Source organism: Salvelinus namaycush, chromosome 31, assembly GCF_016432855.1.
Source record: "Salvelinus namaycush isolate Seneca chromosome 31, SaNama_1.0, whole genome shotgun sequence".
In the NCBI taxonomy this organism is placed as follows: domain Eukaryota; kingdom Metazoa; phylum Chordata; class Actinopteri; order Salmoniformes; family Salmonidae; genus Salvelinus; species Salvelinus namaycush.
In genome coordinates this window covers 6,587,017-6,657,942 of record NC_052337.1, presented here as the reverse complement: position 1 = coordinate 6,657,942, position 70,926 = coordinate 6,587,017, and the positions used below count along the sequence as shown (strand labels likewise).

Below are 70,926 nucleotides of genomic sequence, written 5' to 3'. Positions count from 1 at the left end.
ATGTCATGAGCTCTGTTCTATGGAAGGCAGATTTGCTTCGTGTGGCTACAGCATCACTATGGCCCGTCCGCTGACTTCAGGGAATGTTGTGTCTTTTTTTTTTTTACAGAGACCTGGCTTACGGACAGTTCACCAGATTCTGCTATTCAACCAGATGGCTTTTCCATTTCCCGAATGGATCTGAACGTACCACGGCTTCTGGTAACAGTAGGGGAAGGTGTATGCTTCCTCATCAACAATTCCTGGTATACCGAAGATGAAAACATCTTGAGCTCCTGTTCACCCGACCTGGAGTTTCTGATGCTAAAATGCCGACCCCACTATATGCCGAGGGAAATCATTTGTGTTTATTATCACAGCTGTGTACATACCGCCACAAGCAAACATCAAGGCGGCCCTCAGCGAACTGCACAAGAACATTAGCCAGCAAGAATCCTCTCACACAGAAGCAGTCTTTATTGTCGCGGGAGATTTTAACCAAGCAAATTATTTTTTTATTATTCCAAAGTATCACCAACATGTATCCTGCCCCACGAGAGAAAACAACATGCTGGACCCTGTGTACACAAACATCCGTGACGCGAACAAAGCCATCCCCTGCCGCCACTTTAGCCAATCAGATCACGTCTCTCTGTTCCTACTCCCTGCCTACAAGCAGCAACTCAAGAGAGAGCCACCAACACAGGGAATAGTGAGGAGCTGGACAGAGGAGGAGACTCAATGATGCAGGACTGTTTTGAGAATACTGCCCAGGACTCATCCACCCAGGACTCATCCATCAACATTGAAGAATATCCACTGAGTGTATAAAACCTTCCTAATATTGAGTAGCACCACCCTACCCCCACACACACACACTTTTGCCCTCAGAACAGTCTCAATTCATCGGGGCATGCACTACACAAGGTATCAAAAGATTTCCACGGGCAAGCTGGCCCATGTTGACTCCAATGCTTCCCACAGTTGTGTTAAGTTGGTTGGATGTCCTTTGGGTTGTGGACCAATCTTGATAGACACTGGAAACTGTTGAGCGTGAAAAACCCAGCAGGGTTGCAGATCTTGACACAAACCGGTGCGCCTGGCACCTACTACCATACCCCGTTCAAAGACATTTAAATATGTTGTCTTGCCCATTCACTCTCTGAATGGCACACATACACAATCCATGTCTCAATTGTCTCAAGGTTTAAAAATCATTATTTAACCTGTCTCCTCTCCTTCATCTACACTGATTGAAGTAGATTTAACAAGTGACGTCAATAAGGAATCATGACTTTCACCTGGATTCACCTGGTCAGTCTATGTCATGGAAAGAGCAAGTATGTTTTATGTTTTGTACACTCAATGTACATTGTCAGTCACAGGCTTCATTAGGAAATGTGTTGATGATGTTGTACCCACAATAACAATCCGGACATACCCCAACCAAAAACCCTGGATGAACGGAGAAATCCGTACCATGCTGAGAGCTTGTACTGCAGCGTTCAATGTCAGCAGAACGAACCGATGGTGCACGACACCACGTACAAGGTAAGTAGGTAAGATGGTACTGCAGTTGATAATAGCCGTCTTACGGGCTCCTGACCAATACTTTTTATTTTTTGTGTTTTCTTTGTTGCTGATCTTAACTTTTTTTTTGCAGAATGTCTACTCCATTATTTCCTATGACCAAAAACCACTTCTGGACATCAGAACAGCGATCACTAACCTTGATTTGAATGAACATTTCTACTTCAACTAGTCGGCAGCTCTGGACGTTCTTCTTACTCCAGACCAGCCCTAATCCCCAGGATTCAAAGAGAGGTAGCCGCGGCGGCATCCTGACAAGACTATGTCGGTGAGCAAATGTGACCCACTGGCAACAACTCTGTCCTCCTGCTTCCTGCTTACAAGCAAAAACTCAAAAACAGGAAGTACCAGTGACGTGCTCAATACGGAAGTGGTCCGATGAAGTGGATGCTAAGCTACAGGACTGTTTCGCTAGCACAGACTGGAATATGTTCCGGGATTCATCCATCCATAACGTTAAGGAGTTTATCACATCAGTCACCGGCTTCATTAATAAGTGCATCCACAACGACGTCCCCACAGTGACCGTACGTACATACCCCAACCAGAAGTCATGGATTAAATGCAACATCCGCACTGAGCTATAGGTTAGAGCTGCCGCTTTCAATGAGTGGCACACTAATCCGGGCACTTATAAGAAATCCCGCTACAACATCCGATGAACCATCAAACAGGCAAAGCGTCAATACAGGAATAAGATCAAATCATCTATACCGGCTCTAATGCTCAACGGATGTGGCAGGGCTTGCAAACTATCACGTATTACAAAGGGAAACCCAGCCGTGAGCTGCCCACCAACAAGATGACCTAACTGCCTTCTATGCTCTCTTTGAGGCAAGCAACACTGAACTGTGCAGTAGAGCACCAGCTCTACCTGATGACTGTGTGATCTTGGTCTCCATAGCTGATAAGACCTTTAAACAGGTTAGCATTCGCAAGACCGTGGGGCTAGACGGCCAGATGGAATAACAGGATGCATACTCTTGCAGCTGGCAGGTGTCTTCACTGATATTTTGAACTTGGTCCCTGACCTGGTCTGTAATACCAACTTGTTTCAAGTAGACAACCATAGTCCCAGTGCCCGAGAACAGAAAGGTAACCTTCCTAAATGACTATCACCCTGTAGCACTCACATCTGTAGCCATGAAATGCTTTGAAAGGCTGGTCATGGCTCACATCAACACCATCATCCCAGACACCCTGGACCCACTCCAAATTGCATACCGCCCAAATAGATCCACAGATGACGCAATTTCTATTGCACTCCACAATGCCCTCACCCACCTGTACAAAAGGAATACATACTGTATGTAAGAATGCTGTTCATTGACTACACTTCTGTACTCCCTGTTCACCCAATACTGAGTGGCTGCGCACGACTCCAACTCCATCATCAAGTTTTCTGACGATACGACGGTGGTAGGACTGATCTCCGGTGACGATGAGGCAGCCTATACGGAGGAGGTCAGAGACCTGGCAGTATGATGCCTGGACAACAATCTCTCCTTCAACATCAGCAAGACAAAAGAGCTGATCGTGGACTACAGGAAATGGAGGGTTGAGCATGCCCCCATCCACATCGATGAGGTTGTAGTGGAGCGGGTCGAGAGCTTCAAGTTCCACATCACTAAGGAATTAACATGCTCCACACACACCCACACAGTTGTGAAGAGGGCACGACAGCACCTCTTCCCTCTCAAGAGGCTGAAAAGATTTGGCGTAGACCCTCAGATCTTCAAAACGTTCTACAGCTGCATCATTGAGAGCATCTTGCCTTGCTGCATCGCGACTTGGTACACTACTGTAAGGCACCGGACCGCAAGGCGGTACAGAGGGTGGTGAGTACGGCCCAGTACACCACTGGGGCCAAGCTCCGTGCATTCCAGGACCTCTTTACCAGGCAGTGTCAGAGGAAGCCCCCCAAAATTGTCAGACTCCAGCCACCCAAGCCATAGACTGTTCTCTCTGCTACCGCACAGCAAGCGGTACCAGTGCACCAAGTCTGGAATCAACAGGACCCTGAACAGCTTCTACCCCCAAGCCATAAGAGTGCTAAACAAGACTGCTAAATAGCTAATCAAATGGCTACCCGGAATACCCGCATTGACCCTTTTTTGTGCTAACTCTCTTGCACTGACTCCACCCACACACTCACACATATTTACACTGGCACCTCAACACACACATACACACATACACACATACACACACACACACACGTAACACACACACACATGCATAGTGACGCCACACACACACATACACACTTTCACACTCGATCTATCCTGCTGCCTAGTCACTTTACCCCTACCTACTTGTATATGTACATAGCAACCTCAATGACCTCGTACCCCTGCACATCGACTTAGTGCTAGTATTCCTTCTATATAGCCATGTAACTTTTACTCGTTATTGTTATTCATTATTCACTGTGTATTTTTTCCTCTTGTCACTATTTCCCAAAAATGTCATTGTTTTTCATATTTAACTCCGCATTGTTGGAAAAGGACCCGTACGTAAGCAGTTCACTGTTAGTTTACAGCTGTTGTTTACAAAGCATGTGACAAATAACATTTGATTTGATTTGGTACGAGCTCCACAAATTAATTAAAGACAAAAAAAATGTAAATACAAACTCAAATCCTAGGAAACTATGCAGTATTTTGGTTTTTTATGTGTTATTTCTTACAATGTTACCCCAGGAAATCTTAGGTTTTATTACGTACAGTAGGGAGGAACTATTGGAAATAAGAGCAACGTCAACTCACCAACATTATGACCAGGAATACGACTTTCCCGAAGCGGATCCTCTGTTTGGCCCACCACCCAGGACAATGGATCAGATCCCAGTAGGCGACCCAAAACAACGGCGCCGTAGAAGGGGCAGACGGAGCGGTCTTCTGGTCAGGCTCTGTAGACGGGCACATCGCCCACCGCTCCCGAGCATACTACTCGCCAATATCCAGTCTCTTGACAACAAGGTAGACGAAATCCGAGCAAGGGTAGCCTTCCAGAGAGACATCAGAGACTGTAACGTTCTTTGTTTCACGTAAACATGGCTCACTCGAGACACGCTATCGGAGTCGGTACAGCCACCTGGTTTCTTCACGCATCGCGCCGACAGAAACAAGCATCTCTCTGGTAAGAAGAAGGGCGGGGGTGTATGCCTTATGATTAATGAGATGTGATGTGATCATAACAACATACAGGAACTCAAGTCCTTTTGTTCACCTGACTTAGAATTCCTCACAATCAAATGCCGACCGCATTATCTACCAAGAGAATTCTCCTTGATCATAATCACAGTCGTGTATATTCCCCCGCAAGCAGACACATCGACGGCCCTGAAAGAACTTCATTCGACTCTATGTAAACTGGAAACCACATATCCTGAGGCTGCATTTATTGTAGCTGGGGATTGTAACAAGGCTAATCTGAAAACAAGGCTCCCTAAATTCTATCAACATATCGATTGCACAACCCGGGCTGGCAAAACCCTGGATCATTGTTATTCTAACTTCCGCAACGCATATAAGGCCCTCCCCCGCCCTCCTTTCGGAAAAGCTGACCACGACTCCATTTTGTTGCTCCCAGCCTATAGACAGAGACTAAAACAGGAAGCACCCGCGCTCAGGTCTGTTCAACGCTGGTCTGACCAATCGGATTCCACGCTTCAAGATTGCTTCGATCACGTGGACTGGGATATGTTCCGCATAACGTCGAACAACAACATTGATGAATACGCTGATTCGGTGAGCGAGTTTATTAGCAAGTGCATCGGTGATGTTGTACCCACAGCGTCTATTAAAACATTCCCCAACCAGAAACCGTGGATTGATGGCAGCATTCACGCAAAACTGAAAGCGCGAACCACTGCTTTTAATCAGGGCAAGATGACCGGAAACCTGACCGAATACAAACAGTGTAGCTATTCCCTCCGCAAGGCAATCAAACAAGCTAAGCGTCAGTATAGAGACAAATTGTAGCCGCAATTCAACTGCTCAGACACGAGAGGAATGTGGTAGGGTCTACAGTCAGTCACGGACTACAAAAGAAAAACCAGCCCCGCCGCGAACCATGTCTTGCTCCCAGACAGACTAAACTACTTCTTTGCTCGCTTTGAGGACAATACAGTGCCACTGACACGGCCCGCTACCAAAACCTGTGGGCTCTCCTTCAGTGCAGCCAACGCGAGTAAAACATTTAAATGTGTTAACCCTCGCAAGGCTGCAGGCCCAGACGGCATCCCCGGCCGTGTCCTGAGAGCATGTGCAGACCAGCTGGCTGGTGTGTTTACGGACATATTCAATCAATCCTTATCCCAGTCTGCTGTTCCCACATGCTTCAAGAGGGCCACCATTGTTCCTGTTCCCAAGAAAGCTAAGGTAACTGAGCTAAATGACTACCGCACTGTAGCACTCACTTCCGTCATCATGAAGTGCTATGAGAGACTAATCAAGGACCATATCACCTCCACCCTACCTGACACCCTAGACCCACTCCAATTTGCTTACCGCCCCAATAGGTCCACTGACGACGCAATCGCCATCACACTGTACACTGCCCTAACCCATCTGGACAAGAGGAATACCTATTTAAGAATGCTGTTCATCAATTACAGCTCAGCATTTAACACCATAGTACCCTCCAAACTCGTCATTAAGCTCGAGACCCTGGGTCTCGACCCCGCCCTGTGCAACTGGGTCCTGGACTTCCTGACGGGCCTCCCCCAGGTGGTGAGGGTAGGTAACAACATCTCCACCCCGCTGATCCTCAACACTGGGTCCCCACAAGGGTACGTTCTCAGCCCTCTCCTGTACTCCCTGTTCACCCACGACTGCGTGGCCATGCACGCATCCAACTCAATCATCAAGACGACACTACAGTGGTAGGCTTGATTACCAACAACGACGAGACGGCCTACAGGGAGGAGGTGAGGGCCCTCGGAGTGTGGTGTCAGGAAAAGAACCTCTCACTCAATGTCAACAAAACAAAGGAGATGATCATGGACTTCAGGAAACAGCAGAGGGAGCAGCCCCCTATCCACATCGACGGGACAGTAGTGGAGAGGGTGGAAAGTTTTAAGTTCCTCGGCGTACACATCACGGACAAACTGAAATGGTCCACCCACAAAGACAGCGTGGTGAAGAAGGCGCAGCGTCCCAGTGCCCAAGAAAACTAAAGTGACATGCCCAAATGACTAACCCCCCGTCGCACTCACCCCTGTCATCATGAAGGGTTTCGAGAGGCTGGTCATGGCCCACATTAAGGCCAGCATGCCAGGCACACTGGACCCACTCCAATTTGCCTACCACTCTAACAGATCCTGGCTTGAACCAGGGACCTTCTGAACACATCAACAACTGCCTCCAACAATGTATCGTTACCTATCGCTCTACAAAAGCCACGGCCCTTGCAGAGCAAGGGAAACAACTACTTCAAGGTCTCAGAGCAAGTGACATCTCCGACTGAAACGCTACTAGTGTGCACCGCTAACTAGCTAGCCATTTCACACTGGTTACACTAACACATCTGGATAATAGGAAAACCTTAGTGAGAATGCTGTTCATTGACTACAGTTTAGCATTCAACACTATTGTTCCATTCAAGCTTGTCACCAAGCTCAGAGCCCTGGGTCTGGAGACCACCCTCTGCAACTGAATCTTAGACTTCCTGACGGGCAGACCACAGGCTGTGAGGATTGGCAACAACACCTCCTCCACACTGATTATTAACACATGGGCCCCCCAGAGGTGTGTTCTCAGCCCTCTGCTGTACTCCCTGTTCACGCACGACTGCGTGGCATTGCGTGACACCAACTCCATCATCAAGTTTGCTGACGACACCATGGTTGTAAGCCTAATAATCAACAATGACGAGTCAGACTATAGGGAGGATGTAAGTGAACTTGCATTGCGATGCCAGGACAACAACCTGTCCATCAACGTCAGCAAAACAAAGGAGTTGATTGTTGATTTCAGGACGTAGAGGAGAGAACACACCCCAATCCACATCAACGGGACTGCAGTAGAGAGAGTCAGCAGTCTTGTCAAGAGGGTGCAACAGCTCCTCTACATCCTAAGGTGGCTGAAGAAATTTGGCATGCCACCCCGGGTCCACTCCAAATACAGTTGGTGCATCATCGAGAGCGTCCTGACCAGTTGCATCATGGCCGGGTACGGGAATTGTTCCATCCACGACCGCAAGGCCCTCCAGCAGGTTGGTGAAGATGGCCCAGTATGTCACTGGGGCCGTGTTCCAACCCTACCAGGACATATATTGCAGCATCATCAAGGACCACACACACCCCAGTTACGACCTGTTCACTCTCTTACCGTTGGGCAGACGGTATCATAGCATGAGGTCTGATACCAACAGGCTCAGAGACAGTTTATATCTACAAGCCATCAGACTGCTGAACACTGGAACTGGACTGACTACCTGCTCTGATTCTCCGCACCTTAGCACTCACTCACTCACTCACTCGCACGCACGCACGCACGCACGCACGCACGCACGCACGCACGCACGCACGCACGCACACACACACATATATATATATGTATATACACACACTACCGTTCAAAAGTTTGAGGTCACTTAGAAATGTCCTTGTTTTTGAAAGAAAAGCTATTTTTTGGTCCATTAAAATAACATAAAATTGGTCAGAAATACAGTGTAGACATTGTTAATGTTGTAAATGACAATTGTAGCTGGAAACGGCTGACAGTATATACATTCATGCTACACACACATCACAACTGCTGCTACCAGATTCTTCTTTACTGTTGCTAATACTGCAGAATTTAAACAGTTGTCCCCCAATCCCCTCTTCCCCAATACACGTGTAAATATTAGACCATAAATTGTGCCTTCCTGTATTATACTTATGCTAGAATGTATATTATATTCTACTGAGCCATTACATTTTTGTTCATATTCTTATACTGCATTATTTCTTATTGTTGTTGCATCATCAAGAAGGAACCTGCAAATAAGCATTCTGTTGGACAATACAATCTGTGGCCAGTTTATTTGCCTCCAGAATAGCCTAAAATCTTTGGGGAATGGAAACGTTGCTCAATTGATATCAAGAGACCTAACGAGTGCCAGGAAAACATTCCCCACACCATTACACCAGCGCCACCAGCCTATGCCTTTGACCCCAGCCATGGACTCATGCTGCTTACACCAAATCCTGACTCTGCCATCAGCATGACACAACAGGAACTGGGATTCGTCGGACCAGGCAATGTTTTTCCACTCCTCAATTGTTTGTGATTATGTGCCCACTGGAGCAGCTTCTTCTTGTTTTTAGCTGATAGGAATGGAGCAATAACCCATCCGTGACAAGGACAGACGAGTTGTATGTTCCGAGATTCCGTTCTGCACACCACTGTTGTACTGCGTCGTTATTTGCCTTTTGTGGCTGGCCTTTTACCTTTAAAAATTCTTGCCATTCTCCTTTGACCTCTCAACAACGAGCTGTTTTCGCCCACAGGACTGCCGCTGACTGAATGTTTTTTGTTTGTCACACCATTCTTGGTAAATCCTAGACACTGTCGTGCGTGAAAAGCCCAGGAGGTACTGGAGATACTGGAACCGGCGCGCCTGTCACCGACGATCATATCAAGCTCAAAGTCGCTTAGGTCACTCGTTTGACCCATTTCTTTACCCTGTTTTCTCCCCAATGTCGTGGTATCCAGTTGGTAGTTACACTCTTGTCTCATCGCTGCAACTCCCGTACGGACTCGGGAGAGGCGAAGGTCGAGAGCGGTGCGTCCCCCGAAACACAAACCAATCAAGCCGCACTGCTTCTAGACACTATGCCCACTTAACCCGGAAGCTAGCCGCACCGATGTGTCAGAGGAAACGCCGTGCACCTGGTAACCGTGTCAGCGTGCACTGCGCCCGGCCCGCCATAGGAGTCGCTAGTGCGCAACGGGACAAGGACATCACTGCCGGCCAAACCCTCCCCTAACCCGGACAACGCTGGGCCAATTGTGCGCCGCCCCATAGGTCTCAAAACAACCATAAAACAACCATAATGAATGAATGAACCCACAGTCTTTGAATGTCTTTTCACAGGCCCCAGCCCAAAGACAACACGCTGACTGGCTGTCCTTTCTGCCTCCTACGGCTGCTGTTCTATGCCTTTGTATGGCTCACAAAGAACCGTGGAGGAGCCAAAGCAAATACATGCCATATTTCCACTCTGCACTCTCTCTGTGAGTCCTGGAGTTTCTTGCATCAGGTAAACCACAAGGTTGGCATAAGTGGGTGTAGAGATTATATTAAACCGTCTGTTTGATAAACTCTCAAAACCCTTTAATCCTGTTCTAATTTCTGCACCTCTCAAGATTAGTGCTGTTTACCCTGCTGTTTGGAATTGACTTCAAACAAGACCCAGGGTCTTGAAGCTATCGTTTTACTTCTTAGCAAGGGTGCCAGCTGATCTGATGGAGCACAGTTTGTGGCGATCTGAATGAAAATTGCAAAAATTATTTAGGATATGGCAGTAATATTACATCATCTCAAAAATAAGTAGGAAGAGTGGAGGCTGGTGGGAGGAGCTATAGGAGGACTGGCTCATTGTAGTAGCTGGAATGGAATTAATGGAACAGTCAAACACGTTGTTTCCACGTCTTTGATGTGTTTGGTACCATTCCATTGATTTCATTCCAGCCATTACAATGAGCCCGTCCTCCTATAGCTACTCCCACCAGCCTCCTCTGAGTAAGAAACGTTCCAGGGAAGTGTCAGTAATTCAAGATATGGCAAGACTACAATATTAGCACAATTGATAGTGAATTACAGATAGTTAGGAAGTGAAATGGTTCCAACAATTCACTGTGTATAATAGATAACAGGCCAGTCATGTAATACAGTACCTTTCACCTCACATTAGGCAAAGATACCTTTCACCTCACATTAGGCTAAAATACGTTTTAACTCACATTAGGCAATAATACCAACCAGAAGCCATGAATTACAGGCAACATCTGCATTGAGCTAAAGGCTAGAGCTGCCACTTTCAAAGAGCTAGACACTAACGCTTATAAGAAGTCCCACTATGCCCTCCGACGAACCATCAAACAGGCAAAGCATCATTACAGGACTAAGATCGAATCCTACTACACCGGCTCTGACGCTCATCGGATGTGGCAGGGCTTGCAAACTATCACTGATTACAAAGGGAAAACCAGGCACGGGCTGCCCATAGCCTACATGCCTTCTATGCTAAATGCCTTCAATGCTCGCTTTGAGGCAAGCAACACTGAACCATGCGTGAGAGCACCAGCTCTTCCGGACGACTGTGTGATCACGCTCTCCATAGCCAATGTGAGTAAGAGCTTAACATTCACAAGGCCGCAGGGCCAGACGGATTACCAGGATGCATACTCAACATGTGCTGACCAGCTGGCAAGTGTCTTCACTGACATTTTCAATCTTTCCCTAACTAAGTCTGTAATCCCTGTATGTTTCAAGCAGACCACCATAGTCCCTGTGCCCAAGAACTCCAAGGTAACCTGTCTAAATGACTATCACTAGCACTCACATCTGTAGCCATGAAATGCTTTGAAAGGCTGGTCATGGCTCACATCAACACCATCACCCCAGACACCCTGGACCCAATCCAATTCAACACCATAGTGCCCTCCAAGCTCATCACTAAGCTAAGTATCCTGGGACCAAACACTCCCCATAGGGCGGCGCACAATTGACGCAGCGTCGTCCGGGTTACGGGTGGGTTTGGCCGGGATAGGCCTTCATTGTAAATAAGAATTTGTTCTTAACTGACTTGCCTAGTTAAATAAAGATTCAATAAATAAATAAAACATAAAAAGGGACATTCAGAGACTTGTCCCGAAGCAACTCCTGTGTTGTCTTGGCTGTATGCTTAGGGTCGTTGTCCTGTTGGAAGGTGAACCTTTGCCCCAGTCTGAGGTCATGAGCACTCTGGAGCAGGTTTTCATCAAGGATCTCTCTGTACTTTGCTCCGTTCATCTTTCCCTCAATTCTGACTAGTCTCCCAGTTCCTGCCGCTGAAAAACATCCCCACAGCATGATGCTGCCACCACAATGCTTCACCGTAGGGATGGTGCCAGGTTTCCTCCAGATATGACGCTTGGTATTCAGGCCAGAGTACACTCTTGGTTTCATAAGACCAGAGAATCTTGTTTCTCATAGTCTGAGAGTCCTTTAGGTGCCTTTTGGCAAACTCCAAGCAGGCTGTCATGTGCCTTTTACTCAGGAGAAAGACACTCTGGCCACTCTAACATAAAGGCCTGATTGGTGGAGTGCTGCAGAGATGGTTGTCCTTCTGGAAGGTTCTCCCATCTCCACAGAGGAACTCTGGAGCTCTGTCAGAGTGACCATTGGGTTCTTGGTCACCACCCTGACCAAGGCCCTTCTCCCCTGATTGCTCAGTTTGGCTGGGAGGCCAGCTCTGGGAAGAGTCTTGGTGGTTCCAAACTTCTTACATTTATGGATGATGGAGGCCACTGTGTACCCTTCCACAGATCTGTGCCTTGACACAATCCTGTCGCTTATCTCTATGGACAATTCCTTCGACCTCATGGCTTGTTTTTTTCTCTGACATGCACTGTCAACTGTGGGACCTTATATAGACAGGTGTGTGCCTTTCCAAATCATGTCCAATCAATTGAATTTAACACAGGTGGACTCCAATCAAGTTGTAGAAACATCTCAAGGATGATCAATGGAAACAGGATGCACCTGAGCTCAGTTTCGAGTCTCTTAGCAAAGGGTCTGAATACTTATGTAAATAAGGTATTTCTGTTTTACATTTTTATACATTTGCAAAAATGTGTAAAAACCTGTTTTCGCTTTGCCATTATGGGGTATTGTGTGTAGGTTGATGAGGAAAAACATTTATTTAATCCAATTTAGAATAAGGCCGTAACATAACAAAATGTGGGAAAAGTCAAGGAGTCTGAGTACTTTCTGAATGCACTCTTTGTTTACTCGTTGTGTATCTATCATTACTTTTATTATTACGTGTTTTACTTTGCTATTATTTCTCTATTTTCTTTCTCTCTGCTTTGTTGGGAAGTAAGCATTCCACTGTTAGTCTACACCTGTTGTTTACGAAGCATGTGACGGATAAAAAAAAATTGATTCCAAAGACCACACAACCATGGTGTTAACCTACCGCAGACTTTCTTTGTGACATTGACACGTCTGCCAATGTACGCTCCTGGAATGGGTAGGTCACAAGATCTCAACCGCACAAGCATTTTGGCCGGAGCCCATTTACTTACAGCCAACAAGCAAATATGGTGTCGGCAGCCAACACAACTAGTTGTAATTGCAAATAGAGTAGCCTACATTACATGGTTTCCAAATGCAATTATTTTACTTCTGCACACGTAGGAAAGTGTGGAAATGTTGCTTGGAGAGTAATGACTGTTCAAATGACCGTTCAAAGTCTGGTGTGCTCAAAGAAAATGATAGGTGTGTCTTGTGATGCTGTAGACTTGGAACAATCCAACTATAACAAATAGAGACGGACAGCCTTTACTTGCGTATAAAAAGGAGAATAATGGCAGACCATTTGTCAGTTACTAGATCCACGTCATGACTTGGGTGGAGCTGCATTCATTCTATTGACTTTTTTGGACCACAATCCAAGTCTAAGTCATTTGTTTTATTTGCACATACAATGTGTCAACATATCCGGCGCCTTATGATATTTAGCATATCAGCTTGCCACTTAAAAGTACAGACAGAGTGTGCTTTCCAAGTGGCACACTATACCCTTTATAGTGCACTACTGTTGACCAGGGCTTTCAGGGCTATGGTCAAAAGCAGTGTACTATATAGAGACTATGGTCCCATTTGGGACAAACACAGTGAGTCCTGTGCAGGCATGAGATAATAACACCAGGTGTTGACAGTGGAGACAGCCATTTACGTCTTATACGAGGGCGTGGAAGCAGAATCACTCTTTTGTCAACAATAGTTAGCCCCACTTAACCCTTCTAACTCACTGTCACTGACGTCTTTTCACCAAGGTGATTGTATACCCACCTGCCTGCCAGAGGAAGCCTTGTCCATCTCTAAGCACCTCCACAGCAGGCTGTCAGTGACTGGGCAATGTCAACATCTGGAGAAAGAAGTAACGTGATGTACACAGTGCATGATATAACATTGATCAAGTTTCATCTTCCAAATCTCAATAGCTCTGCTGTTTGAGTATTCAGTTACCTGTTATCTCTCAGCCATTCACATGGGGTGCGTTTGTATAGGAAATATTAGTGAAGGGCTAGTGAAGTATGTAAACGTGATGCAAAGGTTTCAAAATGGTAGATTTTGTTCCCATTCCAACATTCGCTCACAGATGTGAAATCAGTGGAGGCTGCTGAGGGGAGGACGACTCATAATAATGGCTGGAAAGGAGCGAATGGAATGGCATCAAACACATAGAAACCATGGAAACCATGTATTTGATACCATTCCACTCATTCCACTTCAGCCATTACCAACTGCCCGTCCTCCCCAATTAAGTTGCCACCAACCTCCTGTGTATAAAATGCTGGCATGTCTATTCTGCACTACCTCTGGAGGCCGCATGGAAATGTGATTTTCCCAATGTGGTTGAAAGGCCATTTTTCCAATTTAGGCCGTGAAAAGGCCTTTGCCTTTCACTGGAACCTGCTTTGGAAAGTATAATGAATAAATTAACCCTTGGATTCAAAGTAGATTGAAATATGTGTCTCTCAACACAAAGTTGAGTTCCTTTTAAAAGTGCTATTTCCAATGATGCAAGTGTTTCTACGACAAACCTTAGTTAAAAATACATTTTCACCCCATACATAGTTGCATTTTTTGTTTTGACAACCAAAGTTATTTGGTTTAATTTTTGTTATAACTGAAGTCACTGCCTGTACATACAAAGCTATTTGGGGCATCAAGAAATGTCCATGTATGGACGAGAACAAATTGATATTGGGCACACGTCTTTTCCACAGGCATATTCAGCATGGTGCATGTAAAAATGTATCAAATATAATCTGGCATATGAACATTCTGCCCTTATCATTACATTTAACAACGTCTCTCATTGAGAGGAAAAAACTACTTTGGTGACCTTGACCTCATTGTTTGGGAGTTTAGCGAGCGGCCTGTCCTACTAGGAGCAGATAGTTATTATATACTTGGAACAGCATGTCCATCACTCACACATTCCTGTTCCTGCTGGAGGCAAATAAAACTGTGTACCACATAGCTATGGAAAGACTGACCATTGATCACTTGACGTGGAAGATTAAACATGTACATTATACTGGGCATTAAACTTAGAGCAGATTCAAGCTGTTGTTATAGCTTTGTAATAGTTCCACATACTGTTTGGCTGTGGAAAGTGGAGTGGGATAGTGGTGTACAGACAATGTGCCTCTGGTAAGCTACCATTGATTTGGAGTGGGCTGGGAGGACGGTTCACCAGCTTTTGTTTGGAGTGTCAGCCAGACCCTATAAACATGGGATGATGAATCGTTGCCTGGTCTACAGCCAAAGTGAATGGCTAAATAAACCAGCAGGTTCTGTAGGACAGCCAAGTCCAAAAACATCCCCAAAGTGAATGCAGAGCACCCTGTAAGGAAATAAATGATGATTAGATCTCGTAGAAATACTGAACCTGTTAGTGGCAGTATAAGAGGCGGCTGGTCAGATGTGTTATGTTTGACAAAACACTACACCTCAAAATGAACAAAAGCTCATGTCAGAGGAAAACTAGAACTTTGATTGGTCATTCATGTGCATTAGCCTCCACTCGAATTGAGTCACGGCACAGTTCAAATTAGACCTCTCTTTTCTCTTTGGATAATGCAGCACTTGTCTGCCTTCCTTTCAGGTATAACTCCATGAGAATATACTACTAGAATGATTCTCATTTAAAAGGCTTCAGTGGTAGGTTTTGTGTTTGCAGGGTACACTAAAGCTTCAATCCATTTTAAAACAGGATTTGTACAATGAGTGTAGGGCATTAGAACATATTAAAATTATTTCGCAGAAATATTACATATTTCATGCCTATATCTAAAAGCCAAACTTATTTTCAACAAAGGCTCTATATCACCGGCAAGAAGGTTGGTATTTGATAAGTAATGTAGGATTTCCAAGCTATTTGAAGGTATTGAAATGTTGTTCATCATTAAATTATTATTGAAGACAACGTGTACGTTTCCAAGACGCATTGTCATTAAAATCTTTATCCTCATACATCAACACTACCCTCTTGTGGAAAGGAGAATACATGGCACTAACAAAACACACCAATATACAATTATGGCGACTAAACATGGGGGAAGTTCGATAATGATGTGGGGTTGCTTTGCTGTGTTTGGTACTGGGGGCCTTGAACGTGTGCAAGGTGTTTTGGAGTGCAATGTTCAACCCAGTGTCCAAAAGCTGGGTCTCCATTGAAAATTGTGGGTCTTCAAACAGAACAACAGCACCCAGGAATGGTTCAAGAAGAAACGCTATAGGGTTTTTTCTTGAATTACGGTGGCATTTGGCCATGGCATTCCGTAAAAAATGAACTGCATTTTTCTAGATTTGTATTTATTTAAAAGTATTTTGGTAAATCTTTCCATTCTAAATCAAATATTACTTTAGCTTAATGACTTTAAATCATTTGTACCATTATGATAGCATTGTGCCACCAGTATGAGTAGTAACACCAATGAGACATTTTAGGTAAATGAGGGTTTTCTGACATGGAGGCCACAAACACTCAAATCTAAGGTCATCAAACCTTTTTAAAATAATTTACAAAATAATAATTTAATTTACAAATAATTTGGCTAGCAATGTTATTTCCCTTCATTTAAATGGACTTTTACAAGGTGCTAAAATCAAGGGACAGCATTTACCACCACAATTCAAGAATGACCCTGGATTGTTCTGGAGTGGCGAACGATGAGACCAAATCTGAATACTATCGAAAACCTATGGCCAGATCTGAAAATCACAGTTGATGGAAGGCACCCACTCAAATACTGAAGAATTGGAGCAGTTTCCAGCTGAAGGGTGGGCCAAATTGCCAGGAGAAAAGTTCAGCAAGATCATTAATGATGGCTACAAGCATGGGCGTCATGCACCCCAAAAATCAGAGGGGGCACAAAGCAGGTGAGGATGGCTTTTGCCTGCAAGCTAGAGCCATAAAATGTATGCTTAGTTCTATGTCGAAAGTACAGTGAGCTCCAAACGTTTTGGGACAGTGACACATTTCTTGTTATTTTGGTTCTGTACTCAAGCACTTTTGATTTGAAATGATAAATATGAGGTTAAAGTGCTGACTGTTTATGGTATAGGAAGGTAATCATGAATCCTACCTACTTCATTGAAAACCAGGGTTGGAGAGCCTTTAGCCACAGTCCAATAAAAATGTGCTTTGATTCCATCTGAAAATGTGTCCTGTCCTCAACTGAATGCTATTTGTTGAGTGGATTTCATACACACAAGAAAGAGTCAACGAGACACCTTCTTTTACATTTCTTGTATTCATCAGGTTTCCTTATTCCAGCAAAAATGCAAGAGCAGCCACTTACTACCTGCAGTAAGGGCGTAACAGTCAAGATTCCAGCATTCTTCCATCTATTCACTAACATTATCAGCCAAAAATACTTGTATTGATATCTGTATAAAATTATCCAGTGCTAAAAGTTAGTTTTTTTATGATTAAACATCTCAAAGAAAAAAGAAAAAAAAGAGGTGATGAAAGCTAAAGTTGTCATTAGAGAAAGTAGGTACAGTAGTAAGACAAAGTGACAGGAAATAAAACAAAATGGAAAAACATAAACATGCTTGTTATAGTAAAGGACATACTGTGTGACTGTGTGAAAAATACTTCTTATAACTATATACAAAATGACTAACAACATTCCAACAAATATACAATATTATCAACTGGCACTTCAGTGAGTTTTTCAGCATCATTCTTAACGACGGTTTCTAGTTCTCCAGTGTGATCAGAAAAACAGATGTAAAGACAATGTCGATGAACGTAGTTTAGAGTTATCAAAAATATATTAAACTTGAAATAACATTTTCCATTACTGAAATACAGTACCATGACTATTAAATTTAAAAACAACACATTTGTCTCATGAAATGACTCGATCCACCCCAAAGCAAACTGGGGTGTGTCTCCAGAAGGCCTAGTAGTAAACAAGATGATTATGAAATTATATAATCAAATTAAGTGAATAATCAGAGATGACTGACAATTCCATAGATCGGTGCTATATTGAAGAAAAGGGCTCTTCCAGCCCTTCAGTACCTATGTGTTCTGAGAAAGAGCACACTCACCAAATAATATTAACAGGGACATATAGTGAACTCCAGAAGTATTGGGACAGTGACACATTTGTTGTTGTCTTAGCTCTTTACTCCAGAACTTTGGCTTTGAAATGATACAATGACTATGAGGTTCAAGTGCAGACGACTGTCGATCTTTCATTTGATTTGAGGGAATTTTCATCCATATCGGGTGAACCGTATAGAAATAACAGCACTTTTTGTACACTTTTGGGATAAATTCACTTGTGTATTAAAGTAGTTTAAAGTTTAGTATTTGGTCCCATATTCATAGTATGCAATAATTACATCACGCTTGTGACTCTACAATCTTGTTGTATGGAATTTGCTGTTTGTTTTGGTTGTGTTTCAGATTATTTTGTGCCATATTGAAATGCTTGGTAAATAATGTATTGTGTTATTTGAGTCACTGTTATTGTAAATAAGAATACAATGTTTCTACATTAAATGTGGATCCCACATGATTATGGATAATCTTGAATTAATCATGAATAATGAGGAGTTAGAAACTTAAAATCACAAATATCATTCCCCAAAGACATGTTAACCTCTCAACACTACAATAATAGGAGAGGCTAGCATTTCTGTGGGTGTGATATTTGTGCGTCTGTAACTTTCATCATTATTCACAATTTCATTAAGAACTATCAATAATCATGGTAGCATCCACCTTAATGTAGAAGTGTTAAAAAACATTCTATTCTTCATATTTACAATAAAAGTGACTCCAAAATGACAATACATTATTCACCGTTCATTTGTATTGGGCACAAAATAATCTGAAACACAACCAAAACGAACAGCAAACTCATTCAACAAATGTGTATTCACAAGCTTGATGTAGTCATTGCGTGCTTTGAATATGGAACCAAATACTAAACTTTTGACTACTTTAATACACATGTGAATTTGTTCCAATACTTTTGGTTCCCTAAAATGGCATGAAAATACCCTCAAATTAAAGCTGACAGTCTGCACTTTAACCCCATAGTCATTGTATCATTTCAAATCCAAAGTGCTGCAGTACAGAGCCAAAACAACAAAAAATTGTCACTGTCCCAATACTTTTGGAGCTCACTGTAAATGGCCAATTGAAATGCATTTGACTTTTTAAAGATTCTGTGTTCACTTGGTGGAAGAAAAACATGGGCCTCCCGAGTGGTGCAGCGGTCTAAGACACTGCATCGCAGTGCTAGAGGCGTCACTACAGACCCAGGTTCGATCCCGGGCTGTATCACAATCAGCTGTAATCGGAAGTCCCATAAGGCGGCGCACAATTGGCCCAGCGTCGTCCGGGTTAGGGGAGGGTTTGGCCAGGGAGGCTTTTACTTGGCACATCGCGCTCTAGCAACTCCTTGTGGCGGGCCGGGCGCCTGCAGGCTGACCTGGTCGTCAGTTGAACGGTATTTCCTACAACACATTGGTGAGGGTGGCTTCCGGGTTAAGCGAATGGGTGCTAAGAACCATGTTTCAGAGGACGCATGACTCGACCTTCACCTCCCGAGCCCATTGGGGAGTTGCAGCGATGAGACAAGGTCAAAATTGTTTCGTTTTTTGAAACCAATTTAAACATAGCACACACATTTATAATTCTACCTGTAGTGACCAATTCTATGGACCTGTTATGCAGGATAATTTCCATTCACTGTTTAATGTTGGCTAACACAAGCTGCCCTTAATGGATTCTTAGCATCCTCTTCTTAGTTTAACAGTAGTTTCTAGTATAGTAAGTCAAATTGGCAACACTATTCCATCTATTGCCACTTTACCCCTGTGAATTCTATTCTCATTGACCTGCTGTGGAATAAGCTCCAAACACTCCAACACCCATAATCCTCCCTGTCTCCTGGCCACACTGTAGAGGTCAGACGTGCAGAGTCAGAGGTGAGAGTTAGGCCCTAAAGCTCCAACTCCTTTGGAAAGGCTGGAAGGGTTTCTTCAGGGTTAGGAGCATGAGCTGGGGTTTGAGCCGTGGAGCTTTCTCTGGTAAGACGGCAGCCTTGCTCTCCGCTGTGGGGAACCGCCTGCGGTAGATCTCCGGATAGGACTTCTGAAACTGAAGAATGGTAAGATGATTAGTTTACAGCGCGCCAGTAGGCTGGAGATTGAAAAATCCTGCCCTAGCAAAGTTAATATAGGGAAAGAGATCTTCTTCGAGTGTACCTGCTTGAGTCTCTTCCTCTTGTCCTTGGCTGAGAGCTCAGTGTCGGCAATGAGGCCCTCCAGCAGCTCCTGCATGGACCCCTGGGAGCTGGAGACTCTCTGCTCCTCAAACTCTGCCCTGCTAATCTTCCTGCAGTACGACGGAGACACCAGGGAGGCGTCTGTATCCGCACCGGCATACTTTATCTGGGGGGTAGAGAAAGTGAGAGATGAAAAATAATTATTGGTCTGGGGTTGAGAGAGGGAGAGGCTGTTAAGAATCCTGCATGTTCAATGAAAATCCATAGAGATTGAGTTGATGCAACTGGTAGGTAAACGTAAATATATAAAAAAGTGACCATAGTATTGTAAGTTATGACATTATATAGCGGTTATTCAATTATCAGTCAAACTTGAACCCAGTATAGTGACAAAGCTTGAGAAATCAAACAATCGCTACCACACCAAGGGTGAAACGAAAGCACACCCTTTCACATATCAACATACACCATTTGACCAGGGTCATGTTCATTAGGCACCAAATTGAAGAAAACAGGACTAAAATAGAGAGGAATTATCTGGATTTGTCCCATGAGAAATGCAAATGTTAATTTTCCGTTGTGTGACCTAATGAACACGACCCAAGACAGGCTGTCAGTGTACTTTCTCTGGGTTTGTAAACAGTATGCTATGACCGCGTCAGGCTGACCTGTACCCTCCTGAGGTGGGAGAGGTGATCGTCCACATGTCTGTGCAGGTTAGAGGGCACCCTGAGGACACTGTCGTGGTGCTCCATCATGAAGCTGACCAGCTTGGTGGCCAGAAGCTCGTCCAGGTCCACCTCCTCTGCAGAGCCCAGGATGCAACGCGAGAATGTCTGCACCATCTGACCACGAACAACGAGTGGGGAGTGAAAACAGAAAAATACAGTCACTTACTATGAAGAGCTTTGAAACCTAGTGGGAAAATCCATATAACTGCAAGCCCTCCATAACAACAGTTACGATGGAAAGTAGTTTGTACCAGGGTGCGTGTTGCTATGGCGTCGTTAAGCGGGGGAAGGGCGGGGTTCTGGCAGACCCTGGCCATGAGGCGGAGGAGCAGCTGGAGTCTGCGGCGGTTGGCCGGTGGCAGGAGGAGGCTGCACACCTGGAGGGCCTCTGCTGCCACCTCTTTCTGCTGCAGCAGACCTGGGGGAAGAGATGGCTTGAGGTACACAGGACCTTCCCTGGCATTGCATCTATCCGTCTCTCATGTGGTTTTGATAACATTTTGTTGGAGTGTTTATTACAAACCAAATGGTCCACGATTGTTTGCCCAATTTAAAAATGGTAATGCAAGGCTACAGTAAGAGTTCTGTGTGGCCCTGAAGTGTTCCGTTTACATTTAGCCACATAACAGCCATAGCGCTTCCTCTTCTACCTCACAAAGAGGTCATAGATCAGATTTTTTATATTTAACTGATAACAGAAATAATGCAGTCCTTCCTCTTCAGGAGTAGTGGTGTTTTCTACTATCATTGTTGTAAGTTGACACATTACTCACTGAGAATGTTGACAAAGACTTCATAGAGCTGGAAGGTCAACAGGGGCTCCTTGAGTCTCTGGAAGTACTCAGCCACCGTCCGCAGCACATCACGCTCAAAGCCTGGGTACATGGGCTGCTTGGTCTCCCTACCATTGGGCCCTAAAGAAGAGAGGGATTCAAGCCTAACTTTATATACAAAACAAGAAGACCCAAAGGCAAACATGAGCAGATGTTGGGTCTTGCTGTATTGGTAAGAGCACAAAACCTTACATACTGCAGCTAATTAGTAACAAAGGTGATCCCAAAGCAGATGTTTAAATGATAAGAGGAGAGGTTTATCATCAGTATAGCTTTACTCACAGTTGGCTAGGCACTTCATTGCTGATAGAACCCAATAGGGCATGTCCTCTGGTAATGCAAAACATGAGAAAAAGAAATTCTAAAATATAGTTTTAGTTATTAATGTTAATCTTATACAGTAATAGTCATGAGCAATGTTACAGAATGACTGCAAAAGTTACATACCCGCTTTGTTCTTCACAATGACTATTCCTGTTTTGTTGACACTGAATACGTTGTGAATGATATGCTTTGCATTCACGTGTTTGGGATCCAACACTCCATCCATTGTCTTCAGACCCAGCACTCTCTGCAAACTAAAACAGAATGTAGTATTCAACAGTTGTAAAAGGAAAAGCAGCGACACACACACACAGTGTGACCTACAAGCGCAAGTCCATTGATGGTGTGTGGTGGATAGCTAGCTACGTACTGTGTGATTGTCATTTTCTTCCAGATTTGGTCGACTTGCTTGGGGGTGATGTCACTCCTGCGTATGATTTTGCACTCGTGCACCTCTCCAATGGCTATGCTGTGTCTCTTGTTCCACGTCTCTGAGTTCTGAGGAAAATCCAAAACATAGAAATCTATGACACCAATGGAACCCTAAAATACTGTATATTAGTCCCACTGGGACCACCAATACGAAAGATATATGCACACATAACTTAAGTCACGTTGGATACAAGTGTCTGCTAAATGGCATTCATTATATTATTATTAGTACATTTGAACATGTTTCCCAGTTTCTAAGTGCGTGTGTATAATAATAATAATTACTACATATTGTTGTGCCATCTCTAAAATGAAATGATTAAAAAAGGTCAGTGAAAACAGCAACAGCTAACTGTAAAGATAAACAGCTGTACTAGCCCCTGGCCTCCCTCAGTTTCTCTCACCAGGATCAGAGACTTCATGGGGATCTTCTCTGGCTGCGGCAGTTCCTCGTAGTCGTCCCAGCGGATGAGCCGGGGCAGGTCGCAGTTCTCTGACACTGGGGGCCGCTGGGGCAGGGGCTTCAGGGGGGACGTAGGAGGGAACCTAGGGTCACAGAGGAGGGAAGTCAGGGGTATGAACCGGCAGCCCTTCCACACATTCATGCACATTTAAGGACCACAGGCGTTCAGATGTCTTTATCTGCTCAATATCTCAGACCACATAAAAGCAGACAGGGTCATTTCATGTCAGGTGTGCATTGGCCTTTTTTGACACATTACTTTGCCTGCCTACTGCTCTCATAGAGCGGCAGGTAGCCTAGCGGTTTGGAGCGTTGGACCAGTAAGCAGACTGGGTGAAAAACAAATTGTATCTGTCGATGTGGGCTTGAACATAGCACCTAATTGCTCCTGTAAAAATCGCTTTTGATAAGAGCGTCTGGTATATTACCAAAATGTCAAATGTAAATATGCAGCAAAGTCGTCAGCCATGACACCTTAGTACCATGAAAGGCAATGACATTGAAAACACACACATCCCAATAACAGGACATCATAATCACCTGTAGACTTGACCACTGTCCTCAAAGTCTTCTTTACCATAGCGGCCCTTGACATCCTCAACGACGTGGTTCTTCATGAATTTCCTGAGCAGTTGCAGGGTCTGGTACCGGGTCACCTCTGGCCCAAAGTTATGGTTTCGCTTCAGCAGCTCATGTAGCCAATCAACGGCCTCGGATCCAGTGAAGCTGTTGTCATAGCTACGGAAGTATGCCCAGTGTCTTTTCAGAGGCATGCCTCCACGGAAGAGCTTGATAGTTTCATTCCACTGCAGGACAGAGATCCAGTCAAGAGTTTTATTTAACACATATTTAGTGTTAATAATGTGCTATGATGAGGAGTTACATCCTGTTTTTTAACAAATAGCCTAACCAGTAACACCACAATCTCTACTTTCACATGGGGCATGTCAAATATAGGCCTAATTAACAAACTAAATGCATATGTAAATACATGCAGGGATATCATTGGCTTACAATTGGCTCATTCATTCCCCTCTCCCTTGTAACTATTCCCCAGGTCGTTGCTGTAAATGAGAATGTGTTCTCAGTCAACTTACCTGGTAAAATAACGGTAAAATTAAAATAAATCATGCCCATTGAAGCTTAGGGAGGACATACTCTTCAGTTTAATACATGAAGCAACAGCTAGAGTGCTAGATCTCTCTATATACACAAACAGTACCAGTCAAAAGTTTGGACACACCTACTCATTCAAGGATTTTTCTTTATTTTAACTATTTTATACATTGTAGAATAGTGTTGACATCAAAACTATGAAACAACACATATGGAATCAATGTAGTAACCAAAAAAAGTGTTTAAACCAAAATATATTTTATATTTGAGATTCTTCAAAGTAGCCACCCAAAGTAGCCGTCCAACTCATCCCAAACCATCCCAATTGGGTTGAGGCCGGGTGATTGTAGAGGCCAGGTCATCTGATGCTGCACTCCATCACTCTCCTTCTTGGCCAAATAACCTTTACACAGCTTGGAAGTGTGTTGGGTCATTGTCCTGTTGAAAAACAAATGATAGTGGGACTAAGCACAAACCAGATGGGATGGCGTATCGCTGCAGAATGCTGTGGTAGCCATGCTGGTTAAGTGCGCCTTGAATTCTAAATGAATCAACGACAGTGTCACCAGCAAAGCACCCCCACACCTCCTCCTCCATGCTTCATTGTGGGAACCACACATGCGGAGATCATCCGTTCACCTACTCTGCGTCTCACAAAGACACGGTGGTTGTAACCAAAATTTTCAAGTTTGGACTCATCAGACCAAAGGACAGATTTCCACCGGTCTAATGTCCATTGCTCGTGTTTCTTGGCCCAAGCAAGTCTCTTCTTCTTACTGGTGTCCTTTAGTAGTGGTTTCTTTGCAGCAATTCAACCATGAAGACCTGATTCAATCAGTCTCCTCTGAACAGTTGATGTTGAGATGTGTCTGTTACCTGAACTCTGAAGCATTTATTTGGGCTGCAATTTCTGAGGCTGGTAACTCTAATGAATTTATCCTCTGCAGCAGAGGTAACTCTGGGTCTTCCTTTCCTGTGGCGGTCTTCATGAGAGCCAGTTTCATCATAGCGCTTGATGGTTTTTGCGACTGCACTTTAAGAAACTTTAGAAGTTCTTGAAATTTTCCGGATTGACTGACCATGTCTTAAAGTAATGATTGACTGTCGTTACTCTTTGCTTATTTGAGCTGTTCTTGCCATAATATGGACTTGGTCAGGACCTGAAGCAAGGATATACCATTTGAAAGGAAACACAAGTTTGTGGAAATGTGAAATGAATGTAGGAGAATATAACACATTATACACATTAAATATACACATTAAAAAAAGTGTGTTTTTTTGTACCATCATCTTTGAAATGCAAGAGAAAGGCCATAACGTATTATTATTACAGTTCAGGCGCAATTTAGATTCTGGCCACTAGATGGCAGCATGTGCTTAGTTTTAGACTGATCCAATGAACCATTGTATTTCTGTTCAAAATGTTGTATCAAGACTACCCAAATGTGCCTAATTGGTTTATTGATACATTTTCAAGTTCATAACTGTGCACTCTCCTCAAACAATAGCATGGTATTTTCACTGTAATAGCTACTGGAAATTGGACAGTGCAGTTAAATTAACAAGAATTTAAGCTTTCTGCCAATATCAGATATGTCTATGTCCTGGGAAATGTTCTTGTTACTTACAACCTCATGCTAATCGCATTAGCCTACGTTAGCTTAACCGTCCCGAGGGGGACCCACCGATCCTGTGGAGGTTAACTGAAATGCATTCCAGGTGACTGCCTTGCACACTTGGCATTCTCTCAACCAGCTTCATGAGGTAAAGGGTAGCTACTTTGAAGAATTTGTTTAACAATTTTTTGGTTACTACATGATTCCATATGTGTTATTTCATAGTCTTGATGTCTTCACTATTATTCTACAATGTAGAAAATAGTAAAAATAAAGAAAAACCCTTAAATGAGTTGGTGTGTCAAAACTTTTGACTGGTACTGTAGCTAGATCAGGGATGGGCAACTGGCGGAGCGGCCCCCTTTTGTAGGCCCGCGGACCAATAAAAAATGTATAATAATAAATAAATACATTTTTTAGGAACTCAGTCGGGGTCTCAACTTACTGTTGACAGTTAGAATAATAGAATACACAAGGTTCAATTTCGAAATTTGGTTGGCAATCAGCAGTCACTCAATTAGCCCATGTCTGCTAAAAAAAAAAATGTAGAATCGTAAGTTAGTGTAGCGGCCAGCTATCTAACTTGTAGAAAGCATGGTTGAATTAAGGACCGGGCTTTGGCTCATTGATCACCAGTTATCATATTAAAAACTGCAAACATTTGCTTCCACCCAATGGCAAAATTTCAGGAAATTTGTTATAAAATTGCAACCTTTTCTCTACGCCCCATTGCAAAATGTGTAGAATTGCAAGAAATTAACTTTAAAATGTAATTTTTGGGGGATGTGGGTACTCAGACCCCCTACGGCCCCTCGTGATGAGTTACGTTTTTTTGTGGGCCCCATTCCATCAAAGTTGCCCATCGCTAGATCATGGTAATTAATATACTGTAGCTAGCTAGATGGCTCCACATCAAAAGAAAGCTGCATAGTAACTATGCCTAGATGGAGGGCTCTCACATCTATGGCTAGTTTCCCAGACACAGATTAAGCCTAGTTCTGGACTAAAAAGCCATTTCAATGAGATTCTCCATTGAGCACTAGGACTAGGTTTACTCAATGTCCGGGAAAATGGCCCATAATGTACAAGGATTTAGACTCATGATGGCACATCTTCAAGACCTTCAAGACCATCTACAAATGGTAGATGAAAATAGACAAACAAGTCAAGGAAATGCATATTTTAGGTACTTCATCTATCAGGCTTTTATAATATGGGTATTAGGCTACAATTTAAATCAATCCATGACAATGTTCATTCCCACTACTAGTTAGAAGCAAAACCATTGTTTATAGTGTTTATTTCCTGTCCTCTGGGTTATTAGACTGGCAGCAATTAAAGTAATCTCCACAAAACGGTTCATTGCCTTCTGTAAATTAGGGTTAGAGACACAATTTCGTTGTTTCATTTAATTCTGTGATTAGACATGTCAATACAAATATGACAGTCTGCAGTTAATGGCTGTTGGCCAGAGGGTATCTTACCGTGGTAACGTTGGTTGGAGATTCGCCAGACATTCGGACCTTTAAACTTCAATAGCTCACGAATGTTTTGAGCTGCATAGCTCAGGTTAGGCTCTTTATAAAAAAATATAAAAAAGGTGTACATTGCAACATTGCACAGGTCTTATTTATCCGATTCTGACCAGTTTCATAATCACATGGCAAAGGACAATGCAACTGGTTGGGGACCGTCAACAAAGTGCATGATCACAATATTACCATTTCAATAGCTCTTCAACCACGTGACTTACCAATCTTATTTCCACTTTGTATTTTTCCTTATATATTGAGAGGCATGTTGCGCACCCTTTAGTTCTCATAAAACGATTCCTAGATTAAACATATATATATTTTTTTGTTTTAAATCCCTTAAAACTCATCAGTTCCTTTAATATGTGATGTAGACACCTCAAACCAACTTTGGAATGTTCAAAGGGACAATTGTTGAATTTCTTTTACCTTAATTTATTAGTTACATTTTGGCCTTTGAATTTCAATAGCTCCTTGATCACATGACCTTGGCACTTCAAATCAACTTAGGAATGTTTGTATTATTCACAGGGTAGGGACACACATTGCATGTCTGCCATGAGTTTCACACAAAAGTAAGACTTCCTGCTCTGCAAAGTTAGACCGCCAGGTTTTGGGCATTCTGAATAGTATTGTGTTGAACAGTTAATCAGATTGTCACCTCTTATTTGGACTACTGTAATGCTCATCTCTAGTCTCTCTGTCAACCCTCTTCAATATGTTCACAATTCTGTTGCTTCAGTGCTCACCCACACCATTTTGGTGTCACCATTATGTCTCAATCTGTTTGCAGGCATTCTGATGGGCTGGCAAGGGGAGGGAAAATATAGTGTTCTCCCTCCTCTGGGTCCTTACCTGACGTTATGGTATAAAGTAAGGCTGCAGACTGAAGCGTTGGAAAAGTTTGCCGGCAGGCTGTATGCAACTTGAATCAGCTGTGTAGTGCTAGAGCAAAAACCAAAACATGCACCCATTGGGGTCCCGAGGACCAAGTTTGGGAAACACTGGTCTAAGTGCATTTTAGGAAAACCGAAGGGTGTGCAGTGTGTCCCTCCCATTTGAACAATACAAAGTTGGTTTGAGGTGCCTATGTGATCGAAGAGCTATGGATTTTAAAGTGTTTTTTTTTTTTTTTTTTTTTTTTTTTACAATATACAGTGCCTTCAGAAAGTATTCAGATCCTGAATTTTAAATGGTTTAAATTGAGATTGTGTGTCACTGGTCTACCCACAACAGCCCATAATATCAGTGGGAATATGTTTCCGGATTTTTTCTTCTTTTTTTTCTTTTTTTTTTACAAATTAGTTAAAAATGAAAAGCTAAAGTATTCAACCCCTTTGTTATTGCAAGCCTAAATAAGTTTTAAAAAATGGCTTAAGTCACATAATAACTTGCATGAACTCACTGTGTGCAATGGTTAAACATTTTAATGACTACCTCATGTCTGTACCCCACACATACAATTATCTGTAAGGTCCCTCAGTCGAGCAGTGAATTTCAAACAGATTCAACCACAAAGACCAGGGAGGTTTTCCAATGCCTCGCAAAGAAGGGCATCAACAAAAAAAGCAGACATTGAACATCTCTTTGAGCATGGTGAAGTTATTAATCACACTTTGGATGGTGTATCAATACACCCAGTCACTACAAAGATATAGGTGTCCTTCCTAACTCAGTTGCCGGAGAGGAAGGAAACCACTCAGGAATTTCACCATGAGGCCAATTGTGACTTTAAAACAGTTACAGAGTGTAATGGCTGTGATAGGAGAAAACTGAGGATGTATCAACAACATTGTAGTTACTCCACGATACTAACTTAAATGACAGAGGGGGAAAAGGGAAGCCTGTACAGGATAAAAAATATTCCACAACGTGCATTCTGATTGCAATAAGGCACTAAAGTAAAAAAATATATATGTGGCAAAGAAATTAACTTTATGTCCTGAACACAAAGTGTTGTGTTCGGGGCAAATTCAACACAACAGAGTACCACTCTTCATATTTTCAAACATGGTGGTGGCTGCATCATGTTATGGGTATGCTTGTCATCGGCAATAACAATTTTTTAAATATTTTTTTAAATAAATGGAATAGAGCTAAACACAGGCAAAATCAGAGGGAAACCTGGTTCAGTCTGCTTTCCACCAGAAACTGTGAGACAAATTCACCTTTCAGCAGGACAATAACCTAAAACACAAGGCCAAATATACAGTGGAGTTGGTTACCAAGGCGACATTGAATGTTCCTGTATGACCTAGCTAAATTTTTTACTTAAAATCGACTTGCAACCATTGGGAACATCTATGGCAAGACTTGAAAATGGCTGTCTAACAATGATCAACCAACTTGAAGAATTTTTTAAAAGAATAATGTGCAAATATTGTACAATCCAGGTGTGTAAAGCTCTTAGAAAGCTACCCAGAGAGATTCACAGCTGTAGTCAATGCCAAAAGGTGATTATAACATGTATTGACTCAGGAGTATGATTACTTATATAAATGAGATTTCTGTATTTCATTTAATATATTTTCAAAAATGGCTAAAAAACGTGTTTTCACTGTCATTATGGGGTATTGTGTGTAGATGGGTGAGAAAAAAATATCAATTTAATCCATTTTGAATTCCTGATGTCACAAAATGTGGAATAAGTCAAGAGGTATGAATACTTTCTCAAGGCACTGTATATTTTTTTAAATATAGGAATCGTTTGAGAACTAAAGGGTGTGCAACATGCCTCTATATAAGGCATACTACAAAGTTGAAATGAGGTTGCTAAGTCACATTGAAGAGAGTCATTTTAAAGTTTCAAATATTTATATGAAATCATGAACGCGCTTTTTGGAAAAACCAAAGGGTGAACAATGTATTTCCCTACATGGGAACATTCCAAAGTTAGGTTGAGATGTCTAGGTCACATGGTCAAGGAGCAATTGAATTTTAAGTGTATTTTAATAAATATGCATTTAAACAGAGATATTTTTTTGGGGAGAACTAAAAGATCAATCAATCAAATGTATTTATAAAGCCCTTTTTACATCAGCCGATGTCACAAAGTGCTGTACAGAAACCCAGCCTAAAACCCCAAACAGCAAGCAATGCAGATGTAGAAGCACATGCCTCTATAGAAGGTATGATAGAAAGGGTGCGTTCATAAATTCACTCTGGCTATGTAGTCAGATTTCAGAGCACTCATCCGAGTGTGCCAGAGCGCAGAACTACTGATGAATTTACGAACGCGCAACACCCGTTGAATATGGCCGGTGTCAGTAAACTTTGGCAAAATATATTAAATTGTTGCCAGCAGCACAGTTAGTTGCCAACGCTCTGGATAACCAGCTCTGCTAGGGCAAGTAAAATGGTCAGAGTGCGGTGTTCTCTCATTTATGTCTGGACGTAGCTAGCAAGCTAGCTAAATTTAGCCAGTTCGCTTGGATGGTTGACTGCTGTTGAGGTCAGAACGCTCAGGTCAACCCTACTCCTCAGCAAGATCGTACATTGCACTCTAAAATCCCGAGAGCGAAACACTCAATTTAAGAACGGACAATCTGACAACGCTCTGAATTTATGAATGCCTAGAGCACTCTCTGGCACTCCAGAGTGAATTTACTAACGTTGAAATGAGGTTGCTAAGTCACGTGGTTAAAGCTATTGCAATTTGAATGTTGTGATCATGCACTTCGTTGATGGTCCCTAACTAGTTGCATTGACGGTGCCACAGACTGCCTACACTTTTGCCTTGTGGTTATGAAACTCCGGTCGGGGAATTGGGAAAGTAAGACCTGTGCAAAGTTGTACAATTTTTTTTCACAAAGAGCCTAACCTGAAGTCCTGACTGGCAAAGATACCAACTTTACCACGGTGAGAAACTTTGCCAGAGTGCACTGGACAGCGCCGGGACGTTCCTTCAACGCTAGCCAGCCAAGAGTAATATCAATACCTAGTTGGCGTCAGCCAAAAAAACTGAGTTTTATCCGATTAAACGACAAAAGTCTTACAACATAACCAACAAGCCATTTGGCAAATTGACGTTGCCTATGCAAATGACCACAAAACTATCTAGCAAACATTACTAGCATTGGACAGAACTCACCAACTTTGTTGCCCTGTATGGACCCGGTCCGATCATTTTACCTTCCATTCTGGTACAATAACACACACAAACGTTACACAGCTTTCATAAACGAGAAGTTCTACCAAATATTATTGCAGACTATCGTTACTGCTGAAAACATAACATGCCATTGAGAAGCTAGCCTAGCTACGCCTCACTGACCAACTTTGAATCTCGAGCGTCACATCTGAGCAATGCGATTGGAGCAGAGACAAGCGAACCCGGTCACATGATACGATGTCCAAATATGGACATCCTGTAACAATTTAGGGACACAGTCGAGTCAACTTGCCCGAGATAAGAGAACATTGTGTAGTCTAGTATAGTTCCCTATAAAAACGTAAAGAATAAATGAACTTTCATAAATGACTTGGCCAATATATGTAGGTAAAAATAATTTATTTCAACATAAAAGCAGATTGTTCTTTTGAACAATATTGTAGCGACCTCGTCAAGCGGTTTGGACCTCCTGGCGTGATGGTTAAGGTGTTGGCTTGACAGTCGCGGGACTCGGATTCTAGTCCCGGTCGGTGCCAACCACCCGAATTCGCTACAATATTGAGCAAGTAGCTTAAAAATACACAGTATTTGCTATTGCCTGCAGTAGTAAAATAATCGCTTTCATTCAGACAATATTGTTCTGTTCTCATTCACCATGGGCACAAAGGAAATGCCAATTTTTGGTCAGCTCCTTCAATAACACTAAAAGCCCAGACAGCCTTCACATAGCCTGCTGTACATTTTACCTTGAAACGGCAACATAAAAAGACAAATGTATATACATTGTGAACATTAAATTAACACAAAAGACATCAAGTACGATCCATTGGCATACTATAAGCAATAAAGCATTTCAGGAAGTGCATTTCGCCTACTACAAACTGACTCATATGAAAAGACTAAAGCGCAAATCAGTGAAATGTATGCCACTAATTCCAGGGCTTCAGGTTCTACCAGAGCAGCTCTAAGACCATTCATATGCTCTGTTTGCGCCAGACATTTCAAGCATAATCACCTCGTTTAAAACAATACTCAAAAGCCTGTTCCCAGGCACATTATATTACAGCACAAAACCATTTACATTTAACTGAAAAAAATGGTATGCAGTGGTCCCTATAACTACATTTCTGAACAAAAGTCATGCAGTGATCCCTATAACTACATTTCTGAACAAAAGTCATGCAGTAACTCAACCACCTATAGCCAAACAGAACATATGATTCTATTCAATAACAGTGATAAGACAAAGTTGTAAGCACACACAAAAAACAACAATTGGAACCAATTAAAACAGGGAATACGCTCTGAAATGGTGGAAGTGTAACAAAAAGGAGACTTGGATGTAAAATACAGCCCGGGAAGTAGGTAATTGAGCTTGTCAACTAAAACATGAGGCTGCATCGTTTACTTTTCCTTCTTGTGAATGCCATTGCCATGGTGAAAGCCGTTTGCGACCCTGTTGGTTGTGCCATAGAAGATGCCGTTGGTTGCCTCCTTGGCGACCCTGTTGGAATGGTGAACCCCATTGGCATGGTGAGCACCGTTGCCATTCTGGAGAGCCTTGCTGTTCTGCGCAACCTTGGGCAGCCTCTTTCCCTTTGTGTATGCGTGGTACCAGAAGTTGAGGAAGAGAACCAGGAAGATCAGTCCGTAGAGACCAACAATGTAGAGAAGAACCGGAAACGTATAGGGGCAGTCCTTCATGAAGACGAATTGGCCAATGTGGACAGTCACCATCACAAACTGAACCTAGAGAAAAAGGAAACATGATTAAGATATATGGTGACTAAACCACTACAATGCAGATGTACAGGTCTTAAAAAGGGGCAGCATTGAGGAAACCATTTTACTTAAGGTAAAAATGTGGATGCTTCATCCAGCTTTGTTTCTTAAATTGTTTATCCTCAGTGCTTGAGCTCACCACAGCAGAGTACCAGCACCTCAAATGTTCTACTGCTTGAGCTTCTGTTCCTCTTCTAGAATATTAGCTCAAACAAACGGTACTACTGTGGAGCTCCTGCATTTGACTATAAAACAGTACCGGCACTCATTCTATTTCAGTCTAAGTCATGCACTTGTCCTCAATACAATTAATGAACACAGGGCACACTATACAAGTATTAGCATACCAACTGGATAGTGGTCATGTATTTCTTCCACCACAGGTACTTCTGATAGGCAGGCCCCATAGCACACACAGCATAGTAGGAGTACATGAGGACGTGGACACAGCAGTTCAACATGGCATGGAAGGTTCCCATACCACCTGGTAAAAAAAAAAAAAAAAAACATTTTATGATTTCAAAAATGGCAACAGATGGCATTGCATAATGTTAGGTCATTACCAACTCAGATTCACAAGTTCCATTTCAAGTCTCTTACTCTACCTGCTGAAAACTTGACTCCAAACCACCAAGTGAAGGGCATGATAGAGTGATGAAAGACATGAAGGAATGTCACCTGGCTGGTCTTTTTGCGGAGGACGAAGAAGATCTGACAAGAAAATAACAATGTCTTTCATATAGTTGTGTAGTAATAGCTGGTTTAATTCATAAAAATGTTCTACTTGACTACAGTTGTACAACTAAACAGGATAGTACTTACTGTGTCCAACATTTCAATAAACTTTGAGAAGTAGTAGAGCCAGCAGGTCCATGCCATCTGAGGGGGCAACAGTCAAACATTAGCCTCCGGGGGTAACAGTCAAACATTGCCACCGAATTCAGAGATACAGGAGTATTAATATTCAAAGAGTATTTCGCTAGTGCAATGTGAAAGTAGCTTACCCGGACAGCCAGAGGATTGCTGGAGTAGTCAACAAGGTCACAACGGTAGGAGTAACCATTGGCCCAACCGGACATCAGATACTAACAAACAAGTTAATGTTAGTCAAAATTGAAAAAACCATGAGAAAAAAAAAAAAAGACATCCCATTTTACAAAGCACCTCATGTAAAAGTCACACCTGTGTTATTGCAAGTAACCACCAGCAGATAGCAGCATAGTAGTAAAAATAAACCCATTATATTTCTCAAAGGCCCAGTGCAGTCAAAAATGTGTGTATGCATCTCGCCACACAGTAGGCAGGTTTCCATTGACCCAGGTTTATTCGCAAACAAATAATTGTAACATGTGTAACGGAAACGGCAGATATGAGACATTTTCTTAAGGGTGACAACACTCATCCGTTCGACAGGGGTGCATTGTGTTGTGCGACAAAACTGCACATTTTAGAGCGGCCTTTTATTGTCTCCAGCACAAAGTGCACCTGTGTAATGATAATGCAATTTAATCAGCTTCTTGATGTGTCACACCTGTCAGGTGGATGATTATCTTGGCAAAGTAGAAATGTTCACTAACAGGGAAGTAAACAAATTTGTGAACAAAACTTGTGCGTATTAAATTCTGGTATCTTTTAGGGCTCCCGGGTAGCGCAGCGGTCTAGGCTACTGCATCTCAGTGTAAGAGGCGTCACTACAGTCCCTGGTTCGAATCCAGGCGGTATCCAGCTGTGAACGGGAGTCCATAGGGCGGCGCACAATTGGCCCAGCGTCGTCCGGGTTTGGCCGTCATTGTAAATAAGAATTTGTTCTTAACTGACTTGCCTAGTTAAATAAAAGGTTAAATAAATAAACATATTTAAAATAAAAAAAACTCAGCTCATGGGACCAACACTATCTGTTGCGTTTATATTTTTGTTTAGTATAGTTAATAGACCGTTAAAGAGTTCTGGCAATAACAGTTTTCAGTTTCAAGCTCTCTACTCAGAATTCTAGAGAAATTGCTCTTTGCTGTTTGCTTTAAATAAAAACACAAAATAAATCACAGTAAGGTACTTAATTGTTACCCAGAAAATTATTTGATTTTGAAATAAAAACAGCTGCATTGCACTTTTAAGTTTAACGTTATGGTGGCCAGTCGATTTCTGAAGTGCACCCACCTCATAGATCATGTAGATGGAGAAGCCCACTATACTGAAATTGTAGACGACCATGGCATTTTTTAGGTCAAAAGGTTTGCGGTTCTCCATCAGCCGAGGGCCCAGCGTCGTGACAAAGTAGATGTAGGCAATTACGATGAGAGTCTGGGCCATCGGCGATGCCATTAGGGGCCAGTCCTCTGTCCTGGGATCTGAGTGGACCAAAAAAAACATTATTCCTGAGTGTAACGTGACAAGCCAGGGATCCTGTTCAAATAGTTCAAGTAATCACTAATCTGACATAACAGGACAGGTGTAATGTAATGAGCCCTTGTGGACACCCATCCAATTGTGTTAGAGTATTATTCTCTGTAGTAAGTCAATGCCTCAAGGAAGGGCAGGAAAGAGTTAGAATGGATGGAGATAATGTTTTTAAACAACTTAATTTCCAGTCTTAGGTATCCCTAATATACACTATACAGAAATTAAGACCTGAACTGATAATTGAATCAACTTTCTACATCAATAAATATTTGCATAACGTCGTTTCGAAATTACAACAACTTACCAGCCAGTTTAAGCCATTCATCATAGAGCAAGACTACTCTGGAGGGCAGCGAGTCGAAAGCCATTACTGTTCTCTTGTTGCACCTCCTATAAAATAAATGGGATACAATTCAGAAGTGCAATCGCAAAATTCAGAGCCCCATATCTGTTCACAGAATAGGTTTTTACAGCAAAGTAACATGCACAATTGAAATACAATGCAAGCTTTTTAAAGTAGTGCAGTAGGGGAAACTGTGCCACTGTCTGCCCCACAGCCGTTATTGTTTTGTTGACGAAGCGAGGTTTGGAGCGTCGCTCAACGACATAAATAAAAAAAGGCAGTACGTATTGTTCTATTCTGTTCTCTGTTCTATTGCGCATCCAATGACATCCGAGAGGGAAAAAAACTTCACATTCCAGCTTTTATTTTAATTTTTTTCAGTAAAAAGTTAGATTACCCTTAGCAAAAAAAAGACTGCAGTAGAGACTGTGGTAATTTGGGTGCATCAATTGAATAATAGCATCAGTTGCAAAATTACTCCAGTCAATTTTTTATTTTGGACACAGTAATTGCAGATTTTTTAAATTCAACTAGGCAAGTCAGTTTAGAACAAATTCTTATTTACACTGACGGCCTACCCCAGCCAACGCTGGGCCAATTGTGCGCCACCCTATGGGACTCTCAATCACAGCCAGATGTGATGAAGCCTGGATTTTAACCAGGTACTGCAGTGACGCCTCCTGCACTGAGATGCAGTGTCTTCGACCACTGCGCCACTCGGGAGCCCAAAATACTTACATTATACCTTTGAAACAAGGTGGATGGGTCAAATTCCAATCCTAGACATTCTCCTAAGGCTCTCAAACTCATCCTCAGCTAGCTCCACTGCGTTCTCATTGTTGCCCCTCTGATCAGTGACTGATTTAGATCTGGGACACCAGGTGGGTGCAATTAATTATCAGGTAGAACATAAAGCTATCAGGATCCGGACCTTGTAGGGTAAGCGTTAAATACCCCTGCCCTATGGTTTACCCAATTAGGCTACAAGTCAGTTGTATTGAGCTTTACAAGTGGGACAATAGAAACATGTGATCATAAATAATGTAATAGCTACAAAAGTTATCAGTGAAGCATATACTGTTAATCAGCATTGCCATTACACACTCCAAATAACATTGAAGTTTACCTTTAAAATGACTCTACACATCTACCCAGACAACCAAAGATTGCAATCTATGCCTGGGCCCAAACTCAGAATGCCCGTAACGTTTACACAAGGTTGGTCCATCATCATAACCCAGCCTGGTCTCAGAGCATTTCGTATTATTCTGTACGTAAGTCCGTAACATTCCATTTAGTATGATATGTTAGGTATGCTTACATAGATGTTACTTAAGGCACAAAGGAAAGGAGGGTGGATGGTTGGGCATCAGTTGAGGCTGCTTAGGGAGGATGGCTCATAATGTCTGGAAGGGAGTCAACGGAATGATATCAAATACATGGTTTCCATGTGGTTGATATCACTCTAGACATTATGAGCCGTCCTCCCCTTAGCAGCCTCCACTGGTGGGCATATACCACAAACGTCTAGCAAAAGATTGCGAGGTCCAATTTAATCACGGACATCTTTTTATCAACTTTCTAACTACTTAACATGATAACTAGTCCTTCCCCTAACCTTGTAACCTAACCTTAACCCCAAGCTTCACTCACTCCCGCCGGCCACAGAGCTAGAATTTGTAACATAATACGAAGGAAGGCACGAGGGGGTGTGGTATATGGGCAATATACCACAGTTAAGGGCTGTTCTTAAGCACAACGCAATTCGGAGTGCCTGGATACAGACATTAGCCGTGGTATATTAGCCAAACACCAAAAATCCTGAGGTGCCTTATTACTATTATATATTGGTTAACGTAATTAAAACTGTAAAAATAATTTGTCATACACGTGGTATATGGTCTGATATACCATGGCTTTTAGCCTATCAGCACTCAAACCATCCAGTTTATAATTAGTAATATATCATACAAAATGGATGGACATCCACAAATTATATACCATACGAATCTCTAAAATATATTACTAAATAAGGTTGCTCAGATTTACGTACAGAATAATACGAAATGCTCTGAGACCAGGTTGCATAACCACCACAATGCAATACTCTAGTCTGGGAATGTGTCTATTTGTTTAAAGAGGGTTCTCCATTACAAGCAGGTTATGTTTACGTTGAAGTTGAACACGAAATACCACGCCGTCAGGGGAAATCTCAGAAACACACCGGCTCTCCATTATTAGGCTAATCAAAATATATACGTTTGGGTTAATTACTTCAAATGTCAAAAAGTTAGACTAAACCACAACATTTTTCTGGAGAAGTGGAAGAATTAAGGTTCAATTAGTCTAATATTTCACTAACCTAAACTTTAACGCGCAAGTAGCCTAGTGGTTAGAGTGTTGGGACAGTAATTGAAAGGTTGCTAGATCGAATCCCCGAGTTGACAAGGTAAAAATCTGTCGTTCTGCCACTGAACAAGGTAGTTAAGCCACTGTTCCTAGGCAGTCATTTTAAATAAGAATTTGTTCTTTACTGACTTGCCTAGTTAACATAAATATTTAGGCCTACCTCATTGTACTGGAACTTCAAAAAGTTAAGAACTGGAAAGTGAATCGCCTAAAATTAGGCAAAACTCAACGATGAAGATAAATGAGTGAGACCCAATAACCTGTTTGACGACGATGGCGTCTCCCTTTCCTCTTCTATCTGGTACACACCTGTCGCTGCCCGGTCTGGCTCGAATGACTCGCCTGTTGGTGATGCACCGTACTTATCCACCCACTGCGATGTCTCCTCCCACATGTTGGCAGAGCGGGGCTCCGGACGAAACTTCTCCAACAATGCCCGAAACTATGCCACTTCGCTGATTGGTGCTTTCTGTTTGACGAAGTTCCAAGCCAATCCCATCGTGAGCAATTGAGAATTAATGAAACATTATATGCAGTGTGGAAATACGCCACATTTTATTTGTCACATGCACAAATTACATCAGGTGTAGACTTTACAGTGAAATGCTTACTTACTATGTACGATTGTTGGGAAATGGCTCGTAACACAAACTAACGATGCTATATGCTGGAGTAGCGGTACTACTTCACTGACTTTACTGTCCTCATGAGGAAATGTTGTCGCAGTGTCATGTACACGTTTAAAGTGGCGTTTAAATACAAGACAAATTGGCAATACAACTTTCATAACAGTTACATACCCATAAAACGAGGCTGGCCTTACTGAGTCGATAGGAACATTAGCCCGAGCTATTTAGGAGGGATATCACACCTGGCACAAATTGGATAATTCTGTTTTTCCTGCCGAGGGGTACCTTATACCTGCGCCCAAAGGGGAGTAGTTCAAAGTCCGGTTACAGGGGGTGGCTTGGGTCCAAAATGATTTTGAGAGCCTTGCAGAGGGCCCTGACCTTAAAGATCTCATCCAGGCCTGTCTGTTTGACTCCAAGTACCTTGCTTGCTGTGGTGATAATCCTTCTCAGCATATTTCTCTGGCTGACAGTGTCATTGCCAAACCAACAAACAATACAAAAAGTTAAAATACTCTCAGTATAAGATTTGTAAAACAGAGTCAGTATAGTACAATTAACATTAAAAGATCCCAGCTTTTTGAGAAAGTACAGTCTCTGTTGACTCTTTTTGTAGATCAGGTCTGTACATTTACTCCACTGAAGCTTATTGTCCAAGACGACACACATATATTTGTATTCCTCTACAATCTATGGAGTCAATGTGCACCGGTACGAGGTAGTTGAGATATTATGTAGCTCTAGGTAAGGGTAAAAGTAACAATCAGAATACATAAACACTGTGTGTGGGGGTAGAGTTGTAACAGAATGTCTTTAGGGACAACAAAATTATTAGGAAGATATATAAGCATCAACAATATCCATGCATCATCAATACCCTGTCAATTGACTTAGAAAATTATTTATATTACCATCATCCTCAATTGATTTAGAAAATGATACAGAAAGTTAGTGTATCAGCATCATCGATATCAATAAACATAATCACCAAATAGCGATATAAAAAGTAACTATATTTAACCAGGTAGCCTAGGCAAGTCAGTTAAGAACAAATTCTTATTTACAATGACGGCCTACCGGGTGCCTTGTTCAGGGGAGAAACGACAGATTTTTACCTTGTCAGCTCGGGGATTCAATCCAGCAAGTTTTCAGTTACTGGCCCTACACTCTAACCACTAGGCTACCTGCCGTCCCTACACTCTAACCACTAGGCTACCTGCCGTCCCTACACTCTAACCACTAGGCTACCTGCCACCCCAATAAACACAATAGCTCTATGCATAACTACTTCAAAATAAAGTAAAGAAAGAAAAAAATACTATTCTGTGAATCTGTAGTTATCAAGTCATAGTTTTTATTCTCTGTAGTAAGGGAATCCAGTTCCTCACATGAAGTAGGCTAAACGTTCAGGTTCAATACCATGCTTTGCACAAATACTAAAATAACAAGTACATGTTCGGGGGAGTGTTGTCAAACTTGGGGTGTAAAATTGTTGCAGGAATGTCAAACAAAGATCTCATAGTAGCCTAAACTAATAACTGAAAACATACTTAGAGCAAAACTGAGAAGGGACACATGCATATTATGCAGCACAATGCTGTAGGACATTTCACTCCAAAACCAAAGTTTGTCAGATGTTTTCAGGGAGTACACATACACAAGCATTCATGGGAGTACATATACAGTCAAATGTAAAATAACACACGGCATATAGAGAGAAAACATTCAATCACGTGTAATTTACTTCCAAAGTATCAAGTCCTAACACAGATGACTGGGGTAAAGCGTACTGTACAGTCAACCTCATTATGAGAAATTAAGGGAATGTTAAGAAAATGTAGAGCAAATACACATACACCGAAAGGGATTATTATAATATTTTTTAACCATAATTATACAAACACAAATTTATAATTTATGTTTCAATATACCTTGAAATCAGAAACATTCACAATGGAAATAAACAACAGTATCCTCATGGCTAAGTTATGCATGCCAAGCAGAGGAATAGTAACAAGTAACCTGACAGGTATCTTATCTCACTAATCGTGTACAACTTCCTTCTTCATTCTTTACCTCTGACTTCATCATTCCTCCCTTCACGTCTGGGAGTGTCAACATTACAACAAATAATTGCATAAGGAATAAGCCAAGTAACCAGCAACTATCAATCATTGTCAAAATGGTTTCTTACTGTTCGATCTTAATTGCTAGACTTAAAAAGTACCACAAAGTGTCCTAAGCTATAATCATATTTTAAAGACACACTGAAACACCCTCTCTGGCTATTTTGTTTTACTTTTCCCGTTGGAAAAACAATATCCCAAGTATAAATGCAGTAATGTTGTCATAGGCCTCCCCTGTCCCCCTTGCTTGAGGAACAATAGAGGTCAAAAGAGGTAAGGCCCACCCCCCTTCTTGTTCCATGTCATACCTGGACCACCTATTGAGATGTGCCTTTTTGTTAAGTAAATCAGGTAATAAATGAGATGAAAAGGAGACTGGAATGCATCTTTAAAGGGAATGATGATTCGTCAAAAGTATCTGAATAATAATATGGGCATCAAATCAGATTGTATTGGTCACAAACACGTGTTCAGCAGATGTTATTGCAGGTAGAGATAAATGCATGGAACAGTTTCAATGGCATATTTGGCTCAGTGGCAACTAGGGTAGATGGCAGTGCCACACCCTATAACTCAACTCTCACCTAACAAGCTCTTCTGGGTTACACTGACAACCAGGCAGTGTGATGGGGAGCTACTAGTCTACCGACTAACTGTATGTAAATTCATAACATACCTATGAGATGTCCTAAACAACAACATGTCCACTTCCTGGACAGTCAGTAATAAATCTAATTTGTAGGAAGTCATCTCTGCTTGTGTTGAATGACATTTATTATTGGTAACAAATAAAAAACGGACAATGTGAAATGGAATGTTCTCACTAAAGCCGCTAGATCAAAATATAAAAACGCAAAACTTATCAAAAGCACAATATGCTGAACAATAATCAACAGACACCACAATATTGTAGTTTGACATGAATACTTAGTATCTCATAATCAATATACTGTATCTATATGTTACACAAGGTTTACACAAAAACGTGCTTAACTTTCATACATTTTGGGGGGGTAAGTATGTCATGAATTCAGATAAAGCTCTGCAGTCAGCATTCTCTCTATTCTGAGGTTTGGTCGGTCAGGTGACCTCTAGCTCATTGTTGCTAGGAAGTCAGACTCCAGGGAGACAAAGGCCTTTCAGCCTGTGGTCTGGTCACTGCTCAAAGGCCTTTCTCTGACTTAGATAGACATGTCCTGCCAGTGGGAGTTCAAGATAGAGGCACTTGGAGATATTCTCACTCACACACATTCTCCCTGGTCACATTGTGTTATATTGTTCTTGTTCACCATTACACTTTCAGTGATTTATTCACAGATTAGACGAAGTACGATGACTAACAACTCCAGTTCTGCTGTATTAGCTTGCTCGGGAAGTTGTAGCAAGGCTGTTACTCCAGGTTTCTTTCAAAACACAGGGACAAACATAACATGTCACTGAAGATCCAGTACCATTCCTATCATCTCTTTTCTAAAACAAACGTTGACTGTTCTTTTTTACAGATATAAATTGTGTCAAACAAACTGTTCTTGCTCATATCAGTTATTTCATTAAAGCTCGTGTTGGCCTCTTTGCCTTCGTCAGAGGAAAGAACATCTGACGAAGGCCAAGAGGCTGACACATGAGCTTTAAGAAAATAAGTGATAGGAGCAAGAGCAGTGTGCGGGTTTCTCTGTGAAGTTATTACATTATTCCTACTCACCTGCAATGAGAACTCGGATAAAGGGGTACCCCAGAGTTTGATTCTGGAGCCACTATTGTTTACACTGTATATACACAATTTGAAATACTGTGAAAAAATGTTTATGAATGTTTATGCTGATGATACAGTATTGTACTCTGTAAACCAAGCCTTTTCACATTTGACATCTGATTTCCAAGCGCTACAGAAGTCACTCTTGGACCTTAAGTTTGTACTTAATGCAACAACAAAAAAATCCATGCTATTATCTAGGTCCCATAAATTACTTACTGTTTGTGGTTTAGGCTGGGTTTCTGTATAGCACTTCTGCTATACATCTGCTGGTGTAAAAAGGGCTTCATAAATACATTTGATTGACATTACTAGCCTGAACAGAACACACATTGAACGAGTTCCCTCTTATGAATATCTTGGTATCTGGCTAGATAATAAGTTGGCATTTTAAAAACGCATGTTACTGAGCTGGTAAAGAAGTTGAAGATCAAAGTTGTATTATTTTACAGAAATAGAGCATGTCTATCTTTTGATAATAGAAAGGAAGGTGTCCAGGCCATTTTTATGTCTGTTTTAGATTAGAGGGATATAATCTCCATGCAAGCAGCTGCTTCCACACTTTGACCACTAGATGCTGTTTTACATTGTGCCCTTAGATTCATTACTGGTGATTATTTTAGAACCCACCCACCTGTCTGTAGAGCAGCATTCCCTTCTGTTTATTTACAAAGCGCTCCTGCAGAAACTTCCGATGTCTCTGACAACACTGGTCAAGGTCACAAAGATAGAATACAGTACAAGAGCACAAGATTGGATAGTGCTAGAGGTTCCAAGGGTGGCATCTGATTTAGGGAGAGACTCCTTTTAGTTTTTATGCTCCACAGATGTGGAATATGTTGCAAAGGAGGCTCAGGCTTGAATGCCTGGCTCACTTTCGGGAATTTACAGCATTAGTGGGGGATGCTCCATGTAAAGATTGGGTTGATTTTTTAGGATCATGTTTTGTAATTTAGTATTATATTGATATTTTTATTGTGCTGGGCTCATTTGAAAAAGAGAATTGGTCTCAATATGAACATTAATTAACCTAAATAATTCCCCCTCTGCTGTTAACAGCATATGATAACTATAACTTCATATTTTAGCTGAGCTTTGATTCATGTAATGGGATTGACAGTTTCCCATTCTCTTCACTTTCTCTGTCTTATTTCCTTTGTCCTGTTGTCTGTATGTGGTGTCTTGAATGACACAGGTGGCATATCATGTTTGACATTTTCTGAGAAAGAAAATGTGTGATAGGTGGCATGAAATATATAGGGGTAATAATCAGATGACAAAAGAGACCACTGCATAACATTCAGGAAAGTGGGCTGTTCCTTATATGCTTCCATCAATCAAATAAATATGGTTTAAAAATACAGTTAAGACCATATCTTTATGATCAGTTTAAGACGTTTTATCCTGACCCTATATAACCTGTACTTATATTATGTACTTATATTGACCAGCAGGGGTCCCTAATCACACGTTTGCGAAATTGACAAAGATTCTTTATAACTAACCCAAGACAGACCAGAGCCTGTCGTTTCCAATGGGAACAAACGAACAGAATAGGCAGAACAAGCAAGGAGGTGAGCAGAGCCAAGCACGAGCTAGTGAAATCCTATTGGCGCGTTCTAGTATATTTATTTGCATATTTCCGTTAGGGAACACCTACTCTGTAGTGCGCGTGTGCAATAACTCAATTCGCCCATGCACTCCTAAACAACGCCATAACAAACAAAAAAAACTTTTGCAAAGGGTAAAGGATACAAAACGCAGTCCACTCTGTTAGATACTAGTTTTGGAAACAGAAAACTGTATGGAGATCAAATGTTTAATCGACGCGAAAATTAGCAGAACGTCGGCCAAAATCCATCTCGCTCCATCTTCTCCCACTGCCGGCTAATGGACTTCCTCTCATCACCATATTTGGCAGTGAGTGGGAAACGCCAACCGGATGCTTCACATTTATACATCCAGTGAAATATCTGGCTCATGGTTCTAGCTGTGGTTGAGATATTTACCGCGGAAGAATATTTTAAGAAAAAATATATAAAATTAAAAGACAAACGCAGTAGAAACGGGATAGCTTGGAGAACGATATTATAAAATGTCTTCGTCAAAGACATCTTGGCTTTTGGGGACCTTGTTAATATCAATACTTTGTTTTGTTTCTTGGAAACATTCAATAATCGGTAAGTTTATTTTTTTACTCTTGCAAGTGTTGGTTAAGCTATGTGCAAGGAGCCCATTGGCTAGTTTTGCAACAATGGGGAGAGGGATTCTAATTTGTTTGGGGATAAGTAGCTAGTTGAATTGTCATGGTGTTGTCCTTTTATTGTTGTCCTTTTATTGTGACATTACTGTCCTAACGTTTGTTTGTACACACAATACTGAACTGATTACTAATATCCACTATCCATTTGAGAAGGTGACGTGAGTGTACATTATCTATGTAAGTTATTAATTGCTTATGTCTAATCTCCATTTTAGATGTGAGAGGTGCCTTTCTATTGGTGGGGCGAGGTCTGTTGCTGTTGGGCCTGTCTACCTTGATGCTGTCATATTTTTATCCACGCCTGAGGTCTTTGTTCTCTTCCAACACCCGATCAACATCTGAATGTAGGTGACTGTCTATCAAACAGGCAATCCCAATATTACTCATTCAAATCATGCATTCCATTTTGTATAACAGTAGTCGCCAACCCTAGGCCTTTGTTACAGCAGAGTTAGCATTCCAAAACCATTCTTATCCAGAGTTTTTAGCGGTTAGGTTCACCCACAGTTGCCTGCATGTGAACTACAATTCCGACGCTGTGTTAACGTTTAGAAACTTCAAACCAGTTGTTCGAAACATGCTGATATGCCCCTTTCATTTCAACAATAAATAATTTTTCGAAAAATATACTTACTGTAGCAGTTTTGCACAGACTTGTGCGCCATTTTACGAACTACACTTCCTCCCAAGTTACATACAGGTGTTTGGAGCACGCTAGATAGCCAATTAACTCAGGTGGCTTTCTGTCTGTCTACCACAAACAAGCGATGAGACATGGTCGTATGGGAACCATATAAAGGTGTGTAGTAATATTTTATTTTAACCTTTATACGTTCCTTATGTTTCCAAAACCGTACCGCAATCGATTGCTTTTAATGTTCAGAACGAGCGTTGATTAACAAAACTCCCCCCACCCAAAAGATGCTACTGTCAATAGCATTTAGCGTCTATGAATGGGTTACAGCAGCGCCAGGTCACCAACACACCTGATTTAATTAATCTAGGCCATTAGTTGATTAGCCTAATTAGGTGTTTCAGTACTGGTGTAACCGATGTGAAATGGCTAGCTAGTTAGCGGTGGTGCGCGCTAATAGCGGTTCAATCGGTGACGTCACTCGCTCTGAGGCCTTGAAGTAGTTGTTCCCCTTGCGCTGCAAGGGCTGCGGCTTTTGTGAAGCGATGGGTAACTGTTGTCTGTGTGCAGAGGGTCCCTGGTTCGAGCGAGGGGAACGGAAGCAAAACTGTTACACTGGCCACTGTTTTTCAACTTCTGATACCAGGCCAACGATTTCTTCTGAAAATTGTGAACCAGTTGATGGTTGAAAGAAACTATGCACTGCTTCCAGATTCTGAAGATGAGGAGGCAAAACAAAGACAAAAGCAGGCAAGGGAGGAGCTGCAGGAGAAACACAGTGAGAAGGTAATATGGCCTTTCAGCAAAAAACTAAACAGCACTGCTCTTTTTTTTAACAGTAGGCTAATACTTTCCTGTGTGTGTGTTTCCCTTTCAGGCCTTCTCTTATCAGGAGTCAGTGCTGAGGCCTCGTCAGGAGTCTTCTATGAGGAAGAAAGAAGAGCGATTCTACCGCATGACGGGAGAGGCCTGGAAGCTGACTGAAGGAGAACAACTTGGGGTGAGAATAACTACCAGATACCACCCATGGAATTGTATAAAACAAACCACATAACTTAGTTGCTGGGTGACTGGATTCTCTTAACACTTCGTTCCGATAGCTAAACCCCCGCACCTTTTGCGCATGTACTACTTTATGAGTTACGAAATAAGTTGTAGGTTGTTATTTACGGGTGAAACGTAGATTGTTTTGCCCCAGTGCAATATGTAGACTAGGTTGTCATGTAGGCTAAATGTATTTGGTTTCACGCCAAAATTTGAATTTAAAAAAATAATCTATTTCAATGGGCCAGGTAAATCTACATATTAATGAATAAAACATGATAAGAATTCATATTGTACACTTTCAAATTTGCTTGGACCAAATGAACAGTGTGCTTAGCCAATGGAATGCAGTACTTGCTTTCTCCCACTGGGGAGAACAATTGTATACACCTCTTACATTTTTAGGCCTTTTGATACTTCTATGGACAAGATCCTCAGTGAGGTGTGCCAACTGTAAATGTGTTATTTATGTGGCTACAGGAAGGAGAATCGTTAGGGCAGAGAGCCCAGGAGGATGTTGATGGGACACCCAATCAGGAGGCAGTAAGAAGGAGGAAACTGCCAGAGAGTGCCACCAGACTCCACCCCAAACTTGAGGTCCCTCCCCAAAAAAGGGTGTGTATACTGAATGCCTCTATTCAGGAAAGTATGTTAAGATGCTAATGGGAAGGACATCTTTAACAATTTAAATCCAAGGACCTGAAAATGGGTTTATTCCATGGTAAGTGTTATTCAGAATTGGGACGTCCCTACCCCAAACCATAACCATTTTAAATGTCAACTTCAATGAGGTAAAATCAGTTGCAAAGTCCCAAGGATTCCAGATAGCACCAAGCACCAACCTTTATTCCAAGTCAGGTTAGTCCCGCTTGCGGGTCCCTCCTATAGTTTATTATTTCACTAAAGCAGAGGGAGTCATTGTTCTGTGTTTAGGCCAGGAATCAATCCGATCACGCTTTGTCGGCTATGCACCTTTTTTAAAGACTTCAGAGACCGCACAGTAGGGAAAGGGGGATACCTAGTTAGTCGTACAACTGAGAGGTGCGGGGGGGGGGCTGCCTTAATCGACATCCACGTCTTTGGCGCCCGGGGAACAGTGTTAACTGCCTTGCTCAGGGGCAGAATGACAGATTTTAACTGTCAGCTTGGGGATTCGATCCAGCCACCTTTCAGTAACGCTGCATATCTCGGCTCAATCAGAAAATACCTTTGAAATGGCGCATAGTCGACAAAGCACAATGGGTTTGAATCCAGGCCTAAAACCTCAATGGTTTGTGCTCTTCTGGATTTTTGTTCTCTGGATTGAAAAGGTGGTTGTTTTACCTGAGGAGCCAGCAGAGGATGCTGAAGGGGTATGTATTATAGACACTTTTGTATCTGTTATGCTATGGAATTTGAAGACACATTTTGTAAGTCGCTCTGGATAAGAGCGTCTGCTAAATGACTTAAATGTAAATGTACACTCTAATCAATGTATGATTGGCAAAAGGTGGTCAGTGAGTACAGCAAGGTTTCTCTTGACCTTCCTTTGATAGGTTGTACGGGTGGCTTTGAGATGCCCAAGTGGAAGAACAATTCACAGAAGATTCCTGAAATCCGACAGCTCCTCGGTGAGAAAAGGAGTTTCCCCCCCTTTATGTATTCATCTCATACTCAAACTTTTATAACATGGTCTCATAATCCTATTCAATAAAATAGTTAAGTTTAACATCCCAAAAGATGCTTACGAAGATTGTACTGTTTTGATTTGAAAACCCTTGTTCTGTAGGTTCTTTTGGACTGGTTGCTGAAAACAGGATATCACCCTGCAATCTACACATTATGCACCACCTACCCCAGACAACCCTTGGTCATTGGGAAAGACATAAGCATGGGGGATGCAGGCATTTTAACACACACAGTATTAAATGTGGAAGTGAAAGATCCCTCCACAACCTAAGGAAAAAGCATCAGTTCCATGCCATTTGAAAATAAAAATATGGGCAACTGGTTGCTGGATCATAGGTTTTCAGAACAGCAAATCCTTCAACTCTTTCAGACAAGGGAACAAAGCTATAAACTATGTCCATATTGCATGGATTTTCTTAATGTCAGAACCAAGTATACAACCAGTGCACTCCTTTCATGTTCAGTTGTATGAATTACTGTTTCCCAAATTATATTGCTACACAAACACATGTGGACAATGTCGAGTTCTGGTGATAAATTGTTGGGTTGTTATACCAGAAGTTATATGGTGGGGTCAATGGAGGTTGATTAAGAGCCAGGAATGTTACTAAGGGAAAAGGTTGTGGAATGGGAGCAGAGGTCAGGTCACATGAAGGAACAGTATTACCCACATCAACTTCCTGCCTAGCAACAAAGATGTTTTGAGGAGACTGCCTAAAGGGGGTATAAATACTTGGGTGTTAACATGCATTTTTCTCAGCCATTGTGTGAATAAACTTGGTTCGAGTTTTTCCTAGTCTGTTTTTACTCATTTTAGAACCTAACAATGACTGAGATATCAGCAAAAGTCGGATTAAAAGTACTTTAGTTCAAATACATCAAAGAGGCAATCACTGACAAATATACAGAGGGCAGTAAATGCAAACGAGTAGGAGAAAGCAGGTAGGTCTATTGACATAAAAGCATACAATCCCAAGGAGGAAGAGGCATCTCCCTCAATTTTTAGCATCCATTCCCAAATAGTGTGAAGGCTAGGGATGTATGTGCATTTGTAGAAAATATTGTAAATAATTCACATGCCCGGCATTGCCAACGGAAATTGTATATTTGTCCAGTGATCTTTGGGTGGGGAAAGGAAGAGTTGTCACATTTGTTTGCGTAATGTACAGTCCACGGAAGAAAAACAAAGGAACATTACGATCAATAGTATAGAGCAGGCAATTGCACTAAAGGCTAAAACAGGACACTGTTGCAGTACTGAGACACAGGGCAATGTGTATTATTGTAATGTGTACTAAATGCTTATATGGCACATTTTGGTCCATGTTAGTGCTTTAATGTTGGTAACAGGTCATATGCACACAGGTTTTTGGGGGGGGGGGGGGGGCGTTTGCTGTAGAGGAGTTTATAAGAAGTAGTCGGGGGTACGGCGGGTGACGTGGGGCTCTCCGCGTCGAGGTGCAGGGTCGAACTGAAGGCTGGAGGACAGGAAATGCAACATTAGGATGACTCCAATTGGGACCATTTACAGAAATGTCATTTTTAGACTAAAAACTCACGTGGTCAATGGAACCTGTAACTCAATTTATGCCAGTTGTGAAGATACATTTTTGGTGCTGAATATAGAAGTTCCAATTAGGGACAATGAGCGTTACTTTGAAGTACACTGACAAAGCACATGCAGCAACAGCTATTGCATTCTATTTGTTCTCAGTAACACTCAATTTGAGTTCCCCTGGTGTTAGACTCAAAGTTAAAACATCTACTCCAGATAACCTCAAAATGTCACTTACAAAGAGTATTTAAGAGTATCGTCCAGTTCCATGATAGCAGCTTGGTTGCCACAGCGATAGCAGTAGTTTGGCGCACTGAAGATGGTGACAACATTTCGGTCATGACACCAGTTGTAGCCCTGGAAAAAAGGCAACCCGTACGTTAGTACATACAAACCATTTAGTTGAAATGATCAATTTAAAAGTAAACAAACTCAAGTCACTTATTCTAATCATTAGTCAAAACTCTTACAAGAAGTTAAATTGAGACAGTTACAAAGCTTCATTTCCAACTCCATATTCTCATCCTGGGATTCTTATGCAGACTGACTGAGCCAAATTACCTACATAGTCCAAGAACATTTTACTAGTGCACTTTATGGGGAAGAGTGCGCCATTTTGGATGCAAACCTAGTCTCGAAGCACAGGCTGCCCCCCTTTACGATTTTTTTTTTACACTACCAAATCTCTATTTTGGGTCCAGGCACATAGTTTGTGAATTCACTTTTGCGGGAGGGGGGGGGTGTAATATGGGGGCCATGAAAAACATGAACCAAGGCTCCAAAAACACCTAAATAGTGTAGGTCCTTTTGGAAGCTCTCAGTATAGTGATGAAGCTCTTTAAATGTTTTACATGAAATTGTGTCATTCTGAACTTTGGCCGCAACGTTATATTCCATTTTGTTGCGACTCGAGCGATAGCTATCCGTCCATTCTAGAGGTAACTGCCAAAATAAAGGAAACACTTGAGTAAATGAGGGATAAGTATATAGAAAACATAGGATGCTTCCACACAGGAAGTTCCAGACATTTGTAGAATCCATGCCAAGGCGCTGGTGGTGGTTCGTGGTGGCCCAACGCCCCATTAAGACATGTTGGCATTTCCTTTATTTTGGCAGTTACCTGTAGCAGCTGGCTACATGGAGAATGGAACAGCTGGATAGGGGAAACGGCTTGGGTCGCACAAAAGGGAATACAGGGTTGGGCTAAAGTTATGAATGACAATTTCATGTGTACAACATCATCACCTGTATCACTATACTGAGAGCTTTGCCGTTTCTAAAAGGACGCATTTGGGTGTTTTTGGCACCTTTGCTCATGTTTTTTCAGGGCCCCCATACTACACAACAAGGATGAGGAAGTGATTTGCTGTAAGTTTCTAAAAAAAAATGTTTTTTTAAAGTTATCACAAAAAGGTGCCTGAACCCTTTTATAAACATGCAATTTACATAAAAATAGAGGTTTGGTTATTTTTTTTAAAACGTTTCCTTTTAAGCTGAAAGTGGGTAAAACTATAAATATAAAACGCTGTACACAAGGCTCTTGAATTATTGATTCCGGTTCAATTCTAGCACAGCAGCTTCCAGCTGAATCATCTACGGAAACATGGAGACTACCTCAGCTCTATCCTAACAGTCTTATCCTAACAAACCTTTAGGTTCAATGAACAAAATGGAAGTACCACAACATTTGAAATATTCAGAAATTGCCCCTTTCCATGGTAGAATTGAAATTCTATGTTCCCCGCCAAAAATATACTATAACTTTATTTTCCATTTACATGGAAGTCCATTAATTAATGTAAATATCTAACAGGTAAAGCATGTTACTACCAGAATCACTGCGCCACATGCTTTAATACTAACTACGCCAACCAAGTATATAAACACACTTAGCATAAACATTAACTGCCTAAATTAAAAGTGGGGTTACCTCCATGACAAGTTGGTGGGCACGGGACACAAGGGTAAGACCGTTGGCATGATTGAAGGTTTCCGAGATGTCCTGCCCAAAGGTGTAGCCGGCACCTCGTGGGGAGATGCCCCAGCCCCCACGGTCATCTGGGTCTGACCACAGCAGGTCACACATGGGCCCCTGAAACAAACACACATCATTAACAAAAGCAGCCCTCAATGACAATGACACATGGGCATTATGACCTCATTCCTGAAACACACATTAACAAAAGCAGCCCCCAATGACACATAGGGATTATGACCTCATTTAGCATGGCTTGAACACCGAGAGCCTAATACGTGATGTAATTCTATGGGCAGTAGGATTGCAAAGGAGGGGAATATTCATCATAAGACCACAGCCCTCATTGACAATGATGCATTGGAAAGGTGACAACCTGAATAGCCTACCTCTTGAGCAGAGACCAGGGCTATGTTCATTAGGGCCCACCGTAGCAAAACAGATGAGAAAACGAAAATAAGCATTTCTAATTGGACAAGTCCAGTTACATCTTCCCCGTTTTACTCAGTTTGGTGCCTACTGAACATGACCCGGCTTGGCTCCAACACTGGTAGGTCAACATGACCCAGGGCTTGGCTCTGGGTCAACACAACCTCATGACAATATCACTACCTCATACCATCTGATAGCCCCACTCTCTGCTTACAGATAGCTAGTATCCAGCCCCTACTGTATGTGTCGTTGACAGGGCTGACTACTAACGTCCTCTGGCAGGCAGCACTGACCTCGTGTGGAACCTCCTGCAGGCGATCCAGGGCCCGGATGTGATCCAGTGTGTCTATGGAGGGGGAGAGGCCACCGTGCAGACAGAAGATCTGAGACAGAGGAGGAAACAAGAGTATAGATGTTGATTTGCCCTTACGTAACAAGTTGCTCCGGATAAGAGTGTTTGCTAAATGACTAAAATGTTAATGTAGCCTAAATATAAAATGACAAGAGTTACAAATATACATTTGGGACACACAGATTGAAGGTTGTGAATAAGTTCAAAAGGAAGCCTAGCTACCGAATTACACTACCGTTCAAAAGCTGAGTCACTTACAAATGTCCTTGTTTTTTAAAGATTTTTTTTTTTGTCCATTAAAATGTCAAATTGATCAAAAACAGTGTAGACATGTAAATTACTATTGTAGCTGAAAACGGCTGATTTATTGGAATATCTACATAGGCGTAGGGCTGGGCGGTATACCGTATTTTATGATATACCAGTATTGATGCAGGGACCAGTTTGGGTTTTTACATTCTATACCGGTATTTGAATATTTGGTTTGTTAAATGTGATACGCCATGTGTAATGTCACTTTCCACACAGACCTAGCCACGCACCCTGTCACTCAAGGAGAGCATTTGATGTTCCTCAACCACGAGACACATGCGTTCAGTCTGCATGGTCAATGCAGCACATGCAATAATGTTGATGACAACAATGCTGTTTTCACTTTGCTTCTTAATATAAATCCACAAGCGTTCTATAATGACACTATTAGTTTGTGTTTCTTACATCAGCAAACAGCTAGTTTGTCTTTTCTTAGCAAGTTGCCTTAAAATCAGTTGCGATGCTAATTGTTAGCCGCTACTGCTAATAGCTAGCTAGCTAATAAATGTACTGAGTAAGAGCAAACGTAGCTAGCTAATACAGCCTGATAATACCAGTGATGGTGTAGACCTAAATCAGCATGTTGTTTGTGCACCAGTATCTTCTAAATCGGAGGAATATGCAAAGCAAGAATATGTTAGCTACATGAAGTAGCCAAGAGAAAACATGCACTGTAGCCAAAGGTTATAGGGTCCCCTAGGAAACACTTAACACTTTAGTTCCCTCCCTGTCACAATAACGCCTCCATGGCATTTTAATTAGTTGTCATCTCAAAACACTGTATTCAAAGTGCCCACTATATATTCTAACTATAGAATTAGAATAGTCATTCTATTTCCATGATTCCAACAGTTTTGCTCTAATTCGCAAGTCAAATCGCAATTGCAACATTTAGTTAAAAATAAGTCCTAGATTATTTGCCCATATCGTGGAGCCCTACGTGGCAGTGTAGAAATTCTCTCAATTGAGCAGTGGTGTAAAGTACTTAAGAAAAAATACTTTCAAGTACTACTTAAGTCGTTTTTTTGGGGTGGGCAGAGTTGCAAAGAAAAAGCCATATCTCAGACTGGCCAATAAAAAGAAAAGATTAAGGTGGGCAAAAAAACACAGACACTGGACATAGGAACTCTGCCTAGAAGGCCTACATCCCGGAGTCGCCTCTTCACTGTTGACGTTGAGACTGGTGTTTTGCGGGTACTATTGAATGAAGCTGCCAGTTGAGGACTTGTGAGGCGTCTGTTTCTCAAACAAGACACTAATGTACTTGTCCTCTTGCTCAGTTGTGCACTGGGGCCTCCCACTCCTCTTTCTGTTCTGGTTAGGGCCAGTTTGCGCTGTTCTGTGAAGGGAGTAGTGCACAGCGTTGTAAGAGATCTTGAGTTTCTTGGTAATTTCTCGCATGGAATAGCCTTAATTTCTCAGAACAAGAATAGACTGACGAGTTTCAGAAGAAAGGTCTTTGTTTCTGGCCATTTTGAGCCTGCAATCAAACCCACAAATGCTGATGCTCCAGATACTCAACTAGTCAAAAGAAGGCCAGTTTTTATTGCTTATTTAATCAGGACAACAGTTTTCAGCTGTGCTAACATAATTGCAAAAGGGTTTTCTAATGACCAATTTGCCTTTTAAAATGATAAAACTTGGATTAGCTAACACAACGTGCCATTGGAACACAGGAGTGATGGTTGCTGATAATGGGCCTCTGTACGCCTATGTAGATAATCCATTAAAAAAATCTGTCGTTTCCAGCTACAATAGTAATTTACAATATTAACAATGTCTACACTATTTCTGAGCAATTTGATGTTATTTTAAATGGACCAAATTTTTTTTTGCCTTTCTTTCAAAAACAAGGACATTTCTAAGTGACCCCAAACTTTTGAGCTGTAGTATAATTCGGTAGCTAGGCTTCCTTTGAACTTATTCACAACCTTCAATCTGTGTCCCCCAAATGCCACCATATTCTATATATAGTGCACTACTTTTGACCAGAGGCTTGGTCAAAAGTAGTTCACTAAAAGAATAGGGTGCCATGAGGGATGCACCCCATTACATAAAGTAAGGCCACGTCATGCACTTTTAAAGCACTTGTGTTACCTGTTCGTCGACCAGGGCCGTCAGGGGAAGATAATCGAAGAGGTCTGTGAAGTATTTCCACACGTTGGCGTTGCCGTACTTCCTCAAGCACTCGTCGTAGAATCCGTACACCTGTGTGATCTGCCTGCTCTCGTGGTTCCCCCGCAGTATCGTGATGCGTTTTGGGTAACGGACCTGGGGAGCGAGACAGTCGTAATTGAGTTTGGCTCCAAAAGCGCCAGGCCTAAATAACTTGATTGATGAAAAACTGCCCGAGTTCCTTCGTAAAGTACATGACAGCGGCACAGTGCCACCATTTGAAAACTAAACTGCATTGTATTCAAAACTACTTAACGCCATTTAAAAATTATGCATTTTACACCACACTTGACTAATAAGTGATCCTGTTATAGCCTATAATTTACAAATAAGTTATTCCAATATATCTGTTGTCCCTAGATAAGATGTCCCACACAGACCTCGAAAGTCACAGCTGACGTTTGAGATGAGCTCAATGAATCCAATTCGACCCACTATGTTAACAGCCGTGAGGTGAGTGACACATTGGTTATGACTGTAAACTGTCCCACTTCTAGCTTGTAAGCATTACCGGCTGAGCCATGGAATACATTGAGTCTACAAAAAAATAAAAACACTTCGGTGACCTACTTCAGTTTGCATATTATCTTCGGCTTGCATACATTGACTCCTGAATACCACCAGTTCCCATACACTTCAAGAGCTAGCCTACATCCTCAGAGGTAGTAAAACTTGATTGGTCCTTGACTTTCTTCAGGACACAGTTGAGAGTTCAAAATATATTGAGCATACGAGAATGACATGTCCCTGGTTTTAAGAACAGGTGCTGGGCAAAAAATATATTGTCGGTAAAATATACTATAGATGTATTTATCTGGGTCCCATCTCTTTTTCAGTCATTTTTTATGGCAAGGCAAACCTTATACCAGCAACTGAAATACTGTGGTTTCAGCCCACTCATCAAGTTCAGAATTCACTTGCCTTAAGTGCGACCAGCAGTGAGACTGTTTCCACCGAGTAGTAGCCTCTGTCTACATAGTCCCCCATGAACAGGTAGTTGGTGTCGGGTGACTTGCCCCCGATTCTGAACAGCTCCATGAGGTCGTGGAACTGGCCATGCACATCTCCGCACACCGTGACGGGACAGCGCACCTCCTGCACATTGGACTCCTTGGTAAGGATCTCTTTAGCCTGGAGAGGGGAACAAAACAAGTGCATTACAGAAAACATCAGTGACTGGTGTATCCACATTTACCCCCTTACTTCATTTGCACACACTGTATACAGATTTTTCTATCGTGTTATTGACTGTACATTTGTTTATTCCATGTGTAACTGTCATTTTTGTCGCACTGCTTTGCTTTGTCTTGGCCAGGTCGCAGTTGTAAATGAGAACTTGTTCTCAACTGGCCTGGTTAAATAAAGGTTAAATAAAAAGTTAACAATTATTCATGAGGGTGAATGAAAGACAAGTATTGTATGTGTCGTTTAAATTATGTACGATACATCAAAACACTAGATAGGAAAGCTGCCTCATTTAACTTCAAGGGTGTCGTTGCTTCCCCTGCCCGAATTTGCTGTGAAAGCCGCCCCATTATCACCATGGAAACAATACGAGTGTGTCTCCATGGAGACTTCTCTGCAGCACAGCCCTATCCCTCTTTAATATGAAGACGACAATATAAATTCATCAGCAAAACTATCCCTCTCGCTAAAGAAATCATCCACATGCAATTGTGTCAGAACATCATCTCAACAAGAATATAAATGACCAATGAAAATGGACTGGGTAGGTGGTGCATTAAATTAAGCTTGTTGCACATACTGTATTTCAACTATACAATGCAAAGTATGGATCGTCAAGCAGGGAAATGATTTTACGGTCTGCAATAGAGGTCGACCGATTAATCGGAATGGCCGATTAATTAGGGCCGATTTCAAGTTTTCATAACAATCGGAAATCGGTATTTTTGGACACCGATTTGGCTGATAAATAAAGGTGTTTTTTTTTTGTTTTTTTTTAACTAGGCAAGTCAGTTAAGAACACATTCTTATTTTCAATGACGGCCTAGGAACGGTAGGTTAACTAACTGCCTTGTTCAGGGGCAGAACGACAGATTTTTACCTTGTCAGCTCAGGGATTCAATCTTGCAACCTTACGGTTAACTAGTCTAACGCTCTAACCACCTGCCTTACATTGCACTCCACGAGGAGCCTGCCTGTTACGCGAATGCAGTAAGAAGCCAAGGTAAGTTGCTAGGTAGCATTAAACTTATAAAAAACAATCAATTATAATCACTAGTTAACTACACATGGCTGAAGATATTACTAGTTTATCTAGCGTTGCATATAATCGATGCGGTGCGCATTCGCGAAAAAGGACTGTCGTTGCTCCAACGTGTACCTAACCATAAACATCAATGCCTTTCTTAAAATCAATACACAAGTCTATATTTTTTAACCTGCATATTTAGTTAATATTGCCTGCTAACATGAATTTCTTTTAACTAGGGAAATTGTGTCACTTCTCTTGCAACAGAGTCAGGGTATATGCAGCAGTTTGGGCTCGTTGCGAACTGTGTGAAGACTTTCTTCCTAACAAAGACAGCCAACTTCGCCAAACGGGATGATTTAACAAAAGAGCATTTGCGTAAAAAGCACAATCGTTACACGACTGTACCTAACCATAAACATCAATGCCTTTCTTAAAATCAATACACAGAAGTATACATTTTTAAACCTGCATATTTAGCTAAAAGAAATCCAGGTTAGCAGGCAATATTAACCAGGTGAAATTTTGTCACTTCTCTTATGTTCATTGCACGCAGAATCAGGGTATATTTAACAGTTTGTGCCGCCTGGCTCGTTGCGAACTAATATGCCAGAATTTTACGTAATTATGACATAACATTGAAGGTTGTGCAATGTAACAGGAATATTTAGACTTATGGATACAACCTGTTAAATAAAATACGTAACGGTTCCATATTTCACTGAAAGAATAAACGTTTTGTTTGAGATGATAGTTTCCGGATTCAACCATATTAATGACCTAAGGCTCGTATTTCTGTGTGTTATTATGTTATAATTAAGTCTATGATTTGATAGAGCAGTCTGAGCGATGGTAGGCACCAGCAGGCTCGTAAGCATTCATTCAAACAGCACTTTCGTGCGTTTAGCCAGCAGCTCTTCGCAATGCTTCAAGCATTGCGCTGTTTATGACTTCAAGCCTACCAACTCCCGAGATTAGGCTGGTGTAACCGATGTGAAATGGCTAGCTAATAGCGTTTCAAATGTCACTCGCTCTGAGACTTGGAGTAGTTGTTCCCCTTGCTCTGCATGGGTAACGCTGCTTCGAGGGTGACTGTTGTCGATGTGTTCCTAGTTCGAGCCCAGGTAGGAGCGAGGAGAGGGACGGAAGCTATACTGTTACACTGGCAATACTAAAGTGCCTATAAGAACATCCAATAGACAAAGGTATATTAAATACAAATCGTATAGAGAGAAATAGTCCTATAATAACTACAACCTAAAACTTCTTACCTGGGAATATTGAAGACTCATGTTAAAAGGAACCACCAGCTTTCATATGTTCTCATGTTCTGAGCAAGGAACTTAAACTTTAGCTGTCTTACATGGCACATATTGCACTTTTACTTTCTTCTCCAACACTTTGTTTTTGCATTATTTAAAACAAATTGAACATGTTTCATTATTTATTTGAGGCTAAATTGATTTTATTTATGTATTATATTAAGTTAAAATACGTGTTCATTCAGTATTGTTGTAATTGTCATTATTACAAATAAAAATAAATTAAAATCGGCCGATTAATCGGTATCGGCTTTTTTTGGTCCTCCAATAATCGGTATCGGCGTTGAAAAATCATAGTCGGTTGACCTCTAGTCTGCAATTCACATTTGTTTGGTGCGAAGGGTTCTCCAACGAAACAGTGAGATGTTTATTGCCTTTCAAAATCAGCAAGACTCATGTTCTGCACTGTGTGAGGAAAAATATAATTGTTGTGATTGTGATCTCAAATGGTTCCATCCTAAATGGAATCTTCTATTTCCCCAGGGCCTGCATATCTAGCAACATCAACGACATCATGTGTGGATAGTCATAGATTGCAAGCCAGTTCGATCAGGGATGGGAAACTGATGGGGAGGGAAACAAAAAAATCTGAATTTATGAGGGGCCACAGTTGCTTGAGGGTCTACATATCCACCTGCAATTCTACAAATTTTTCCATAGGGTGGTATCTGAGTGAGACTGACTTACAAAATCATGTTGGTAATTTGACCATGACCACTAGAATGTTGATAGCTGGCCACTAGACTAATTTACCAACCTAAAAAATGTTAGCTGACATGAGCTAATTGAGTGACTGGCATAAGAAAAAAACTGCTAACGCAGTTTCGAAACTGCACTTTGTGTATTCTACCTTGCAACCATAAGTGCGGGGAGGATAATTGAGCCATGGGCCTTCATCCCGGAGTTAAATATTTGTAGCATTTGGGTACGGTTAGCTACTCGGTGGTCGCCTTAACTATCAACCCTATGAAAGAGCTACTGACATGTATAAGCTAAAGTTTGTAGCTAACGTACTGTTTTTAGTCCTAACTTAAGTACAAGGCAGTAATATTTGGTTCAATTAGATCGAATTAAATAGCTATGCATTTCCTGACACTATTTGCAGAAAAAAACGTAGCTAACCAACTAACTAGTTATCAGTAACGTCAATAAACGGAGTTACACACTGGTTAGCCAACGTTACCACTAACGCGCTGCTAGTTAGCTAGCTACGTTAGCATGTGACAACGGACAACATTATTGGCAAAAATAACTAGCTAACGTTACATGTTTTCTATAACATAGGCAAATAAATTATAATCCTAGATAATTGAGAAGTTAAGTAGTTAACAGTAACGTTATCTAGTTAACTGGTTATGTTGTGTAAGTCGTTAAAGTTATTAACGTTAGTTATCCATCCAACTAGCTTGTTATGGTAACGTTACCAGTTAGGTAACTTGTTAGATATGTTGTCTAAGTCACATTAGCGAATAACGATGTGGGAATGGACCTTAAAGACTTCGGATCAAAATTGTGTATTTACATAGTTAGTTACTAACAAACCACCACGGAATGTAGAGGAAACCTTGGTTAGTCGTCGACGCTAACTTGCTAGCTAGATTTCAGCGGCCTTCACGTAAACATGTTACCGGTGAGAAGTTAACTAAAAGTAACTTAGAGAGAACATCGCTAGCTAACGTGTCTTCAGTCGGGTGTTCTTACCTTTTCGCATAGCGTTCGCACTTGATTCTCCGACAATTGCTTGCATTCATTCAGTTGCTCGACCCACTGATCCAATTCCTTTGTAAATACTTTATCGTCCATTTTGAAAACTGTTCAGATAGCTGAAAAACAGACTATGGTGAAGTAATGAAACAACCGTTCTTTCGCTCAAATTCGACGCAACTCAAGACGACAGCCGGGTTATGGCTGGGTTTGTGGAACGCTGCGCAGCACTCTAACGTTACCTATATAACTATAATCAACGAGCCAATCTGTGATTATTATGGGTACCGTCAATACAACGCTAATGTTTTCGTTATTTTTATGGCACACGTATAAACCATATGGTGCGGCAGGGACGTCCCTGTTTTCTCGGCACTGCGAGCGATGTCTCTCGGTCGCTAGTTCCCTGTCGCCCCCGACCTTCCAAAGGAAACTCGCCGTGTAATGGCCGCTCAGTATTTGCCTCGCTCGGATCGACGTCATCACATTGGTATTTCTAGAACGATGGCGGTGGTGAAAGCGTGTGCGCCGCCTTGAGGACAAGAGGATTCGCCAGACAGATGGCTACCGCCAAATACTGCAATAGGAAGAATATAATATGAGAAACAGAAAATAAAAGAGATGCATGATATGGAGTATAGATAATAGATTAAGCAGGCTATAGTCTTGTACCGTTGAGGTTTAGAGCGTTGGGCCAGTAATCATAAAGTCTCTGGTTCAACTCCCGGAGCCGACAAGGTCCATAGTTGTCTCAGGGGAGTTGGGATATGCAAAAACACATTCCCAATACACGCAACAGGACAAATACAAGCACCCACCAAATTCTTATTACCAGGGTTAAAACCGTGGCAGAAGTCTATAGCCAATGGCTCAGGGAGCCAACGCAATAATGCAACTTTTCAGGTCTTAGGCAAGGTTATTACACAAGCGTGGTTACCCAACCTCCGTTACACTTCGCCCCCTCTGACAATGGTGCAGGTAAAGTAGTCAGCAGAGCTAGATATGAGCTGTATTTGGTTCTACATTTTTTGACCAGTGTTTCACAAAGTCTCATCTATCAACCACACAGGAAGAGTTTTTTCTTTTTGGGATGCTGCTGGTTCCGTCAGTTTTCACACCTCTGTAAGGCAAGAGAGAGACCATTAGATTAAAAAACATTTAGTTCAGAATGATACATGCACATTACCAGGCAAGTCCTTTTTTCTATATTTACAACTTCGGTCAGCTACGCTGGCCTATGGAGTCCCTTGGGAAACAACTAACGAACCGTCCAATGATGGGATTTATAAATAAATGATCTGGGCTCCCGAAAGGACTGATCTCTATAATATATTCTGAGTTAGCCATTATTTAAAAAGTATGGTCCACAGAACTATTGAATCTGAGCAACCCTTTAACTGGAACAGAATCTGATGGGGACTGAGGAAGGGAATGGGTTGGGGTTATCTTTGTATGGATTGTTTTTGTGTCCCCCCTCTGGAAAAAAAAAGGACAAAATAAATAGAAAGTTGGTTAAAACAATTACAAATTAGTTCAGATGACAGATAATTGCACCTTTCTAATGAAGTATATTAAAAAGTTTTGCTTAACAACATTATCTTTAAAAAATATTACTTATTTTGAGGTTGGTGTTGCTGTGATGCACAAATGGCAGCCACATTTAATGGATTTGTACACATATATTTTATTTGACAGTTAACCTACACAACAACAACAAAAAATCTGCTGGGGAAATAGTTATTAAGGGTTAAGTTTGCCAATGTGACACTAAAATACAAAACAAAGCCTCAAGCAGTAGCCAAAACATGACAAGCACAAAAATCCTGAGTAAAACAAACAAGCTAATAACCAAAAGCAGTCTTTAAAATTCAACAAAACACTTAAATAATATTATTTACAATTCGATATTACAAAATAACAATATAATCCACTTTGAGGAATAAGTTAACAACACTTTATACAATTCATTTTGGTCAGAAAATAGGACACTTTCAATCAGATATTGCTTATCAGCAATTGACAACGTGTTTGAAATGATATACAAAAGAAATAGTTACAACAATAAAAAAAGTACAACAAACATGAAACTAATTAAATTAAAATAGTGAATTCAACATGAAATAAATTAACTCCAATCCTTTTGTTTCCAACTCCCCTTCGAGTTCCTTCTTTTTTGACTGATATTTGTTTCCTGATCCAGTTCAGTATTTAAACACGGAAACACCAGCACTTCCTTATTTTCAAAAGGTCCTTATTTGCTTTATAAACCTGTTCCATAAAAGTTGATAAAGAAGCAGCACTACTCTACATAGGGAGGAAATCTCCCTCTGTTATCAAGAGTTGCTGTGGATAATTCAGGATTGGCAGTGGAATAGGTCTGACCATTCAGGAGGAAAAATGGGTAATTTATAGGAAGGGGCTCACATATGGGAGGGAAATTATTTGTAGTGGTAGTGAGAGCTGGGAGGGAGTGCAGAGATTGTTGTGCTGTATTTCCTGCTGGTACAGATGGAGGAGGAGAAGAAGGCAGACTAGACCAGGAAGACAGATTAGTTTGCTCTAAGAGGACAGGCTCCCCGATGGGGGGATGACCATTGTCCCCAACACCAATCCACAGAGGATGCATTGGCCTCAGATCACTTCCTGTGATGTTCTGGGGGTTATGGGGAATCCAGCTCACGGCCCACTGCTGCCTCCCATCTGATTTACTTCCCACCCCTCCCATTGAGGCAGGTAACTGGATCTGTGAGTTTGGCGCTGTCCCACTTTTACTAGTCCTTAGACAGGCCCTGATTTCAGGGTATGTTGGCACAGGTCGGGATAAGGAAGATGCAGGGATATTCCTCTCCATGGCTTGCGTATCATGTGACCTTTCACCCCAGTTTACTACCTGGCTCTTGACAAGGTTTTCTTGGTGTGTCCAAGCCTGGAAATGGGCTGCAGGGTTGCTTGGGGGTTTGGCCCAATGGTATACATCTGGGTTATCCCTGTTAGGGCTTGAATTGGAGAGGAAAAACAAGTTAGATGATAGATGTTTAAATTTTCCCTCCTCCAAACTATTATTTAGCTATCTTTAATATGGTAGGAATTACATATCAATTGCTACTGTGTTAATTCATGTTTTGCTTCTGATACACAAGGGAAATAACAGTGATCCCCTTCCTTAGCTTATTGACACAAATAAAAATGGTAATTTACTCACGATTTTGTGAGGTCTATTATCGGCAAAGACCCATGTTGAGGATATTTCTTCTGGAAAATAAACCATACAGCAATAAAAGCACAGTCTAATTGATCTCTTTTTACTAGTTTAAAAATCTCACCATGGGAAACATGTTACTAAAGGTAATTTAAATTATTTGATATCATACATGTGTAATTTCTACCCCCCAAAAATGGGAATATATCAACAAACCTCAGCACAGCGAGTGTTCTCCATAGGCGGTCTCCCCCGACTCCGACCTCTGAATCTCTGTGCTGTGGTCCCAGTCTTAACCATGAGCTGGGTCCTCTTTGACACGCTTGTATGCAACAGTGAGACACCAGATTCAGTCACCCCATAGACAATTTGTGGATTTGCTTTCTTGTATTTCGCCTGCGGCTCATCTGACCCAGCCTGTTTCGTGTCCCTCCACACCAGCATCTTCGAAGCGTCATACAGGATGTGTTCCATGCCAAACCAAGACGTCTTGCTGACCATCGTGTTGCTGCAAGCTTTCAAATAGTAGATTTTCTCCTGAAGAAATCGGAACACCATGGCAAGGTGCTCAGCCTTTCCAACATCGAATCCGTCTTCTAATTTGTCTGCAGGAGTCTCTGTGAAAGTCGTCACAAGCCTCTGGACCCTCTGTAAACTTTCCACACTGTCGCCAAAATTGACCATGCAAGACAGTGGTACAGAGAGGAAGAAACTCTCTATGTCTGAGGGGTTTCGTAATGCAGCCTCAATCTCCAGCCTCTCTCTTTTGCTTTTGAGATACATGTAGTAAGACATTTCTGGGGCCCTTTTCAGCTGTTCATTCAATGTCGAGACAGCTAAATGGTACCTCTGCAATGCAATTGGGCCTTCGTTGATGAGGCTTTGTTGGAAAGATGAATATAAAGAGGACTGCTGCTGAAATCCCACTTTCCCTTTAAAGAGTTCCCCATACAGAGTGGGATCGTACCAGAGCAGACTCCTAAATGTAGATTGTCCACTCAAAAATCGCATCTTGTTATCTACAAATTGCCAGGCCTCCATCATTATCTGCAGTTCCAGGAAAGAATTCAACGCCTCGTACTTCAGTTCCATTGGTACAGGAGGACGGTCCAGATATCGCTCTAAAATCTGATCTCTTGAGACGATAGTTCTATTGACCTCAACATTCTGTTTTTCCTCAAAGTTTAAGATGAAGTACTGCATCATGACTTTGCATTCAGTTCGCAACGGGCAAAGTTCGGCCAAGGAAGCTACTTTGTCTCCATGCTTTAGTGCATTTGAGATATCAGCCACACTGAAGTTTCTATGAAAAGTCTTAGTGTTCAACCTTACAATGTGGCTTGTTGGCTTCTGGTTGGTGTTTTCTTTTGTCTGACAAAATTCAGAATTCTCTGGTTCTATTTCTGCTAGTGCTTTGAGCATGATCATGTTGTTTGCATCAATAGTGCAATTTGCCTGTCTTTGCTGTTCTCTTGAGGCATACTTTTCTGCAATTGTAATCCCATGGTTAATGTCAGGCACACTTGTGGAGATTTCTGCTTCAGTTGTATTCTTGTCAATAGGAGTTTGAGTGGACTTTTCAGGGACTTCCAACATGGAAGTACTATCAGGGCTAATGCAAGGAATGCTGTAATAATTTGTTTTGTTCCCTCTTGTTTTCTCCTTGTGTTCCTGTTCTTTACTATGAATCAGGCCATTGTCTGTGTTGATAATCGAAGTGCATATCTTTATTGGGAAAGGAATTGCATTAGGTCTCAGATTGCGCAACTCCACCCTGTCAAGGACAACCAGGTGAACTGGTTTCTCCTTATGGTCATTGACATTATTCTGCATAGTTTCACAAATCTGTGGCAAATTCGTTGCAGTTTCACAGAGTGTATCTGATGTTTTTGGCTCGGGGTTCCTAACTATGGACTCAAAATTTGTCAAGTAATCTCTTAATCTAGTGATGAGTTTCACTTCCTTGGAGGGTGTGTCTTCTTGTTCCAGTGGGTTGCAGTAATGTGTTCTATCTGATGTGTCTGCTTTCTCTGTCTCCATTTTACCATACTTGTGCTGCAACACCCAAGCGATGTCTTCCTGTGGTTTGGGTGTGTTTGAATTTAACTCACTGCCGCAAAGAATCTTGATGGCAGCATCTAAGGGAAACTCCATGTTCTCAGAAGCTGAAATTATCTCTTTAGCAGGCGCCATATCACTGTTGGCCTCTTCCACCTCTTTTATAGAGTGCGTATGAGCTTGTAATGCCTTTTCTTTCAGCAGATCCACCTCGTGTTTTTTAAACTCAGTTATTCCCTCATTGTCTTGATTTATAGCCACAGTATTGGTGCATTTCGGTGGAGGTAATTTGTTCTGAAGGGAAGTGCAATTGCTCTGGGTTTCCTGAGATGTTTCTGTGTCATGTGGCTTGCCTTCGTTGCAAGTTCTGCTTTTAGATAGATCCTTTACTTCCTCAATGTGTTGAATGTCTTCCACAAAGTTGCTCGCAGTGCTCCCAGAAGTAGATTTTGCAGCCTCTTCATTGACTATCTCTATGGTCGACGAAGTTAAGGTTGTGTCGACAGCATCAGCTATCTGCTTTTCCTCGTTGATCTTTTCATTTCCATCTCTCATAGACATATTTGTTTCTAACTCTCTCGTTGGTGTCTTCAAATGTTTCTTCTCGAAACGATTACCTCTCAGACGTTTATTATCATTGGACGTTGGGCTGGAAGTAATATACTTTGCAAGAGCATTGCACACATTCCTTTGACTGTACATTCTGTTGTGATTGAATGTCCCCCAACGTTTTTTTCTCCTAAAATCTATTATCATCTTCAGGATAGTGCTTTTTTTAGATTTTATGGGAACTCGCGTTGAGGTCTTTAAGACGTCTGAAATTTTGTGAGCTGCAACCTTTGATTTAAATGTAAAACATGATTTGTGTTTGTTCTCTCTGGCATTTCTTGTGACCTTATTGGGGAAAAAGGTTTTGCGTTTCAAGTTTTTGTGGGAAACATTCAGACAGTCTTTTTCCCTCTGCATAAATGGCATCTGCATATGACCTGTAATGGCTTTATGGGATGCTCTTGATATTTCTGAGTATGGAATGTCAGTGGTGGATTTTTCAACAATCGATTTCTTCTTCACTCTTGAATGTTGATGATTTCTCATTATCCTCACTGACGCATTTTCCTTCCCTTTGTATTTCTCTGCCATCATTTTGATTAATTTGGCATTGCGGGCATGTGCTCTGTTGAAGGTGGTGTAGTAGGTGGATGTTTTCAGAACACTGTCAATGGGTGTGTTTTCACTGATAATGCTGTTGTTGCTAAACGTTTCATTTTCCTGTACAGTTTGTGAGGCTTGAGTTCCTTGAGGACATTCTGACACTGAAAATCTCTTGGACAGAGAGGGTGATTCCGTGACAGCGGACAATTCTCTATCAGCATTTATTGTGATGCGAAGGTTACATCCCTCTCCGATGTCTACTTGGTTTGGGTTGCAGGGCGGAAGGAGTGATTTATTGGTGTCCATAGGACTGTCTTTGCATTTTGGTTTAAGGTAATGTTTACCAGAAATTGAGCATGATCCATGCTGATTAGGTGAAAGAAAGAGCTCACTGAGTTGCAGCCTGTTATACAGGAAACTGTAGACTGTATCTTTGGCTTTTGAATCATCAGCCTGACATTCCTCAGTATTATCAGCTAAGTTATCACAGGTAGAAAATGTATTGGATTCATTTTGTTGATGTTGGCCAATTCCATAACATTCTCTGTCTTTCTGTAAAAGCCTTTCATGATTTTGCCTTAACATAACTCCAGGACAGAAGACCTTGACACTCATAACTTCCTCTGATGTTTCCATACCACAAACCTCTTCACAAGCATCCATGATATCAGTATGGCTCTCATAAATGACTGGACACCTTGGTTCTGAGGGATTTTCGTTCGCCATTGTGTCATCCACTGAACTTACAGCATTTGTTTGTTTTTTCTCTGCTAAGATTGGTTCACACCTCAGTTCTCTGCTCTGTCTGTTTCCCTCAGCGATTTCAGGTACAATGTTTAGATTTTTTTCATCTCTTATGGAATTTGGTTTGGAGCTTGCCTCTGTGTTCTGCTTGCTTGCATTAGAGTTTACATTTAGAGCATCCTGAGGTTTTTTCTCTGTTGCTGAGTTAAGATTGGACCTCACCTCTGTGTCCTGCCGGCTTTCAGAGGTTGCAGTTTGGTTGACAGCCTGGGGATGGAATGGAATCGGTGAGTAATTTTTCATTGCCATTTCATCTTGTGGTTCCACAGTAACTTTGTGCGCATCCTCTTCCGTTTCTGTGAGACATGTAGTGGTGGGTTCTGGGCTGCAAAGGTTCATGTCCTCTGGTTCCATATTGCCTGCGTTCCTCTCAAGTTGGAGGGCCACGTTTTCCTCCACAGCCCCACAGACAATTGATGGATTATGGGCTGACATTTCTGGGATAGGTTTTGATCTCTGATCACCATTTGTGGTGTACTGGGGCAGATTATGTTGTCTCACCTGCTGCTGCAAGTATGCACCGCTGTCCTCATGAGTCTTTTGAGGACTGTTGCACATCTCCACTGAGTCTGTGCTGGACAAGCATCTTTTTATACTTCCTGGTTTACATAGCCGCCCAGGGTCGACTGTGGTGACCTTGTCATTTTGATTGAGTAGACACCTGGACTTCTGAAAATAAGTCGCATAAAAATTGGTTCTCTCTAATAATGTCTTTTTCTCATCAAATGACAGATGTTGTAGAGAACCAATTTTTGCCTTCCTCTCCTCTTTGGTCAGATAAAAATATGGAGAATACTTCTGGAACTTCATTTTAAGCATTCTAGACGATGGCTGATTCTCAGTTGTAGGTATCACAGAGGATGGAGCTGACATATTCACCAAAGTAGCAGTAGAACAATCTATTGGTGTATCAGGCTGGCATGGTTTTGGATCATTCTTTTTTCCAGTTTCCCTGAGATTTTTCTCCTGTTTTGGTACATTTTGGAGATTCTTATGCTCTGGCTTCACAGTCAATATGCAGACAGAGGTACCTGTTTGTTGACCGCTCTCTGACTCCATTGAAATCGATCTCTGCATGTTGTTAGTTTCTCGTGCCGACAATCTGGGATCCTTAATCACACGTGAAGAATAAACTATAGTAGAGACTGGTTCCAATGCACCTGTTGCAGATGTAGACTGTCGCCAGAAGTTATCCTGGTTCGTGGACGGGGTGTTCGAAACTTGTTGACAAGACTGAACTTGGTTACCTAAGTGGGGTTTATTATGGTCAAATTGAGCTGTTCCAGCATGGCTTGGGATCTGTAAATGTATAGGGTCAGTAACCTGTCCATTGTCTTCCAAGAAGGTAATTGAACCAGTGAATGGTTGTGGTAAAGGAGGAGCCCAGGAACTAAAGGGTGGTGGGGGCTGGTCGCAGGGACTAAAGGGTGATGGAGACAGTGTGGGTTGGACACAGGAACTAAATAGTGGTGGAAGTTGGACACAGGAACTAAAGAGTAGTGGAGGCGGTGGGGGCTTGACACAGGAACTAAAAGGTGGTAGAAGTTGGACACAGGAACTAAAGGGTGTTGGAGGTTGGTCGCAGGGACTAATGGGCGGTGGGGACTGGTCGCAGGGACTTAAGGGCGGTGGAGGTGGTGGGGGCTGGTCGCAGGGACTCAAGGGCGGTGGAGGTGGTGGGGGCTGGTCGCAGGGACTAATGTGTAGTGGAGGCGGTGGGGGCTGGTCGCAGGGACTAATGTGTAGTGGAGGCGGTGGGGGTTGGTCACTTCCATCGTGATACAATTGGTTTGGGATTGAAGTAATGTTTTGGAAGTTATGTTGATCACCTCTTTGAAATGGGGGGTTTGTTCCAAATCCCTGAGATCTGTATCCAGGCAATGGACTTTCAGTTGTCCCAAAATGTTTGAATGTCACAGTCGCATTCTGACCTCTACCCACTCTTTGAGCCACGGTGCAGGTCTCCAAACATGCTGCTGAATCTGGGAAAGATGAAACAAAACAATTATTAATACTACATAGCCTATAGTTTGTGTATATTAAATATAAAACATGGATCATCAGGTGATGATGAATATGCTGGAATGAATCTAGTCATTTAAACACAATCTGGTTATTGTAATTCCATACCCTTTGTCTTTGGCCCCAGTTTTACAGATGGAACTAGAGTGCTAGTCGGAGAAGAATTTACAGAAGGAACCAATGAAACCATAGCATATGGCAAACATTGCCTTGGTCTCTGTTTTAGCTCCTGGTTTTCATTGTAGTCAAACAGGAACACCTGTGAACAGAGAATGTGTCAAGTCATGGTCATATGGTCACATATCAAGTCATGACTAAGAGCAGCTTTCTCTAAAGGAGTGAACTTTCAAATATATTTATATACTCTATATACACACACACACACACAGAGTGTACAAAACATTAGGAACACCTGCTCTTTCCATGACATAGACAGACTAGGTGAATCCAGGTTAAAGTTATGATCCCTTATTGATTTCACCTGTTAAATCCACTTAAATTAGTGTAGATGAAGGGGAGGAGATGGGTTAAAGAAGGAGATAGTTGAGACATGTATTGTGTGCCATTCAGAGGGTGAATGGGCAAGACAAAAGATTTAAGTGCCTTTGAACAGGGTATGGTAGTAGGTGCCATGCACACTGGTTTGAGTGTGTCAAGAACTGCAACACTGCTGGGTTTTTAATGCTCAACAGTTTCTTGTGTGTATCAACAATGGTCCACCACCCAAAGGACATCCAGCCAACTTCACACAACTGTGGGAAGGATTGGAGTCAACATAGGCCAGCATCCCTGCTGAATGCTTTCGACAGGGGGTGCAACTCAATATTAGGAAGACATTCCTAATGATTTGTACACTCACTCACTCATATATATATATGAGTGTACAAAACATTAGGAACTATATATTTACACATACATACATACAGTACCAGTCATAAGTTTGGCCACACCTACTCCTTCAATGGTTTTTCTTTATTTTTGCTATTATCTACATTGTAGAATAATAGTGAAGACAACAGAACTATGAAATAACACATATGGAATCATGTAGTAACCAAAAAAGTGTTAAACAAATCAAAATATATTTTAGATTCTTCAAAGAAGCCACCCTTTGCTTTGATGACAGTTTTGCAAACTCTTGGCATTCTCCTGGTAGTCACCTGGAATGTATTTCATTTAACAGGTGTGCCTTGTTAAAAGTTAATTTGTGGAATTTCTTTCCTTCTTAATGCGTTTGAGCCAATCAGTTGTGTTGTGACAAGGTACGGGTGGTATACAGAAGATAGCCCTATTTGGTAAAAGACCAATTCCATATTATGTCAAGAACAGCTCAAATAAGCAAAG

General features: G+C 41.7%; 5 protein-coding genes across 8 annotated transcripts; 1 reads left to right on the top strand and 4 right to left on the bottom strand.

The window, feature by feature from the left end:
• Positions 1 to 19,258: 19,258 nt before the first annotated feature.
• Positions 19,259 to 27,131, bottom strand: depdc1b (DEP domain containing 1B). The gene is made up of 11 exons (XM_038970991.1): positions 27,099 to 27,131; positions 23,423 to 23,688; positions 22,824 to 22,965; positions 22,358 to 22,485; positions 22,111 to 22,241; positions 21,946 to 21,993; positions 21,604 to 21,744; positions 21,082 to 21,248; positions 20,768 to 20,944; positions 20,080 to 20,265; positions 19,259 to 19,972 (listed from the first exon to the last, which is right to left on the bottom strand). The coding sequence occupies exons 1-11, from the start codon at positions 27,129 to 27,131 to the stop codon at positions 19,808 to 19,810; spliced, it is 1,584 nt and encodes a 527-aa protein (XP_038826919.1). The 3' UTR covers positions 19,259 to 19,807.
• Positions 27,132 to 31,639: 4,508 nt separating this feature from the next.
• LOC120025950 (elongation of very long chain fatty acids protein 7-like) lies at positions 31,640 to 38,600 on the bottom strand. 2 transcript variants are annotated; one of them, XM_038970701.1, is made up of 8 exons: positions 38,452 to 38,600; positions 35,744 to 35,829; positions 35,197 to 35,387; positions 34,044 to 34,124; positions 33,862 to 33,918; positions 33,645 to 33,750; positions 33,387 to 33,523; positions 31,640 to 33,006 (listed from the first exon to the last, which is right to left on the bottom strand). In XM_038970701.1, exons 1-8 carry the CDS (start codon positions 38,583 to 38,585, stop codon positions 32,662 to 32,664), a joined length of 1,137 nt encoding a protein of 378 aa, XP_038826629.1. In that variant the 5' UTR covers positions 38,586 to 38,600; the 3' UTR covers positions 31,640 to 32,661. The 2 variants fall into 2 exon arrangements, with proteins under 2 accessions (XP_038826629.1, XP_038826630.1); XM_038970702.1 differs by having other exon boundaries at positions 38,352 to 38,461.
• A 6,062-nt stretch (positions 38,601 to 44,662) lies between these two features.
• ubxn8 (UBX domain protein 8) lies at positions 44,663 to 49,104 on the top strand. Of its 2 annotated transcripts, XM_038971146.1 has the most exons (8): positions 44,663 to 44,879; positions 45,178 to 45,306; positions 46,309 to 46,382; positions 46,474 to 46,596; positions 47,121 to 47,255; positions 47,951 to 47,992; positions 48,176 to 48,250; positions 48,409 to 49,104. In XM_038971146.1, the coding sequence occupies exons 1-8, from the start codon at positions 44,795 to 44,797 to the stop codon at positions 48,577 to 48,579; spliced, it is 834 nt and encodes a 277-aa protein (XP_038827074.1). In that variant the 5' UTR covers positions 44,663 to 44,794; the 3' UTR covers positions 48,580 to 49,104. The 2 variants fall into 2 exon arrangements, with proteins under 2 accessions (XP_038827074.1, XP_038827075.1); XM_038971147.1 differs by lacking the exon at positions 47,951 to 47,992 and having other exon boundaries at positions 44,677 to 44,879.
• Positions 49,105 to 49,156: 52 nt separating this feature from the next.
• ppp2cb (protein phosphatase 2, catalytic subunit, beta isozyme) lies at positions 49,157 to 60,795 on the bottom strand. Its single transcript, XM_038971144.1, has 7 exons — positions 60,345 to 60,795; positions 56,031 to 56,240; positions 55,032 to 55,205; positions 52,564 to 52,653; positions 51,794 to 51,955; positions 50,102 to 50,220; positions 49,157 to 49,786 (listed from the first exon to the last, which is right to left on the bottom strand). Exons 1-7 carry the CDS (start codon positions 60,444 to 60,446, stop codon positions 49,714 to 49,716), a joined length of 930 nt encoding a protein of 309 aa, XP_038827072.1. The 5' UTR covers positions 60,447 to 60,795; the 3' UTR covers positions 49,157 to 49,713.
• Positions 60,796 to 62,011: 1,216 nt separating this feature from the next.
• On the bottom strand, positions 62,012 to 69,810 carry LOC120025456. 2 transcript variants are annotated; one of them, XM_038970004.1, is made up of 4 exons: positions 69,691 to 69,810; positions 63,763 to 69,542; positions 63,550 to 63,596; positions 62,012 to 63,343 (listed from the first exon to the last, which is right to left on the bottom strand). In XM_038970004.1, exons 1-4 carry the CDS (start codon positions 69,770 to 69,772, stop codon positions 62,647 to 62,649), a joined length of 6,606 nt encoding a protein of 2,201 aa, XP_038825932.1. In that variant the 5' UTR covers positions 69,773 to 69,810; the 3' UTR covers positions 62,012 to 62,646. The 2 variants fall into 2 exon arrangements, with proteins under 2 accessions (XP_038825932.1, XP_038825931.1); XM_038970003.1 differs by lacking the exon at positions 69,691 to 69,810 and having other exon boundaries at positions 63,550 to 63,599; positions 63,763 to 68,734.
• Positions 69,811 to 70,926: the final 1,116 nt, after the last annotated feature.

Coding starts and splice junctions, on each gene's coding strand:
- depdc1b (XM_038970991.1), bottom strand. CDS start 27,131: ATGTCTGGCGAATCTCCAACCAACGTTACCACG. Junction 22,486..22,823: donor CCATGAAGTCTCTGATCCTG/GTGAGAGAAACT, acceptor GATTTTCCTCAG/AACTCAGAGACGTGGAACAA. Junction 21,249..21,603: donor AGTCTTTGTCAACATTCTCA/GTGAGTAATGTG, acceptor CTCTTCCCCCAG/GTCTGCTGCAGCAGAAAGAG.
- LOC120025950 (XM_038970701.1), bottom strand. CDS start 38,585: ATGTGGGAGGAGACATCGCAGTGGGTGGATAAGTACGGTGCATCACCA. Junction 35,388..35,743: donor TGAATGGCTTAAACTGGCTG/GTAAGTTGTTGT, acceptor TGGTCCACTCAG/ATCCCAGGACAGAGGACTGG. Junction 33,919..34,043: donor GCAATCCTCTGGCTGTCCGG/GTAAGCTACTTT, acceptor TTGCCCCCTCAG/ATGGCATGGACCTGCTGGCT.
- ubxn8 (XM_038971146.1), top strand. CDS start 44,795: ATGTCTTCGTCAAAGACATCTTGGCTTTTGGGGACCTTGTTAATATCA. Junction 45,307..46,308: donor CACCCGATCAACATCTGAAT/GTAGGTGACTGT, acceptor CACTGCTTCCAG/ATTCTGAAGATGAGGAGGCA. Junction 46,383..46,473: donor AGGAGAAACACAGTGAGAAG/GTAATATGGCCT, acceptor TTTCCCTTTCAG/GCCTTCTCTTATCAGGAGTC.
- ppp2cb (XM_038971144.1), bottom strand. CDS start 60,446: ATGGACGATAAAGTATTTACAAAGGAATTGGATCAGTGGGTCGAGCAA. Junction 52,654..55,031: donor CGGCCCTGGTCGACGAACAG/GTAACACAAGTG, acceptor CCTCTGTCTCAG/ATCTTCTGTCTGCACGGTGG. Junction 50,221..51,793: donor CCCACCAACTTGTCATGGAG/GTAACCCCACTT, acceptor CCTTTTTTCCAG/GGCTACAACTGGTGTCATGA.
- LOC120025456 (XM_038970004.1), bottom strand. CDS start 69,772: ATGGTTTCATTGGTTCCTTCTGTAAATTCTTCTCCGACTAGCACTCTA. Junction 63,597..63,762: donor AGAACACTCGCTGTGCTGAG/GTTTGTTGATAT, acceptor ATTTTCCAGAAG/AAATATCCTCAACATGGGTC. Junction 63,344..63,549: donor ATAATAGACCTCACAAAATC/GTGAGTAAATTA, acceptor CTCCAATTCAAG/CCCTAACAGGGATAACCCAG.